The sequence below is a fragment of the Scyliorhinus canicula genome, chromosome 1 (genome assembly GCF_902713615.1).
Source record: "Scyliorhinus canicula chromosome 1, sScyCan1.1, whole genome shotgun sequence".
NCBI lineage: Eukaryota > Metazoa > Chordata > Chondrichthyes > Carcharhiniformes > Scyliorhinidae > Scyliorhinus > Scyliorhinus canicula.
In genome coordinates, this window is record NC_052146.1 from 263,823,437 (window position 1) to 263,895,525 (window position 72,089).

At 46.6% G+C, this 72,089-nt stretch overlaps 1 long non-coding RNA gene across 1 annotated transcript; it reads right to left on the bottom strand.

Annotated features, from left to right (window-relative positions):
* Positions 1-9,851: 9,851 nt before the first annotated feature.
* On the bottom strand, positions 9,852-38,414 carry LOC119978033. Its single transcript, XR_005463352.1, has 3 exons — positions 38,304-38,414; positions 36,835-36,929; positions 9,852-10,059 (listed from the first exon to the last, which is right to left on the bottom strand). It is a non-coding gene; the product is annotated as an uncharacterized LOC119978033 (long non-coding RNA).
* Positions 38,415-72,089: the final 33,675 nt, after the last annotated feature.

A 72,089-nucleotide genomic window follows, 5' to 3' on the forward strand; every position in this document is an offset into this window, starting at 1 on the left:
AAACCCCAAATATACAATATTCAATAAGTAACCCTTCATAACTTTCCTAATAACATCCATAAGTCCAAAAGACCCTTTTTACAGAAATACAGCAGGTTTAAATTTTCTACAGAAACAGGTATTACGTTGAAATCCTCAAATGATCTGGAGACAGTCTTTAGATTGCAGAGAGAGATCAAAGCTCCTTCTTGCTGTGACTGCAGCTTCTTCAACTCTGAAAACAAAACAAAAACACACAGACACGCACCAGCTTTTTTGCTCAAAGCGAAAGTAAAAGCAGAGTGACAGCTCAGCTCCACCTACACACTGACATCACTGCAGCTATTTGATAAACACCCATTTCTTAAAGGCACATCCGCTACAGCTATTTGATGAACATCTATTTCTTAAAAGTACTCTCACATGACACATGGATGTGATAGGCCTTCCCCGCATGGAATAAATAGGGGTGGAGACAGGGAGGCAGTGAGGCCGCCACTCACCTAACTGTCTAATTCCACCCCCCCACCCCCGCCCACCCACCAAAATAACCATGGTGGGACGGCGTTAGATTCTGCTGACAATTTCTAAATTTATAGATGAAACCAAATTGTTGGGGTAGTCAATACTGAGGAGGACTGCACCATATTACAGATGGACAGAATATGCCAATACTTGACAAATAACATTCAACACAGATAAATGTGAGGTAGTACATTTTGGTAGGAAGAATCGGGAGGGCATTTATAACTTGGAAGATACCAATCTAGGTGGGTAGAGAAACATGGGAATTTCAGAGTACAAATACATCAAGCACTAAAGGTGGCACCACAAATTAGCAAACCATAAAAAAGGTAAACCAAACACTAGGCTTTATTTCACGATGGCCAGAATTTAGGATATTATGTCAAACTTGTATTGTACCTTGGGTAGACCACACTTGAGCGCAGTCTGGTCTCTATAAAGGCCGTGGAGAGATGCAGAGAAGATTTACTAGGAGGAAAGGATTGACAAACTCGGTCCTTTTTTTCTTAAAAAAGAATGGAGGAACAATCTTTCTTCTTACGGAGATCAGCATAATTAGAGATCGTCAGTACAAGTTAATCACAAAGGAATTCAATAGGGAATACAGACTGTTGAGAATGTGGAACCCACTACCATAAAAGATGGCTGAAGCAAATGGTATGGATGCATTTAAGGGGAAGCTCGATAAACATTTGGGGGAGAAGGGAATAAAGCATTATGATGGTAGATTTAGAATGACACAATTCCTACATTGAAGAAGGAGGCCATTCGGCCCATCAAGTCAGCACTACCCCTCTGAAAAAGACTCCACTTAGGCTCATTCTTCCGCCCTATCCCCATAACCCCACCTAACCTGCACGTCTTTGTACACTAAGGGGTAATTTTTTAGAATGGTCAATCCACCTAACCTGCACATCTTTGGACTGTGAGGGGAAACCAGAACACCCAAAGGAAACCACACAGACGCGGAGAGAAAGTGTCACAGCTTGGCATGCGGCATGAGGGGCCAAAGGGGTGGGTGGGGCATACATTGGCATGAGGGCATGAGGGGCCAAAGGGGTGGGTGGGGCATACATTGGCATGGGGGTCTGAGGGGCCAAAGGGGTGTGTGGGGCATACATTTGCATGGGGTCCTGAGGGGCCAAGGGGGTTGTTTGGGAGACATACCTTTGCATTGGGGGGGGGGGGGGGGGAGTGGCATGAGGAGCCACAGGAGGTAGGTAGGGTGAATACCTTGGCATCAGGTCATGAACATAAGAACTTAAGAACTAGGAGCAGGAGTAGGCCATCTGGCCCCTCGAGCCTGCTCCGCCATTCAATGAGATCATGACTGATCTTTTGTGGACTCAGCTCCACTTTCCGGCCCGAACACCATAACCCTTAATCCCTTTATTCCTCAAAAAACTATCTATCTTTACCTTAAAAACATTTAATGAAGGAGCCTCAACTGCTTCACTGGGCAAAGAATTCCATAGATTCACAACCCTTTGGGTGAAGAAGTTCCTCCTAAACTCAGTCCTAAATCTACATCCCCTTATTTTGAGGCTATACCCACTAGTTCTGCTTTCACCTGCCAGTGGAAACGACCTGCCCGCATCTATCCTATCTATCCCCTTCATAATTTTATATGTTCCTATAATATCCCCCCTCATCCTGCTAAATTCCAATGAGTACAGTACCAGTCTACTCAACCTCTCCTCGTAATCCAACCCCTTCAGCTCTGGGATTAACCTAGTGAATCTCCTCGGCACACCCTCCAGTGCCAGTACGATCTTTCTCAAGTAAGGAGACCAAAATTGAACACAATACTCCAGGTGTGGCCTCACTAACACCTTATACAATTGTAGCATAACCTCCCTAGTCTTAAACTCCATCCCTCTAACAATGAAGGACAAAATTCCATTTGCCTTCTTAATGACCTGTTGCACCTGTAAAACAACTTTCTGTGAATCATGCACCAGCACACCCAGGTCTCTCTGCACAGCAGCATGCTTTAATATTTTATCGTTTAAATAATAATCCCGTTTGCTGTTATTACTACCAAAATGGATAACCTCACATTTGTCAACATTGTATTCCATCTGCCAGACCCTAGCCCATTCACTTAACCTATCCAAATCCCTCTGCAGACTTCCAGTATCCTCTGCACTTTTCACTTTACCACTCATCTTAGTGTCATCTGCAAATTTGGACTACTTTACCCTTAATGCCATGCATCTTTATCTTATGCAGCAACCTTTTGTGTGGCACCTTGTCAAAGGCTTTCTGGAAATACAGATATACCACATTCATTGGTTCCCCGTTATCTAGTGCACTGGTAATGTCCTCAAAAAATTCCACTAAATTAGTTACGCACGACCTGCCCTTTATGAACCCATGCTGCGTCTGCCCAATGGGACATTTTCTATCCAGATGCCTCGCTATTTCTTCCTTGATGATAGATTCCAGCATCTTCCCTACTACCAAAGTTAAGCTCACTGGCCTATAATTTCCCGCTCTCTGCCTACCTCCTTTTTTAAGCAGCGGTGTCACGTTTGCTAATTTCCAATCCACCGGGACCACCCCAGAGTGTAGTGAATTTTGGTAAATCATCACTAGTGCATCTGCAATTTCCCTAGCCATCTTTTTTAGCACTCTGGGATGCATTCCATCAGGGCCAGGAGACTTGTCTACCTTTAGCCCCATTAGCTTGCCCATCACTACCTCCTTAGTGATAACAATCCTCTCAAGGTCCTCACCTGTCATAGCCTCATTTCTATGTCACTGGCATGTTATTTGTGTCTTCCACTGTGAAGACCGACCCAAAAAACCTGTTCAGTTCCTCAGCCATTTCCTCATCTCCCATTATTAAAACTCCCTTCTCATCCTCTAAAGGACCAATATTTACCTTAGCCACTCTTTTTTGTTTTACATATTTGTAAAAACTTTTACTGTCTGTTTTTATATTCTGAGCAAGTTTACTCTCATACTTTATCTTACTCTTCTTTATAGCTTTTTTAGTAGCTTTCTGTTTCCCCTTAAAGATTTCCCAGTCCTCTAGTCTCCCACCAATCTTTGCCACTTTGTATGCTTTTTCCTTCAATTTGATACTCTCCCTTATTTCCTTAGATATCCACGGTCGATTTTCCCTCTTTCTACCGTCCTTCCTTTTTGTTGGTATAAACCTTTGCTGAGCACTGTGAAAAATCACTTGGAAGGTTCTCCACTGTTCCTCAACTGTTCCACCATAAAGTCTTTGCTCCCAATCTACCTTAGCTAGTTCTTCTCTCATCCCATTGTAATCTCCTTTGTTTAAGCACAAAACACGAGTATTTGATTTTACCTTCTCACCCTCCATCTGTATTTTGAATTCCACCATATTGTGATCGCTCCTTCCGAGAGGATCCCTAACTATGAGATCATGAATCAATCCTGTCTCATTACACAGGACAAGATCTAGGACCGCTTGTTCCCTCGTAGATTCCATTACATACAGTTCTAGGAAACTATCGCGGATACATTCTATAAACTCCTCCTCAAGGTTGCCTTGACCAACCTGGTTAAACCAATCGACATGTAGATTAAAATCCCCCCTGATAACTGCTGTACCATTTCTACATGCATCAGTTATTTCTTTGTTTATTGCCTGCCCCACCATAACATTACTATTTGGTGACCGATAGACTACTCCTATCAGTGACTTTTTCGCCTTACTATTCCTGATTTCCACCCAAATGGATTCAACCTTATCCTCCATAGCACCGATGTCATCCCTTACTATTGCCCGGATGTCATCCTTAAATAACAGAACTACACCACCTCCCTTATCATCCACTCTGTCCTTCCGAATAGTTTGATACCCTCGTATATTTAACTCCCAGTCGTGACCATCCTTTAACCATGTTTCAGTAATGGCCACTAAATCATAGTCAGTCACGATGATTTGCGCCATCAACTCATTTACTTTATTCCGAATACTACGAGCATTCAGGTAAAGTACACTTATGTTAGTTTTTTTACCTCTGTTTTGAATCTTAACATCTCCAGTTTTATCCCTTTTGTTATTACTGGGCCTATTCACTGAGCTTCCCTCAGTGACTGTACCTTGTACTGTCGCCCTTTTTGATTTTTGACTATGTCTTCTCTGCCTTGCAATTTCCCCCTTACTTCCTTTTGCTTCTGTCCCTGTTGTACTACCTTCCAACTTCCTGCATCGGTTCCTGTCCCCCTGCCACATTAGTTTAAATCCTCCCCAACAGCTCTAGCAAACACCCGCCCAGGACATCGGTTCCAGTCCTGCCCAGGTGCAGACCGCCCGGTTTATACTGGTCCCACCTCCCCCAGAATCGGTCCCAATGCCCCAGGAATTTGAATCCCTCCCTCTTGCACGTATTCATCCTATCTATCCTGACATTCCTACTCTTACTAGCTCGTGGCACTGGTAGCAATCCTGAGATTACTACCTTTGAGGTCCTACTTTTTAGTTTAACTCCTAACTCCCTGAATTCAGCTTGTAGGATCTCATCCCGTTTTTTACCGTCCTTCCTTTTTGTTGGTATAAACCTTTGCTGAGCACTGTGAAAAATCACTTGGAAGGTTCTCCACTGTTCCTCAACTGTTCCACCATAAAGTCTTTGCTCCCAATCTACCTTAGCTAGTTCTTCTCTCATCCCATTGTAATCTCCTTTGTTTAAGCACAAAACACGAGTATTTGATTTTACCTTCTCACCCTCCATCTGTATTTTGAATTCCACCATATTGTGATCGCTCCTTCCGAGAGGATCCCTAACTATGAGATCATGAATCAATCCTGTCTCATTACACAGGACAAGATCTAGGACTGCTTGTTCCCTCGTAGATTCCATTACATACAGCTCTAGGAAACTATCGCGGATACATTCTATAAACTCCTCCTCAAGGTTGCCTTGACCAACCTGGTTAAACCAATCGACATGTAGATTAAAATCCCCCCTGATAACTGCTGTACCATTTCTACATGCATCCTTTGAGCCTATGTGCACCACGACAGCTGGCTGTTCACCCCCCCCCCCCCCCCCAGAATGTCCTGCAGCCGCTCCGAGACATCCTTGACCCTTGCACCAGGGAGGCAACATACCATCCTGGAATCTCGATTGCGTCCACAGAACCGCCTGTCTATTCCCCTTACGATCGAGTCCCCTATCACTATAGCCCTGCCATTTTTCTTCCTGCCCTGCTGCGCAGCAGAGCCAGCCACGGTGCCATGAACCTGGCTGCTGCTGCCTTCCCCTGGTGAGCCATCTCCTTCGACAGTATCCAAAGTGGTATATCTGTTTTGCAGGGAGATGACCGCAGGGGACACCTGCACTGCCTTCCTACTCTTGCTCTGTCTTTTGGTCACCCATTTTCTATCTCCCTCAGTAACTTTCACCTGCGGTGTGACCAACTCGCTAAACGTGCTATCCACGACCTCCTCAGCATCGCGGATGCTTCAAAGTGAGTCCATCCGCAGCTCCAGAGCCGTCAAGCGGTCTAACAGGAGCTGCAACTGAACACTCTTCCTGCACGTGAAAAAGCCAGGGACAGTGTACGTCTCCCTGAGCTCCCACATCGCACAGGAGGACACGGGTCTGGGATCTCCTGCCATGTCTTAAACCTTAGGTAAACTTATACAACTACAATTTCAAAATAAAAATAAATAAATTAGACAATGAAAAGAAAAACTACTTACCAGGGTTATAAGCACCTCCTCCCCACTCAGCTTCGAATTCCCACCTAGCTTCAAATTCCCAAACTCACTCTTGGTTGTGCCTCACTCTGGCTGTGTCTTCTCTGGCTCACTGGGAGAATTCACCCAGGGTCTCAGATGCTCTCTGGTTCTCTCCCTGCAGATTAAAATTTACAGACCAGAAGAAAGAGTGAGAACAAAACAGTAGAGAAAAAGCACCTTCTCCCACTCTGCACCGAATTACCTCACTGCACCAAATTACCAAGTTGCAATTCCCACTCTGGATGTGCCTCACTCCGGCTGTGTCGTCTCGTCATACAGGTTTTTTGGATGGCATACCTTGGTATTAGGGCCCTGTGGGGCAATCGCAGCTGTTTGGGGTCATGGCCAGATGGGTACCTTGGCATGAGGCACGTGTGAATGATCTTTTGCATTTAGATTTCAAACGTTTCCTCATGCAGATTATAGTCTGTGACTCCTCTGAGAAGCCGTGAACTGTAACTCTGTGAAAATCTGACCCAACTCCATGACAATTGTAGAGGTTGAGGACATACCATTCTTGCAATGGAGTCGGCCAGGTTGGGAGTGCATGATGTGGGTATATGGCCCAAACTGGCCAGTATTCTTTAAGGTTACTCCTGAAAATTGGAAACCTTGGGAATGGGGTCAGGGATTCCAGAATTGGGCCACTTCCACCATTTTTAAAGGACTGCCAAGTGATTCCTTATATCCTCAATGCCAAAGTGGGCCAAAGATAATTCCACCCGTGGCACCTTTACTGTATAGCCATCAGAAATAGGAGAGGTGGGCAGCACGATGGCGCAGTGGATTAGCACTGCAGCCTCACGGTGCTGAGGTCCCAGATTCGATCCCGGCTTTGGGTCACTGACCGTGTTGAGTTTTCACATTCTCCCCGTGTTTGCGTGGGTTTTGCCCCCACAACACAAAGATGTGCAGGCTAGGTGGAATGGCCAGGCTAAATTGCCCCTTAATTGGAAAAAATGAATTGGGCACTCTAAATTTAAAAAAAAAGAAATAGGGGAGGTTAGGGCGGCACGTGGCACAGTGGTTAGCACTGCTGCCTCACGGTGCTGAGGACACGGGTTCGAATCCCGGCCCTGGGTCGCTGTCTGCAGGGAGTTTGCATATTCTCCCAATGTCTGCGTGGGATTCACTCCCACAACCCAAAGATGTGCAGGGTAGGTGGATTGGCCAGGCTAAATTGCCCCTTAATTGGAAAGAAAATTGATTGGGTACTCTAAATTTATTTTTAAAAAAGAAATAGGGGAAGCAGTGGCGTAGTGGTATTGTCGCTGGACAGTAATGCAGAGACCCAGAGTCATGCTCTTGCCATCCAGATTTGAATTCCCCCATGGCAGATGGTGAAATTGAATTCAATAAAAATCTGGAATTAAAAGTCTGAAGGTGACCATGAAACCACTGTCGATTGTCGTGAAAACCCATCTGGTCACTAATGTCCTTTAGGAAAGGAAATTGTCCTTCCCTGGTCTGGCCTACATGTGACTCCAGACCCATAGCAATGTGGTTGACTCTCAAAAATGTTTTTACGGATGGGCAATAAATGCTGGCCCAGCCAGCGACGCCCACATCCCACGAAGGAATAAAAAAAATGCTACATTCAAGCTACGCCGGGTCCGACACAAATTCACCCTTAGCGAGCAAGCCTGGAGCATTGCTGCTGGCATTTTTGCAGTTTCTAGTTGGCTACCTTGACAGTTAATCCCCTGGAGGCCAGCCACATCTCTGGGAGCTTGCAGAAGTTCGGCACTCAGTGCAGATAAGCACATACGCAAACAAAACTCAAGTGCGGTACACTGAGCAACAGTGAAGATTGCTGTCATGCGATTAACATCTTTATATGTCTTCGCTCTGATGATCTTGTTTCCTTTTCGTCTAACAAAAACAGGCTCAAGTATTTACATGTTAGCTCACACAAAGGAGCATTTTCTTCACTGGCTGCTGCAAGTGTCGTGGAAAATCTGCTGCTGTTTACCACGCCAAGCAAGTCGCTGAACAAGCGAAGATGAAATGGTGCCCTGACAGAACATGAGCTCACCATCGATAAACTCAATGGGAAGATTCTGAAAATCGGCACTGTTATCCTCTGAACTTGGATCACATTTTAAAGCAAAACGTTCCTGTGGCGGAATCAAAGAAATTTAAATTTTTGTCCTACTGCTGTACAAAACTGGTGACAACAGCCATCAGAATGAAGTTTGCGGCACGGTGGCACAGTGGTTAGCACTGCTGCCTCCCAGCGCCAGGGACCCGGGTTCGATTCCTGCGGGAGGTATGGAGTTTGCACTTCCTCCCTGTGCCTGCGTGTGTTTCCTCCGGGGGCTCCGGTTTCCGCCCACAGCTCAAAGATGTGCAGGTTAGGTGGACAGGCCATGATCAATGCATAGGAACTACGGGGATAGGTCGGGGGAGTGGGCCTAGATGGAGTGCTCTTTCAGAGGGCTGGTGCAGACCTGATGGGCCAAATGGCCTCCTTCCGTGCTGCAGGGATTCCAGGGAATATTAAAAATGTATTTAAATGTATGGGTCATAGAAGTCCACAAATCCTGCCCCGGCGTCAGCATTTAGTCTCAGGAAGGGAGAATGCCGCCCATGTTGTTTGATAGCTGAATACATTGTCAGGTTAGGATCGAGATCTACAGCTGGATATAATACTCCCCTGCCAGCAGGTTTGAATCCAGGGAGAGCATGTTAAACCCAGCATGCGGATTGCCGACACCTACCTGCCTCCATCACCTCCGGAATTATACCATCGGGCAGCCCCCTCACCAGTGGACCAATTGAGGTCCTTATGTAGGCAATTAATGGGCCTCATCCCTCACCACTGGCATTTAATTGACTGTGGGGGTAGCCTCACCAAGCATGCCAGGATTCCTTTCGTGGGTTGGTGGTAGGCGGGCATTCTGGCGTTAACTGACCCCATGGCCTGTTGAAGGGTCCTAAAAAGGTGAAATTCTCTCCCCCCCCCCCCAAAAATGATCTCTCAAACCCTGGTCCGCACCCACCCACTCATTCATCCCAAAATACTTACAAACCAAGACATACCAGACCCCAGATCGTTGGATACGGGACAAACCCCAAGATGCAGACCGGGACCCCTTCGATGTCCGGATGCTGTGACTCCATGTGAATTGCCTGGGAAATTTGAACTTCTGATGGGCAATTCCTCTGCTCGCCCAGACCCTCCGAAAACATCTGCGACTCTGAGTTAGTGTTGGAAGATTTTGAACAATTTTGACTTACTTACCTGGATAGTTACCCAGGAAATCAGAGACAGAAAATTCTAACCTAACTCCTGGGTAACTACAAAACTGAGCCCCCACCCCAACTCCCACTCAACACCTTGACTACCCCCCACGATCCCCTAGCCCGGCCTCACCAATCCAAACCACTCAACGCCCGGCTAACAAATCCCTGACTCCTTCTGACCTAACCTGACTAGCTCGCCTGACTGACCCCCCCCCAACTCCCCTTGCGCCCTCCCGACCACCTGACTCCACCGACCCCCCCCCCGATGCCCCCCCAAAACTCCCCTCCCCTGAGCCAACCTGACTAGTCCCAGGCTGCCCAACCTGACCTGACCCCACTTCATCACCCTACTCATTTACCTTACCTACTCTATTCGCTTACCCACTTACTTTACTCAATGCATGCACTTACCTTGCCTACTCTACCCCCTTACCCACCCTATCTCCTTACCGACCTTCTTTCTGTACCTATTCAAACCCCACTGACCAGAATATGGCAACTAGTGCGGTAAAAGGCGATGCCATTTCAGCGTGGATTCTCTCTGCTGCTCCCTCTGAGGATTTTCTTTACGCCGTCTTGCCCTGAAAAATCAGAGGAACTAAGTGTGTATTTTTCTTTAACTTGTTCAGGGTCGGAAACAAGTATTCGGATCCTGAATGGAAGACTTGGGCCAAAATGGCAGCCAAGTTGCACAATGCAAAGTCTCAAGAGCAATGTGATAAAGGGCAACCAATTTGTTTTATTGATGTTATTTTAAGGATAAGTATCAATTGGCACATCAGGAACTCCATGTTGGAATAGTGCTGTGAGATCCACCTCAGAGGGTAGTCTGGCTCTTGGTTTAATATCTTATTTGAAAGGCAGTGTTGGCCGGGATTCGCTGCTGCCTGTCGTGGGAGTTCCTGATGTGGCGGAGAATCTCGTGTTGGGCAAAACAAATGGGCAAATACAAATTCATGCATGGCAAGGAAGAAGTAATCCCTTCTGGGCGCCATGCCAGCGCGAACCAGACGCTCCAGGGGTGGTAAGTCTCCCAAATGAAGAATCCTGCTCAGCATCTCTGATAATACAGCATCCCCTCAGTATTCCACAGGGGTGTCAGTCTGGATATTGTGCTCAAGCCTTTGGACCTACAGCCTCGTGGTTCACAGGCACGATTGCTAGTTAGACTCAGGACCTATGGATCATGAAGGTGAAAGTCACCCACTGCTAACCCAGATCTAGTAACTCTTACTGGGAAATACATATGTGTCTGTGGGAGGTGCAAATAGGATTGGGCTATGCTGTGACAATCTCCTGCAATTAAGTAACTGACCACAGGGATACAGCCATTCCAGTCCTCATCCAAGGAACACTCTTGCATTGTTTATGTTTACAGAAACTGAATGATGATCAAGGTCAGAAACCATGACTAGTTTTTCCACTTCTAACCGGCGGTGGACAGGGAGGAGGGGGGTGGTAAACGTAGTTTAATATAGATGACGTATTTGAGCGTTTAGGAGCAACCTCTTTGTGGTTTGAAAACCCAAAATCATTTGCCCTTCAGTTTCCCAATCTGATACATATTTGCAAAAGGAAGACTTAAAATGAGGGAAAGGGCAGAGAATGAGATTAAACAGATCGCTCTTCCAGAGCCCTAGCACAGGAACAATGGATCAAATAGTCTGCTTTGTGCTATTGATACCTATAATAGTCTGCTTCTAATTAATTTGCCATTCTTTGTTTCATTTCATTCTTATCCTTAAGTTATTGGTTGAATTTAGGGGCGGCATGTGGCACAGTGGTTAGCACTGGGACTGCAGCGCTGAGGACCTGGATTCGAACCCCGGCTCTGGGTCACTGTCCGTGTGGAGTTTGCACATTCTCCCCATCTCTGCGTGGGTTTCACCCCCACAACCCAAAGATGTGCAGGTTAGGTGGATTGGCCACGCTAAATTGCCCCTTAATTGGAAAAATAATAAATAATTGGGTACTCTAAATTTATTTTTAAAAAGTTATTGGCTTAATTTACTAAATATTTATAAAATCACTCATTTTCAACTGTTACGTATGTGTTTGCAAAATTGAGCTCAATTATCTGATGACACAATCGGGCGGAATCTTAGAGATGAAGGGGATCTCGGCCATTGGCTAGGTAGCTGGTGAGACCCCTGCGTCGCCTCTTTTCGTGAAGACCCGCCACATCTTGTGCCACTCAGGACCTTGACAGGCAAGTGTTCAGCCATTCCTCCTGGATCAAGGACCACTTGGACAGAAGTCCCACCTGCAGTTGCTTCTGCTAGTACGACACACACCTGAGGCCTCAGATTGAACAGGGACCCAGGCACAGGTGAATGATGGTGGGAAGGGAGTTGCAGGAAAGGAGTTGTGGGAGAGGGCGTCAGCTGCAAGGGCAGAGTGGTGGCTTTCAGCCAGCCAAACACCCTCCCTGATGCTGGGTTCCTCAATCAGGCATTGAATGCCTTTCAATGAGTTCCGCTCCCCCAACTCTTAGGTGTCCGCAAGCAAACATGGCAAGGTTTGCTTGTTGTGTTCCACACATGGCAAGCCCTCTGCCTGCTGCAAGGTTAATACCAGTGAAATGAGGATGAGGCACTTAAGTGAGTCTCAATTGGTGACTAGGTGGGTATTTGATTTGATTTGATTTGATTTATTGTCACATGTACCGAAGTACAGAGAAAAGTATCTTTCTGTGGCCAAGGGAATGTACACAGTACGTACATAGTAGACAAAAAGAATAAGCAACAGAGAACATTGACAAATGGGTACATCGACAAACAGCGATTGGTTACAGTGCGGAACAAGGGGCCAAACAAAGTAAATACATGAGCAAGAGCAGCATAGGGCGTCGTGAATAGTGTTCTTACAGGGAACAGATCAGTCCGAGGGGGTGTCGTTAAGGAGTCTTGCAGCTGTGGGGAAGAAGCTGTGGGTAGGTTGTCCATGAGTCTTTGCGCCCCAGATTTAAGTGGAATGGCAGAGGGAAGGTGGCAGGTGGGGACATCCTACCTGGCTAAATGCTACCCCCCACCAAACCTGCCAGGAGATGGGGCATAACATTCTATCCCAGGGGTGGGCAAACTAAAAAAAATTAAAAAAAAAAAAAAAATTTTTTTTAAGGTTAATGGAGGCGGGCTGTTGGGTTACTTACTGGTATAGGGTGGATACATTGACTTGAGTAGGGTGATCATTGCTCGGCACAACGTCGAGGGCCGAAGGGCCTGTTCTGTGCTGTACTGTTCTATGTTCTATATGAGGCGCCCAGAATCATAACCGGGTGAAGTAATTATTTTACGTAATATACTATGCTGCCCTTTGTGAATTGTGAATTTTTGAATGTGGCCCTTGCACGGAAAAGTTTGCCCACCCCTGTTCTATCCTATATATGCTTAAATATCATTTAATTTAATACTTTCTGGAAAAGTCCATCCAAACAACAGAGCTGCAGGCCTCGATTCAACGAAATTGGAACAAAGTCCCATGGCGAGCACATTGAGCTGCCTGTTTCCCGTCACGTTATATAAGGCGCCTCAGTGGGGAACACGCAGCTGAGACTGCACATAGCCCCTTGTTGTACACTGGGGAGCTCCCCAAAGCGATCACCCCCAGCCCGCCCCCAGCCCCCAGGCACCATCCTGCTCAAAGGGCATACAGCTGGGAGGCCCCCACATGTACCGTTCCGTCAGGTCCCGTTTGTGGGGACCAGTGATGAATGGCGCTCACCCAAGGTCTACGAGGCAAAGTCTCAGGTACCTTGGGAATCAGCACATTAAAGTGAGACTAGCTAACTCATTCTTAACATGCAGGTTTGCCAAAAGGTGACCCAGCCTACAATGGGCAGGATTTACATCGCAATGTCTTGCAAGATCACGCTGGATCTCGTGAGGTGTTGCGAATCGGATAGATCCCAGGAGCGCGGTCTCCCAGGCTTTTATCGCCATGGCGAGCTGCTTTTCAGGTGCAATATGGCCATTGGATCGCGCCCACAGTCTAGAATACAGGATGTGATTCAACAGAAACATTTCTAAGTGTCATATTGGGCATGTTTGGCGGGGTGTTTCTTGATGACCACGTTGGCGACATCATGGCCCTTATTCAATGGCGCTTCGTACTGTAAATGAACCCCAAGAGCTTCTCGTTATTACTGGCTGTCTCGCCGTCTAATTCGCCTGACTTGCGCCTCAGCTTCTCGCTCCGAACAAGGGGGAGCTGCTTTTAAATGCCCCCTCACCACACACTCTCCATCAACACACAAACATGGCAGTGCACAAACCTGCTCTTTGCTTTGGGGATGTCGACCTGGCCAGGCTTTTTGACGCTGTGAATGAGAGGTGGGGCATCCTGATTCCCCGAGGGGGTCTGAAGATGAACAGCAGATTCACCAATGCCGCCTGGGAGGCAGTGGCAGTGGCTGTCACTGCGGGCAGCATGATGAGGAGGACAGCCATCCAGTGTCGGAAGAAGAACAACGACCCCCACTGAGCTGCAAGGGTAAGTTACCACCTCTCTCCTGGCATTAGTTCCACCTGCCACCCCTCAAATTCCCAAACCCCCACCCCGACAGATCACTGGCTGACAACTTGCACTCTCCCCACATCGGATCTTCGGGCTTGTTCCTCAGAACCCCTTGGCACCCACCAGCACAACCCCTTCATGTCCAGGTGCAGTGCCCACACATACCACCTGCTGTCGACCCAACTTTTAAAACATTTACAGTACCCAATTCTTTTTTTTCCAATTAAGTGGCAATTTAGCATGGTGGTCCCCATTGCCTGCACCATGGTGTTGATAGTCTCAGCGATGCTCCTCAGTGATTGGGCCATAAGGGGAGGAGGTGGTGTACTGGTATTGTTACTGGACTAGTAGGCCAGGGACCCAGGGTAACGCTCTGGGATCCTGGGTTCAAATTCCATTACAGCAGATGGTGAAATTAGAATTCAATAAAAATCTTGAATTCAAAGTCGAACGATAATCATAAAAACCCATTGCCGATGGTTAGTGTCCAGCGTCCGTCCTCTCTGGCGGTGCCCATAGGGCCCTACGAGACTCCATGTTATGGAGGGGTGACTGGAGTGGGCTTCAGAGGCCTGTTCTCCTGAAGGCTGGGTAGTTTGCTGCAAACAATGGTCCATTTGAGTTTGCAGCAAACAACCCAGCCTTCAGGAGAACAGCGACCACGACACCACACAACCCTGCCATGGCAACCTCTGCAAGACGTGCCGGATCATCGACATGGGTACCACCATTCCACATGAGAACACCATCCACCAGGTACGCGGTACATACTCGTGTGACTTGGCCAACGTTGGCTTCCTCATACGTTGCAGGAAAGGGTGTCCCGCAGTGTGGTACATTGGCGAGACCATGCAGACGCTGCGACAACGGATGACCAGACATCGCACGACAATTGCCAAGCAGGAATGTTCCCTTCCAGTCGGGGAACACTTCAGCAGTCAAGGGCATTCAGCCCCTGATCTTCGACTAAGCATTCTCCGAGGTGGCATTCAGGATGCGCAACAACGCAGAATCGCCGAGCAGAAACTTATAGCCAAGTTCCACACACATGAGTACGGCCTCAACCGGGATCTTGGATTCATGTTGCATTACATTCACCCCCCACCATCTAGTCTGAGCTTGTGAAATCCTACCAACTGTTCTTGCCTTGAGACAATTCACACCTCTTTAACCTGTGATTATCCCTCTCTCCAGTAGCTCCATCTGTACCTCTAAAGACTTAATTACCCGCAAAGACTCACATTCAAAGTATCATCTTGCATCATTGACTTTGTCTATATATGTGTTTCTGGAAGCCACCTCTTCATTCACCAGAGGAAGGAGCTGTGCTCCAAAAGCTAGTGATTTTAAACAAACCTGTTGGACTTTAACCTCGTGTTGTTAGACTTCTTACTGTGCTCACTCCAGTCCAACGCTGGCATCTCCACATCATGGTCCCCTGTGTGTTTTGGACCTTGCCACAACCCATTCTCCATCCTCCGGCCCCTCTATCCTGCTTCTTCCCGGGTTCCTCCTCCAATTCCTCCTGGTCCACCTCCTCCTCCTCAGACGAGGCTACATGTCCCTCCTCCTCCTCCAGCAGTTGCCCTGTTGCTATGCCAGGTTGTGGAGGGCACTGCAGACCCTCACAAAGCGGGCGACCTTCTGGGGGGTGTACTGCAGGGTGCTACCAGAGCAGTCCAGACATTGGAACCGCGTTTTCAGCAGTCTGCTCAATGACAGCATATGTGACATGGGTCTAATTATAATGGGTCTCCACATCGGTCTCAGGCCTCCGCGCCGGGAACTCAGCAGGTATCCCTTGTCCCCAAGAGTCTACCCATCATCCTGGTGTGGTCCTCGAAGATGCCGGGGATCTCTGAGTGTCCCAACATGTAGCTGTCATGAACGTTCCTTGGGTCGTGGGCACACACATGCATGATACGGAGGTGGTGGTCACACACAATATGAACATTCAGGGAGAGGAACCCCTTCCTGTTAATAAAGGACACTCCCTGATGCCCTGGTGTGCGCATGGTGACATGAATGCATCCGGGTATCTTGGTGGGCCTAGTGCAGGTTAAAGGTGATAAAGTCTGATGTCCAGGCATATAGAGCATCCATGACCTCACGGATGCACCTGTGGGCTGTAGATTGAGAAATGTCGCAGAGGCCTGCACTTGAGCCCTGGAATGAACCCATGGCCTAACTGTTGAGGGCTACAGTGACCTTCACGGCTTTGGCCATTGGGAACGGGTGTCCTCCTCCTCCTCCACAGGGTGCCAAGCCTGCGAGGATAGAACATAGAACATACAGTGCAGAAGGAGGCCATTCGGCCCATCAAGTCTGCACCGACCCACTTAAGCCCTCACTTCCACCCTAACCCCGTAACCCAATAACCCCCCCCCTAATATTTTTGGACATTCAGGGCAATTTATCATGGCCAATCCACCTAACCTGCACGTCTTTGGACTGTGGGAGGAAACCGGAGCACCCGGAGGAAACCCACGCAGACACGGGGAGGATGTGCAGACTCCGCACAGACAATGACCCAGAGGGGAATCGAACCTGGGACCCTGGCGCTGTGAAGCCACAGTGCTATCCACTTGTGCTACCGTGCTGGCCTGAATGTGGCACAGATGCGGCACTGGCTCACTGTGGCACATGCTGCCATGTTAACGAAAGACCAACGACACCTCTGCACCGTGGGCCATCGCGGGTCTCCCCCTTTGGGTTCCCCCTCAGCCTGATAGGCGGCCGGTGTGTAGCGGTCCCCTGCACATGAGGAGCCAGCTCCAGCCTGCGTTGTCGCTGCTGCCTTCTCCGACATCTGCCCGCCTGGGCTGCCACCAGCAACGTGAGGGCAAACGCTGTAGGACCGACGCCACGTTCCATTTTGATATGAAATGAAAATCGCTTATTGTCACAAGTAGGCTTGAAATGAAGTTACTGTGAAAAGCCCCTAGTCACCACATTCCAGCGCCTGTTCGGGGAGGCTGGTACGGGATATCTGTAAGGAATTAGAGAAGGAGAGAGACCGACAATCAGCTTCATCCCGGGACCCTCAAATCCCATAAACCACCCCGCCCACCCTCACCATGACTGTCCCACCTTCTCTCAGAGTGCCATCCAGCAAGCCAGTTGTGCTGGCAAACCTCATTCACCTCGGTCACAACAGGAGCCCCTCGACTCCAGGCACAAGAGCGGGAATATTAGGGATACTGTGCTCAGGTGCCCTCAGCTGATCCATGCACTTGCCGTTCGGGAATATTTTGTTTATTAAACGGTCAACAGTAAAAAGGACTTGAAAATCAACTACGTAACATTCCACATAGCACACAGTAACAATTAAACAACAAAGACACGTCACTGTTCCATATTGGTACCAATACAAATGAATATCAGCTCATTTTCACAAAAAAAACACACGGTATCACCCCTCACGGGTTCCTCAACAGAAATGGAGGATAAGCCTGAGAATGTGTTATCATGTCCAAAGCTTTGCCGGAGAAATGATCTGTCCATCAATGTGTAACTTGTTCCACGTAGCAGTGACATTTTCCATCCAGGAGTCACAGCTGTGCAGACCCTCCCACACGGCCCAATCTCACCGGAACCAAGTCCTGGCATCCATGTATTCCACTGGCGCTCAAGGTGCAGTTGAACATCCTTGAATTCCAGTGTGTTTAACCCGCAAGGATGTGTCAGTTACTCACCACACCACCAACAAACGCATCAGCAATCTGTGAAAGCATTTCTTCAATGGCATCATCAAGTGGCCCATTTGGATCAATGTTGTGCACCAGGACCCACAGCGTCTTCTTACTTCAAACCAAATTGCCTTCTGGACTCATACCTCCCAGTGTTCCAGGACCCAGGTATCTCAGAAAAAAATGTCCTTCACCCCGGCTACAAAAAAGGAAGGAAACAGCAACAGCAGTCTCCAGGCATTTGCAGCCACCAGCAGGAGCAGCGGCAAATACAAACTGCCGCTGTGAAGCGCTCTGGGGGCCTTGGCCTGTGCCATCCTCCAACACCCGTACTCAACGTCACCGACCTCCGACATCTCCCCCCCCCCAACCCAACAACCCGCACACCCATCCTGCACACACTGTGGACAGAGCGCCGAAGCAGGTTGGAACGTCAGTGAACATGTGTTTGTTGCTGACAGTGCTATGTACAGTTACTGTGCCCTAACCCTTAACGCTATCCTATGAGCTACACCTGTGGCAACTTAACTGACGTCAAACTTTCTAACCCTACGTGTCCGAATGCTCCTTCTAGATAGTTTCCCAGCTGGTGGTGAAATGGTGGTGACCTGCTGCATAACCCACCCTGTGACCTGGGCCCCCTCTGGAGTGTCCGGGCTCGGAGGAGCCCAGCATTCTTCCGGGCATCATAGGTGGTGTGGTGGCACCCAGCTCTGCCCATTGCGCATCGGATGCACCAGGGACAGGTGGGGGGCGGGGGGGATTCAGATGTGTTACGGTGTTTCGGCACCCCCCCCCCCCCCCCCCCCCCGCCCCCCACATGTGCCACCGGTACAGGTCCCATCACCTCCTCCTCCCTTCGGGTGCCCGATTGGGGTACTCGTTGGGATGGAGTGTGTGGCCAGTGTGAACTCCGGGGGCTCCCCTGTCACCTGGTGCTGCCAATCATGGAGACCCGCTCGCGTCTCGACCAGGGTCTCCAAGCTTGCGGCCTTGGAGCACAGGCACTGTGCCATGTCCCCCTGGGACTGTGCCACGTCCCTCTGGCACCATGGCAGGTCCCTCTGGCACTGGAATTGGCTCAGGTCTGCCAGTGCCAGGCCAATGCTCTCGACGCTCGGAGCCATGACCCATTGCAATGGGGCCACGCTCTGGAGTATCACAGCAATGTTCAGGTAACCCTGGTCCATGGCTGCCTGTGACCTGGTTGCCCTCTCCTCGGCCTCAGTCACTGCCCGCACACTGTGCCCCAGGCCATGGCCGAGACCTTCACACCCAAGGTTGATTATAGAATTTTCAGTGCAGAAGGAGGCCATTCGGCCCATCGGGTCTACACCAGCCCCTGAAAGTGCACCCTACCCAAGCCCACAGCTCCACCCTATCCCCGTAACCCCACTTAACTTTTCAATACAGGGCAATTTAGCGTGACAAATCCACCTAATCTGCACATCTTTGGACTGTGGGAGGAAACCGGAGCATCCGGAGGAAACCCACGCAGACACGGGGAGAACTTCACACAGACTCCACACAGACAGTGACCCAAGTCGGGAATCGAACCTAGGTCTCTGGCACTGTGAAGCATCAGTACTAACCACTGTGCTACCATGCCGCCCTGGTTTCCACCGTGGATGCTACCTATGTGGTGTTGGCCTGGGTGGCACACATAGTCCGCACCGCCCCCTGCTCCTGCAAGCACTGGATGGTTGCTGACAGCCCCTCATGTAGTCACTGGCTCTGCACCTGCATGTCCCATGTCGATTCCAGAAGCGCCAGACCTGTATGACCGTCGGCCCCCTTGGGGGTTCCTACCTCCACCTGCTGTACCGCTGGATGTGTTTGGTGCGCACCAGATAGTGCCCCAGCAGCCTCTTCACTAAAATGGCAAATAGTGGAGGGTGCCAGTTACAGCAGTAACGAGAAGTCGGCGTCGTCCCCGGACATGCGCTCTGGGGTGATGCAGGGTTGCGGCTTGGCGTGGGCGACACCATCCAGTTCCTCATCGTCTGGTGGTGACCCTGAAAGGCACAAGACAAGACGCATGGTTAGATCGTGGGTGGGGGTGGTGTCGGGAAAGAGGTGACTCATGTGCCGTAGGGACATCGCAATGCATTGGTGTTCACTTGGTTGTCCCATGATGACCTCCGCTCCTGCAACTGCCCGCTCTCCCGTCCCGCCGACCAGGTCCAGCACACTCTTTTCCACGAGGGTGAGGGGCCTCAGGTCCAGAGGGGCCCCTCTGGTCTTTTCTCTCTCCATGTGGTTATGGGCAGCCTTCTCCCGCGGGACAGGTAATGCACAGTGTGAGACACTTGGACATGGGCAGCACAAGGGAGTCTGCAGCTGGTGGCCTGTGTGTGTGCGGGGCACCCGGAGGGCGGTAAGTGTGTTGGCAGGGTGGGGTGCAAGGGGTCTGCAGCAAGCCAAACAGACTGACCGCAAGATCTTGATGGGCATCCTTTAGTGGCTAGGCAAATGAAAAACTAGAAGTGAAATCTTGACCTATGTGTGAAACTGCGCTGTCAACTGCAGCCCAAGGTGTACTCAATCAAAATAATTGAGACATATTTGGAGTTTGATAAGCAACTGCTGCCTAGTTAGGTTTCCTCGGGAACACGTTTGCAGATCTTGCCTTAATTGAATCCTGTAGAGACCACAGGAATCTGATACCAAAGTCTGCAAAGCTTGCCAACATAGTCCAAATCCCAGCGATAAACAAATTGTGCAAACACAAACACTGCACTGTTTAACGTGGGCGGTAAGATGCTTATCAGAATGAATTTTTTTTTTCATCTTTCAAGGAGGCTGGCTTAGTTCCAGCCTATCCCATCATTTCATATACTATCTGATGAAGTAAAGCAAAAGAGCGTTTCAACAGAAGAAAATGAAAATCAAAAATGTAAAGCAACCATAAAATGCAAGAGGAGATTTCTGTTAGAAACTAATGGAAATTCCTGCTTGTTTCTGTTTAGGAAATGTAATCTCCTTCAGCTTCATATGATCTAATGTAAGTCAGATTGGTTTTGCTCGATACCAATTAGTGGGTGAGTGTGGGGGTCATTAACCTATTCTGCTCTCATGTTTTTGGCATACATTTGGCACCAGCACAGTGTGAATGAAGCAGTAGACAGTGCACTTTCACTTCTATCTGGAAGGTTACACCTGCCCGTAGACTGGGGTGCTGTGACTTCCTCTGACATTTGGAGTTTGCTTTCTACCAGGTAAATGCCTGGACTTGATAGTGACACTCGGAGTCTGAGGGAGCTGGCACACTGTGTGCTTTACAGAGCCACACATTCTGAAATGTAAATTTCAATGTCAGACTACAAGCCCCTGGAACAGGCATACACTACAAACCCGATAGACTAGACGTGATTCTATATTGATTGAGTGCTGTCTTGTTTTGCTCTTGGTTTAGCATAAGCGGCTTCCTTGATGTGTAGGGAGTCTGCAGTTGGTGGTCTGTGTGTGTTCTGACAAAGGAAGGTTCAAACGTGGAGATAACTTCAACACATTTATTGAACTGTTTACAATTCTCCTACTCGGGTTCGCCACTACTGTTAATCCTTCCATAGCTACTCAGACTGACGAACCAGTCTGCTACAATCCACGTGGTGGGTGTGTGTTCAATCAACCCTGTGTCTGTACTCACTGAGTGTCTCCACTGGAAAGAGGAAGATCATGTGTGCTGTGTCCTTTATATATAGGTTGGTGTAATGCCCCCCTGTGGTAGTGTCACCTCTGTGTGTATCGTGAATGCCCATTGGTCGTGTCCTATCTTGCTGACCTATTGGTTGAGTGTCTGTGTGTCATGTCTCTGATGCTCCCTCTAGTGTCTAGCTAGTCTACGTGTACTTACATTAACCCCTTGTGTATCTACAGTGATGCATATCACCATATCCCCCCTTTTTTCGTGTTATATATTTTCTGTACACTGTTAAAAAAAATTGAACAAAAAACAGCTAGATAAGCGATGCTCTGTACAAGTCACAATAACAGTGATCACTAAACAATAAGTCCAAATCATATGTGCGAGTCCAAAACCCATCAATTATCATGGTCGAATATCTTTCTTGTTGGGTTGGTGAGTTGGTGATTTTGATGGCGACATGTCCTTGTGAACGCCATCAGTGTCCCTGTGCATAAGGAACCAAGAAGTGGTCAAATCACTTTGTTGTCTGATTTGGAGTCTTTTTTTTCCCGATGCTTGTGATAGCAATGTTGGATGACATCTGTCCTCAAAGCCAGGTTGCCTGTTGGTAGTGCAGCACACGTGAAGTGGGAAGATGCATCGTCCTGCCATGGTATGTACTTAGCTGAGCAGCAACAGGTGGGGTTACTGGGTTACGGGGATAGGGTGGAGGTGTGGGTTTATGTAGGGTGCTCTTTCCAAGGGCTGGTGCAGACTCGATGGGCCAAATGGCCTCCTTCTACACTGTAAATTCTATGATTCTGTGAAACTATACTGAAATCTAAATGACCGGATCCTCGAAGACTTGAGAGGATTAGAGGCATATTTCTGTGCATCTCCAAAAATGCTGAAAAATGAAGGCTGCAGTCAAATTTCCTCCCTTTTGGGTGTCGGTTATCAGTCTCAAGCCTTGATTTGAAGTGGTGGCAGGAAGAAATGTAAAAGGGGAGAATGATGCACTGGGGTTATCATATGCCACTTGAGTGCTACTTCCTTGTGGCCAAATAGTGTAAAAATGCTCCATATGATGAAGCAAAACCAGTATGATCGAGCAAACACTTCTCACACAAAATAGGATAAGAAAAAGTAAGAACGTGTTAATTGCACTAGCCGTTCCCTGCTCAATCCACAACCACGGGACAGCTGCATTATATCGCTTTTAGTTATGTTTATGTTGTAAGACAGCATAACTTGGTTCACAATTAAAAATGTAATGACTAGAACTGATTTAGTGTTGACAACTCTGCTTGTTACATCAGTGAAACAAGGACGACCCGATATGACACTTTAAAAACGACTTCCTGCACATATTCTGTGCTGAATGTCAAAGTATGTACATTGCCGGGGGGGGGGGGTCCGCTCTTGCTTTCATGGGACGGGATCAACGGCGTGGGAGGGAAATCCAGTGGGAGCCCCAAAACACCGTTTACGTTCTACCAATGTCACAACAGGAATTGTGACGTTCAACATTGGGATCCCCAATTAAATGCCTTCCATACAAAGCTCCCCCCCCCCCCCCCCCCCCCAACACTGTTGGATTGTCCATTCTATAATAATAATAATCTTTATTGTCACAAGTAGGCTGACATTAACACTGCAATGAAGTTACTGTGAAAAGCCCCTAGTCGCCTACATGCCAGCGCCTGTTTGGGTACACAGAGGGAGAATTCAGAATTCTCAGCTGGTATGGGAATTGAACCCACGCTGCTGCCCTTGTTCTGCATCGCAATATAATCCTAACCAACGCAGTCTCAGTCCAAGTAAAGGGTTTTAAGACTCTGCTGGCTTCAAAAATCAGCCAGGATCCAGATGGACATCAAAGTTATGATCGTTAAGAGATGGATTACACTGATGCAATAAAGATTACTTATTTATTTATTCACTGGAATTTAGAAGTGAGAAGGGATCTTAAAGAAGCTTACAGAATTCTAACAGGATTAGACAGGGTAGTCACAGAAAGAATGTTCTCAATGGTGGGGGAGTCCAGAACTAGGAGTCATAATTTGAGGATAAGGGGTAAATCTTTTCGGACTGAGGTGAGGAGAAATTTCTTCACCAAGAGAGCGGTGATTCTGTGGCATTCGCTACCACAGAAAGTAGTTGAGGCCAAAGCGCTGTGTAATTTCAAGAAGGAATTAGACATAGCTCTTGTGTGTAGAGGGATCAAGGGTATGGGGGAAGACGGGATCAGGGTATTGAAGCTGATGATCAGCCATGATCATAATAAATGGCGGAGCAGGTTTGAAGGGCTGAATGGCCTCCTCCTGTTTCTATTTTGTACTTGTCCATGTTTATCTGTGACAGATTTACAGAACAAGTTCACAAAGATATTGACAACTTTTCTATCCTTTGCCCTTTCACAGTTATCAGTCCCGTGCTGCACCTCATTTTTTTGCTAATACCATTGTACAATTATCAAGGGGTGTGGGGGGGAGGGGGTTGCAAAATCACATTTTAGCTGTGATAATTACACTCTGCATGTTGAACAGCAATCTGCTAAGGTTCCATAGTATCTTTTCACCTCATCCACCTAGGTAATTCAACAACATTGATGGAGTTCATGCACTGCCCTATTTCCCTTCCTTCCTGTGTGCAATGGTTTACATTTGTTTAGATTTTGTTTACTATTGTTTGTCCCCACAGGACGGGCCAATAGGCAACCCCAATGAGAAGCGGCCATTGCTGAGACAGATGGAAAGTAAAAGGGTGTCTCAAAATGGAGGTGCTGGTGAAAGGCTTTGTGGTGTTCGTAGATCCGAGTAGATGCAATACAACTGAGCAAGCACTAGAGGGGCACAGGAGAGCTATATATATATACACAGGGACAGGAATTGACGACACACTTCACGGAAGGCAGAACTCGTAGCAGGACACAGACACAAGCAGGCAGCATTTGAGGTAGCCATAAGTTAAGCTCTGAAGAGAGAACGAATTCACAATAAAGCATCTTCTTCACATTTGAGACTACGAGCTTTATTAAGACACGAGGAACAACACATGGTACCAGGATTGGCTTCAGACGCTTACTACAGGACAACTCAGCTGCAGATACAGAAAGAACAAAATGGCATGGAAATCTCCTACTGGACATTGTACTTGGGAAGACATCGCTGATTTGAGGATGTGGCTTGGACACCACAGGCTTCAAACGGTTGAAGGAAAAGGAAAGGCCCAGAGCTGTTAGGGCTGACAGTCTGGAGGGGACGTCCCTCACAAGAATACCTTTTCCCACAGTGTACCCATTTGAGCCTTGCAACTCCATGTTGATGCCATAGACAGCAGCTTCTGTTGCTCTGCCACGCTCCTGACACTGGACCCTTGTGCATCCCATTAGATTCCATTGTCACACACAATTAAGGGATGACTGCTTTTTAAAATAATTTAATTGGTATCCCCTTGGACATGTAGGCAGCTGCTGCCTTAGGGAACCCATCAAATCTCCGGAAGTGGAATACGAGTGGAATAACACGCCTCAGTCTGATTTCCATGCCCCCCCCCCCACCACCACCTCTAAACCTGCCTCCTTGGGTTTGTAAGACTCCATCCGTTGTAATTTCCAGGCTTCCTCCTTCAACTCAATTCCATTGCTCACTCTAAGGGTGGAACCTTGTATCCTCCCACATGGCAACTTTGGGAGACGCTGCCACATTCCTGTCTCTACCCCAACAAAGCCCATGGCGGGAAGGTCTGTGGATAACCTTCCTGCCCCACCTCCAATTAAGGCCCTTGAGTGACCAAATTATCCCCACTGAAAGGACCCCAGCCTGCTGCCAGTGGTAACAATCAAGCAGTGGGCAGGGGAGAACTCACCATGTAGTGAGCATGATGAGCAAACTTTGGTGTCTTTTCTTTCTGGCTTGAGGACGGAGGTGGTGGTCCCTCATTCAAAAGCTACCCCTTTGCTGCTAACCCTCCTTGCCAACTTGCTATGACCCCAACTCTCGGCAGGAGAGATTTTGAGCCCTCAGGGTCCCTGATATCTGGGGAAGGCCCGCTGTTGACCTGCTAAATGCCTGATTAGCATGAGATGCAGTGGCCCTCTCGAAAAGAGGTGATGCTAGCGTCTTGTGCCTTTGCGCCCCTCATCTAAGTCATTGATATAAATAGTAAAAGGTTAAAGTCCAAGCATTGACCCCTGTGAGTCTCCACTCATCACATCCTGTTCTCTGTTTCCTGTTTGCCAGCCAATCGTCTATCCATGCTAATATATTAACCCCTGTACATTGAGCTTTTATATTCCACAATCAACTTTTGATCTGCCACCTTATCAAATGCCTTCTGGAAGTCCAGTACAGCACACCTACAGGCTCCACCTCATCCACAGCTCATGTGAATCTGTTAAAGATCTCTAATAAATTGACAAAGCATAATTTAGTTTTCACAAAACCATTCTTGAATCTTCCTGATTGCCTTGAGTTTCTCCAAGTTTTTAAAAATTAATTTACGGGATGTGGGCATCGCTGGTTAGGCCAGCATTTATTGCCCAACCCTAGTTGCCCTTCAGAAGGTGGTGGTGAGTTGCCTTCATGAACCGCTGTAGTCCTTGAGGTGTAGGTACACCCACTGTGCTTTTAGGGAGGGAGTTCCAGGATGTTGTCCCAGCGACAGTGAAGGAACGACCATGGGCGCAATTCTCCGCACTCACGACGGTGCGGAGAATAGCGGGCGTCGTAAATTTTTACGGCCACGCTGGTCTGACGCCCTCCCGCTATTCTCTCCCCCCCCACGCCCGCCTCCCGACACGAATCGCTGCCCGCCGTTTTTTTACGGCGAGCAGCGATTCTCAGCTGGCCGATGGGCCGAATTCCAAGGCCATTACGACCGTTTTTATGAACGTCAAACACACCTGGTCTGACCGTTCGTAAAAATGGCCGTAAAGTCCCGATCTGGGGAACCATGGCACCGATTGGCACGGCAGTACCACACGGTACTTACCCCGCGCACTCTTTATCCTTCCGCCGCCCCGCTGTATCCATTCACGGGGCGGCTGAGGGGCACACCGGCCCGCGCATGCGCGGGTTTCATGCAAATGCGTGATGACGTCATCCGCGCATACGCGGGTTGGAGTCGTCCAATCCGCGCATGCGCGGCTGACGTCATGTGACGCGTCAGCCGTCGCAACCTCTGGCAAGCGGGCTTAACGAAATTCGTTAAGCCCGCGATGCCGGAGTTCACGGCCGCGGGATGCTAGCCCCGACCGGGGACCAGAATCGGTTCCCGGTCGGGGGGGGCGGAGGCTGGCGTCAAACCCGCCCGTTTTTGACGCCAGCCTCACGATTTCTCCCGGGTGCGGAGAATCACGCCCCATATATTTCCAAGTCAGGGTCGTGAGTGACTTGGAGGGGAACCTCCAGGTGGTGGGATTCCCAGGTATCTGCCACTCTTGTCCTTCTAGATGGTAGTGGTTGTGGGTTTGGAATGTGCTGTCTAAGGAACTTTGGTGAGTTACTGCAGTCCATCTTAGAACATAGAACATAGAACAGTACAGCACAGAACAGGCCCTTCGGCCCTCAATGTTGTGCCGAGCCATGATCACCCTACTCAAACCCATGTATCCACCCTATATCCATAACCCAACAACCCCCCCCTTAACCTTACTTTTATTAGGACACTACGGGCAATTTAGCAGGGCCAATCCACTTAACCCGCACATCTTTGGACTGTGGGAGGAAACCGGAGCACCCGGAGGAAACCCACGCACACACGGGGAGGACGTGCAGACTCCACACAGACAGTGACCCAGCCGGGAATCGAACCTGGGACCCTGGAGCTGTGAAGCATTTATGCTAACCACCATGCTACCCTGCTGCCCCATCTTGTACATGGTACCACTGTTTGACAGTGGTGGATGGTTTGAGTGTTTGTAGAAGAGGGAGCAATCAAACGGGCTGCTTGACCTGGATGGTGTAAAGCTTCTTGAGTGGTGTTGGAGCAGCACTCATCCAGGCAAGTGGAGAGTATCCCATTAAACTCCTGACTTGTGCCTTGTAGATGGTGGACATCTAAGTTAATTAAGTGAATAACAAAATTAAGTTAATTCAATAACATAAATTACATTGGAGGATAGGTGTTGTATTGCAGCTGTGGTGTGGTGGAGCTTCTGGACTTCAGGGCAATCCACGACAGACATGCCTGCAGAAAGTGTAAGCAGCTAGAGCAGGGGTGGGCAAACTACGGCCCGCGGGCCGTATGCGGCCTGCCAAAGGTCTTTATGCGGCCCACCAAATTTAAAAAAAAAATTTTTTTTTAAAAAATTTAATTATTTTTTTTAAGGTTAATGGGGGGGCTGTTGGGAAACTTACTGGTATAGGGTGGATACGTTGACTTGAGTAGGGTGATCATGGTCGGCACAACGTCGAGGGCCGATATGTTCTCTATGAGGCGCCCAGAATCATAATCGGGTGAAGTAATTATTTTACTTAATATACTATGCGGCCCTTTAAAATTGTGAATTTCTGAATGTGGCCCTTGCACGGAAAAGTTTGCTCACCCCTGAGCTAGAGGAATTCTGGATCAGGTTTATTAATCTGGAAGCTAAACTTCGGACACTGTGCAAGAGAAAGAAGGAGGAAAATTACCTGGACACTTTGTTCCAGAAGACGGTCACTCCTCTTAAAATAGGGTCTGTTTTCTGTTTTGGTCAATAGTGAGGGACAAGAGGATGTGCCCGTGACTGAGGCAGCTAAAGGGACAGAACAGACAGTAGTGGAGGAGACTCAGACTTTGCAATTGTCAAACCGGTTTGAGGTGTTGACAAGCTGTGTGGACGAAAGCGAAATCTTCAAACTGGATGTGCAGGCTAGCCATGGAACCATGGTACAGGAAGCCATTCAAGTGGGGGGAGCAAACAGGAATGTGGTGGTATAGCGGACATGGCTGTGAAAGGGATTGACAATTCTCTGCAGCAGTGAGCGAGAATCCAGAAGGCTATATTGCCTGCCCAGTGCCAGGGTTCAGGGTTTGGGATAACTGCTCAGGGATGGAGAGGAATTTGCAGTGGGAAGAGTGGATCCAGTCACCGTGGTCCATGTAGGTATCAGTAACATAAGCAGGACGAGGAAGGAGGTTCTCCATCGTCAGTATGGGAGGTACCAAATTAAGAAGCAGAACCTCAAAGGTTGACATCATTACCTGAGCCATGTGAAATTGGCAAAGGGCAAATAAGATTAGAGAGATAAATACACGGCTCAAAAACTGGTGTGGGAGAATTGGATTCTGGTTGATGGTGCACTGAGGTAACTGAGGACTGCTGGGATGAGTGATCGTATGAATTGCATACCTAGGGAAGAAAAGAGAGCTTTAAACTAAACAAAGGGCATGTGTAATGAACTCCAATTGGCTTTAGTGGTTGGCCAATTGGAGTATGAGCTCCCTCAATGATAGCTCATTGACGGGGCCCATATAATCACCTGTGTAGGCTTTGTGAGTGTTCTTAAGTTGACTGGACTGCTTGCAGCACTATTTGTAGCTGCTCCTGTAATATCGTTATTGTAAATAAATATTGGTGTGGTGACGGAACTCCTGCCTCCCGTGGATTACTACATTGGCGACGAGGATGGGATATAAAGTAGACGAGTCAGGCTTACATCCATTAGAAGACAGAGTAAGGGCAATAAAAGAAGCCCCAGCTCCCACCACGGTCCAGGAGTTACGATCATTTCTAGGGTTGGTAACCTATTATGGAAAATTTATTGAAAATAGGGCATCCATCCTAGAACCCCTCCACCAGCTACTAAAAAAGGGGCAAGAATGGAAATGGTCCACCCGCCAAAACCGAGCATTTAGGGACATTAAGGAACAGCTGTCATCCGAAAATGTCCTAGAGCATTATGACCCAAGGAAGGAGTTGGTGGTCACTTGTGATGCATCCCCCTACGGGGTAGGAGCCGTCTTAGCCCATAGAGGAAGGAATGGGGAAGAACGGCCAATAGCCTATGCTTCGAGGACCTTGGCGATGGCTGAGAGGAAGTACGCCCAAATCGAGAAGGAAGGACTGGCGGTGATATTCGCAGTAAAAACATTTCACCAGTATCTGTACAGGCGGAAATTCACCATAGTGACGGACCATAAGCCGTTATTAGGGTTATTAAAAGAAGACAAGTCAATACCCCTGATTGCATCAGCTAGAATCCAACGCTGGGCATTTCTACTGGCGGCATATAGATACGTTCTGGAGCACAGACTGGGAAAGCGAGTAGCACATGCAGATGCTTTGAGCAGACTTCCCCTCCCGGACACTCCGCCGCAAATACCAAAAGTAGAGGAGACAGTAATGACTCTAAATTTTTTGGACACCCTACCAGTAGACGCACAACATATTCGGTTGTGGACGCAAAAAGACCCAGTTTTAGCCAAGATGAAGCATTTACTGCTAACAGGGGAACTGGAAAGACCAGTGGAGCCCCAGATGCACCCATACTGGAGCAGAAGGGACCAAATAACCGTAGAAGACTGTATCCTATTATGGGGAGCCCGTGTAATCGTCCCAGCTCAGGGCCGTCAGGCAATCTTAACTGAGTTACATCACGGACACCCAGGGGTATCTAAAATGAAGATGCTAGCTCGAAGCTACTTTCGGTGGCCAGGTTTGGACACAGACATAGCAGCCTTGGTACGTCGGTGCCAGGAGTGCCAACAGGGGCAAAGAGTGCCACCAGCGGTGCCATTGCACCCGTGGGAATGGCCAGGCAGACCGTGGACCCGCCTGCAAGTTTGCCGATGATACAAAGATAGGTGGAGGGGCAGGTATTATTGAGGAGGTGGGGAGGCTGCAGAAAGATTTAGACAGTTTAGGAGAATGGTCCAAGAAGTGGCTGATGAAATTCAACGTGGGCAAGTGCGAGGTCTTGCACTTTGGAAAAAAGAATAGAGGCATGGACTATTTTCTAAACGGTGACAAAATTCATAATGCTAAAGTGCAAAGGGACTTGGGAGTCCTAGTCCAGGATTCTCTAAAGGTAAACTTGCAGGTTGAGTCCGTAATTAAGAAAGCAAATGTAATGTTGTCATTTATCTCAAGAGGCTTGGAATATAAAAGCAGGGATGTACTTCTGAGGCTTTATAAAGCACTAGTTAGGCCCCATTTAGAATACTGTGAGCAATTTTGGGCCCCACACCTCAGGAAGGACATACTGGCACTGGAGCGGGTCCAGCGGAGATTCACACGGATGATCCCAGGAATGGTAGGCCTAACATACGATGAACGTCTGAGGATCGTGGGATTATATTCATTGGAGTTTAGGAGGTTGAGGGGAGATCTAATAGAAACTTACAAGATAATGAATGGCTCGGATAGGATGGACGTAGGGAAGTTGTTTCCATTAGCAGGGGAGACTAGGACGCGGGGGCACAGCCTTAGAATAAAAGGGAGTCACTTTAGAACAGAGATGAGGAGAAATTTCTTCAGCCAGAGAGTGGTAGGTCTGGGGAATTCATTGCCACAGAGGGCGGTGGAGGCCGGGACATTGAGTGTCTTTAAGACATAAATTGATAAATTCTTGATTTCTCGAGGAATTAAGGGCTATGGGGAGAGAGCGGGTAAATGGAGTTGAAATCAACCATGATTGAATGGTGGAGTGGACTCGATGGGCCGAATGGCCTTACTTCCGCTCCTATGTCTTATGGTCTTATGGTCTTATATTGACCACGCCGGCCCTTTCATGGGCTCAATGTTTTTGGTGATAGTGGACGCCCACTCCAAATGGTTGGACGTCCACCGGGTAAACACGGCAAGCACAGCATCGACAATTGAAAAGCTAGGGCCTCGTTTGCAACACATGGACTTCCGGAGGTATTGGTGTCGGACAACGGAATGGCATTCACAAGTGGGGAATTTGGAAAATTCCTGAAGGAAAACGGAGTCCGTCACATCAAAACGGCCCCTTACCATCCAGCGACCAACGGCCTGGCAGAGAGAGCGGTCAAGACACTTAAAGCGGGACTCAAGAAGCAGCCGGCAGCGTCAATAGACACAAAGCTCTCCCGCTGGCTGTTTGATTACAGGACCACACCGCATTCCACAACGGGCATACCGCCAGCTGAACTCTTAATGGGAAGGCGGCTGTGAACGAGGCTGAGTCTCCTTTTCCCAAATTTAACGGGGAAAGTGGAGAAACAACAGGAGGCCCAACGCAGGGGGCATGATAATAGTCGGCAGCAGAGACATTTCCAGGTGGGGGCACCGGTTTGGGTCAAGAATTATGGGAATGGACCAACGTGGGTCAAAGGCACGGTAGAGTCCCAAACAGGGCCCATATCCTATGAGGTTGCAATAGGAGGTAAGATGCTGAAGAAACACCTAGACCAAATAAGGGCAGCGGAACCACACCTGGAGGCAGGCGAAGCATAAGAACATAAGAACTAGGAGCAGGAGTAGGCCATCTGGCCCCTCGAGCCTGCTCCGCCATTCAATTAGATCATGGCTGATCTTTTGTGGACTCAGCTCCATTTTCCGGCCCGAACACCATAACCCTTAATCCCTTTATTCTTCAAAAAACTATCTATCTTTACCTTAAAAACATGTAATGAAGGAGCCTCAACTGCTTCACTGGGCAAGGAATTCCATAGATTCACAACCCTTTGGGTGAAGAAGTTCCTCCTAAACTCAGTCCTAAACTCAGAAGCAGGACCGCCTCAAGCTGGGATAGCCCAGATGGAAAGGATACCCACACCCCAGCCCCGAGCAATTTCTCCAGACCCCGTCATCCAGTCATCAGAGTCGGAGATGGACTCACTCGACGAGGCCGCCGCGACGCCTCTCCCCGAGGAGGAGGAAGAACAACTTCCAAGGAGGTCGTCAAGGAAAAGACGGGCACCTATAAGGTACACCCCGCCCACTTCGGAGAACGACCCGGCGGACGACACAGAGGTGACAGACCCAGACATGAGGAGCAGAAAGAAGCTCAGAGGAATGCCAGCTGGCAGAAATTCCTCAGATCTTGGGGGGGGGGGGGGGGGGGAGGGAGGGGTGTAATGAACTCCAATTGGCTTTATTGGTTGGCCAATTGGAGTATGAGCTCCCTCAATGATAGCTCATTGAGGGGGCCCATATAATCACCTGTGTAGGCTTTGTGAGCAGTCTTAAGTTGACTGGACTGCTAGCAGCACTGTTTGTAGCTGCTCCTGTAATATCGTTATTGTAAATAAATATTGGTGTGGTGACAGAACTCCTGCCTCCCGTGGATTACTACAGCATGATAATAATGAAATGAATGAAAATGAAAATCGCTTATTGTCACAAATGCAGTTCAAATGCAGTTACTGTGAAAAGCCCCTAGTCGCCACATTCCGGCGCCTGTTCGGGGAGGCTGGTGCGGGAATTGAACCGTGCTGCTGGCCTGCCTTGGTCTGCTTTAAAAGCCAGTGATTCAGCCCTGTGCTAAACCAGCCCCTGCTGGTATGGGAATTGAACCTATGCTGTTGGCATTGTTCTGCATTATGCCAGCTGTTTAGCCCACTGTGCTAAACCAGCCCAGGAGTGTTAAGCTTGAGTAGATGTAACAAATCAAGAGGTATACTCAAGACAGGAGACCATAATGATAATATGGGAAAGGAGGGTCATATAATAGCAGGAAGGGACAGAGAGATAAAACATAACAATACACCAATAGCCAAGGCTAGATGTTACAAAGATAACAAAAAGACAAAACAGCAACCATGACACCACACAACCTTGCCATGGCAATCTCTACAAGACGTGCCAGATCATCGACATGGGTACTACCATTACACGTGAGAACACTACCCATCAGGTACGCGGTACATACTCGTGCGACTCGGCCAACGTTGTCTACCTCATACGCTGCAGGAAAGGATGTCCCGAAGCGTGGTACATTGGCGAGACCATGCAGACGCTGCGACAACGAATGAACGGACATCGCGCGACAATCGCCAGGCAGGAATGTTCTCTTCCAGTCGTGAGACACTTCAGCAGTCAAGGGCATTCAGCCTCTGATCTCTGGGTAAGCGTTCACCAAGGTGGCCTTCAGGACGTGCGACAACGCAGAATCGCTCAACAGAAACTTATAGCCAAGTTCCGCACACATGAGTACGGCCTCAACCAGGACCTTGGATTCATTCTGCATTACATTCACCCCCACAATCTGGCCTTGGCTTGCGAAATCCTACCAACGGTCCTGGCTTGAGACAATTCATGCCTCTTTAACCTGTGATTACACCTCTCTCTCAATCTGTGAAGACTTAATTACCTGCAAAGACACGCATTCAAAGTACCATATTGCATCATTGACTTTGTCTATATATATGTTTCTGGAACCCACCTCTTCATTCACCTGAGGAAAGAGCAGTGTTCCGAAAGCTAGTGTTTGAAACAAACCCGTTGGACTTTAACATGGTGTTGTAAGACTTCTTACTGTGCTCACCCCTGTCCAACGCCGGCATCTCCACATCATAGCATTCATAACAAAGCAAATGAATTGATAGCGCACATTGAAGTAAATAAGTATGATCTGATAGCCATTATGCAGACATGGCTGCAGGAGGACAAGGACTCGGTCCTGACTATTATGGGGTATATGACATTGCAGGAGAATAGAAAGCTAGGTAAAGGTGGAGGGGTAGCACTTTTATCAAGGTTTATCAAGAATGGCATTGGTTCAAAAGTTAGAGATGACCTTGGGAGTCAGAATAGAGAATGGGTTTGGGTGGAGATGAGGAATAGGGGAAATAAATCTCCAGTCGGAGTGGTCTGCAGGCCACCTAACAGTAACCACAATGTAAATAAATAAGAAGAAATATTGCGGGTTTAGGGTAAAGGGACAGCCATAATCATGGGTGATTTTGATTTACACATATACTGGGAAAGTTAGATAGGTAGTAGTAGACTGGCTGAGAAGTTAATAGAATGCTTCTGAGACAGTTTCTTAGAGCAGCACATTCTGGAACTAACCAAGCAGATTATATTAGATCCATTATTGTGTAATGAGAAAGGATTAATTCATGACCTCAGATTGAAGATGTCTCTAAGTATTAGCAACCACAGTATTATTGAATTATACTTCCAGTTTGAAAGGGGAAAAAATGGATCTAGATTAGCATTTTAAACTTAAATAAGGGCAATTATGTGGGCATGGAAGCTGAGTCAGCTGTAGTGAACTGGGACACTGTGCTAGGCAAAACATCAATAGAGAAGCAGTGGCAGACATTTAAGGGAATATTTCAGAATATCCATAACAAGTCTATTCCTACTATGAAAAAAATTCTAAGGGGGGACCCACCACCCGGGGTAAAGAAATGAAAGAAAATATCAAACTTACGGAAAAAGTACTCAACTGCAAAGATGAACGACATGTCAGATGATTGATCAGAATATAACGAATATCAGAGAATAACTAAAATATTAACCAGGAGATAGAAATTCGAGTATAAGAGGAAGTTAGCTAGAAATGCACAGACAGATAGCAAGAGTTTCTACAGGTATTTAAATAGGAAGAATGCGGAAAGTGAGTGGTGGTCCTCTAGAGAGTGACAATGGGGAGTTAACAGTAGGTCATAAGGAAATGGTGGATGAAATGAACAAATATTTTCTTCTGTCTTCACTATAAGTGGATACAAAAATCATTCCACTAATAGCTGTAAAGCAAGAGGTGGAAGGGAGAGGGGAACTTGGTAAAATGTAATCACTGGGGAAGCTATACTGAGAAAGTTGTTGGAGCTGTGGCCTGGAGTTGTCCTGGTCCTGATAGTCTAAACTAGCTAGTGACTTACCAGAAGGTCTATAAAAAAGACCTTCTGGTAAGTCACTAGCTAGTTTATAGACCTGCTGCACAAATTAACACTTCTTGAACCAACTGCTTTCTGTAACTGACAGATGTCTGCCATTCCAGGCAGTTCTCTACTTAACAAGCTTTCCTAATTTGCTTGAGGGTTAATACAATGTCAGATCTTGATTCATAATCTATAGTTAAACCTGACGGATGGCACATTGGCACAGTGGTAAGCACAGCTGTCTCACAGCACCAAGGACCCGGGTTCGAATGGGTAGAATGCTCTTTTGGAGGGTCAGTGCATGCTTGATAGGCCGAATGGCCTCCTTCTGCACTTCAGGGATTCTATGATTCTAAAAAGATTCAGAACTTACTACTTTGTTACTCATTCAAGAGGGCTAGTACCTGTTTTCGGCAGGCACCTGGATGCATAATTTGGCATTAAAGGTTATTCAGGAGTGATAACCTTCCAGAGTTGATTATTTTGACAACATTTTCCAACTGGAACAATTAACAAATTCTATCCTCATGCTTCGAGATACAACACAAAGTATTTCATTTGGCTTTTCACAACATAATCTACTTCTCCTGGCAATCTTAATAACCTGTGATCTGCACACTAAAGTCAAACCTTCATTCTAATTAATTTAGTCTTATTATTGCATGTTCATTTCGGTTGATAAGAAAGTTGTAAAAGTCAGAAAAATATAGGGATGTTAGATATTACAGAATATATGAAGTGTGAAAGAAATGTGAATAAATAAGGTCCAACAATTATGTAGATATAAGTAACCTATATAAATGCTATTTAGGTGCTTATGTAGAGGTTCATCTATTAGAGGAACCTTCCTAAGTATATGTACCTATGCAAATTTAAGCTCTTCTTAAATTTAAATATTCATGCTCAATTTGCTTGCATTTGAATTATTCTTGTTGCATTGCTTTCATCTGTATGTATATTATCCAGGGACTGTCTCAAAGATCATTATGGTAGATTATAGGAAATATGTTCAGATTTCACCTTTAACTTCTACTTCATTTCTCTCATGTTTTGTATCCCTTTCCCCTGCTTTAAGAAAGTAATGCTGTGAAATATAACACCCTGCTGAAAGTTAAACACAGAGCATTAAAAGGAAAGTGTTGTATGTGCTGTCTTTGGAAGCCATCTAAAAAAGTATGTTGGGAAAGGCAGAACAAGGACTTTGGAGTTTCAAAAGTTGGAGCAAAGTTCAGTTCTTGAGCCTGCAGGCAAAGCAGCAACATGAACCACTCAGGAGGCCACAGGCTCCGCACCTGCCAAGACATTGGAACTTTGCCGAGAAATATTTTTGCTTTTCCTTCTTTCTCACTGAACTTTCTCAGCACAGTTGAGAGCACTGAGGATCGCTCCATTGTGTCACAACATTGTGGAGGAAGCAGAAAGGCTAATAGGTTACTAGGAGAGGAGTTAGCTCAGTCTCCTGGGGAAATTAGGAAATGTTACTTCCTATCCAGCATATTCCAGGGTATATTCCCTTGTTGAGGAACTCAATTAGCAGTAGCAGTTGAGAGATGACAGAAAGAAAAAAAGGTTATGGCAAAGCATATACGAAAGAGAGAAAAAAGGGCATACTTCTCAGTTACGACTTGTTTCTGGTATTTCCACTTGCATGGGTGAACCCAAACAATACTCAAGAAGTTCAACGCCATCCAAAATCAAATAGCAACCCATCCACCACCTTAAACATTCACTCCTTTTACCGTTGTATCTGCTGTGTGCGCTATCCACAAGGTACGCTGCAGCAGCTCGCCAATGCTTCTTCAGTAGCACCTTCCAAACTGGCGACATCTATCAGCTAGAAAGACACAGTTAGCAGCTGCACGGGAACACTCCCGCCTCCAAATTCTTAAGCCACATATTGTCCTAACTGGGAAATGTATCACCGCTTTTTCACTGTTGTGGGGTCAAATCCCTGGATCACCCTACCTAATAGCACTAAAACCACACGGACTGCGATGGTTCAAGAAGGCAGCTCACCAGCACCTTCTCAAGGGCAATTCGGAGTAAGGAATAAATGCTGCCTTTGCTGGTGACGCTCACATCTAATGAATGAATAAAAAAAATCAGAGAGCACTACAGTGACAGGTTACTTGATGTTAGGTTAATCAGGAGTTGGTCCTCCACTTCACAGTGGAGATATTTACCCGACACGATCGGAAAACAAAGGTGGAACAAGTGAATTCAAAGAGATGGAAGTATAATTGGGTTGGAATTTGGTTTTGGGCATGGGGCTGTGGCCACAATGCATGTCAGAATCAGAAGGCCTGAGGCCAACTTAAAGCTGGGCCTCAGGGCTCATTAGTATTAATTGGTGAGCTGCTGGTGCCTGTCATGTCTCCATTCACAGAAAGACCATTGAAGAAATACATTTCAGCAGCAGCCCAAAGGTAACTCTGAGGAGAGGAGCATGGAGCCAAAACAGAACGGAATACAGGGAGTGAAAGGAGCATGATTACTCCTTCGGGCTCCAGAGAAATGTATCTTTTTAATAACATTTTTGTTTCTCTGGGAATTATTTATTAATCATAAAAGAGGCAGGCCGATCTGTGGATCCCATCTGGAACATTGATTGTAGCAAAGTGTCCAAAATAGGCCGAAAGCTTTGAATTAATGTGTTTTGTGCTCATAAGCCTCAAAGATCACCCCACCCAATCGCAGATCAGATATCTTTCAGATGCCCTCTGTGTGTGGGACATTGATCACTGAAAAGCACCTGCAATTCCTTACGATTTCCTTTGGAGGAGACCTGGAAAATATCCAGGCTTGAGCTGAAAAGGGGCAAGTAACATTCATGCTACACGAGTGCCGGTCAGAGGCTAGGAATCCTGAAGTGAGTAACGAACCTGATTCCCCAAAGCCTGCCCGCTATCTACAAAGCACAAGTCAGGAGTGTGATGGAATTCTCTCCCCTTGTCTGGATGAGTGTAGGTCCAATGACACTCAGAAGCTCAACACCACCCAGGATAAAGCAGCCTGCTTGATTTGCACCACAAACATTCATGCACTCCACCGCCGACGAACAGTTGCAGCAGTGTGTCCCAGATACACAATTCACCAAAGCTCCTTAGACAGCACCTTCCAAACCCATAACTTGCCATTTATAAGGACAAGGGCAGCAGACACATGGGAACACCACCATTCCATGGAAATTCCCCTCCGGGCCACTCACCATCCTGACTTGGAAATGTATTGCAGTTCTTTCGCTGTCGCTGGGTTAAAATCCTGGAATACCTTCCCTGATAGCACGATGGATATACCTACACCATATGGAGGTGGAAGGCAGTTCCCGTCATCTTCTCAGGGGCAATTACGATAAATGCTGGTGTAGACAGCAAAGCCAACATCCTTTGAATAAAGAGAATATTTGAATCTCAGTGCCAGTGTGATGCCAGGTCATATATCCCAAAACATGGGGATGGAATCTCCTTCGGCGACGGCGAAATTGCGTTTGTCGATTGGCCGGAGAATCCCTGTTTGTGCCGAAATCAGGGGCGGCGCCGCTTTGGCGACACTCCGCCCCCTCGAAAACGAATGCGTCGCACACTGCATGGACGGCATCAGGACGTCACCTGAGGCCCTCTCCCGATACTCCGCCCCCGATGGGCCGAGTTCCTGATGGCGTGGGTCACTCATGCTATTTTCTTTCATGAGCCCTGCGCAGCAACTGCGGACCGAGTCCACTAGTCTGGGGGGGGGCGGGTAATCGTTCCATGGGCGGGGGGGGGGGGGGCTTTGGCGGGGGCTGGGGCACTAGTGGGGGGTGGTCCGGGGGTGACGAGGGGGGAGGTTACTGGGGGACAGTATTTGGCAGACCGGGTCCGCGTGTAGCCGCCGCCATGTTGCACGGTGCGGCCACTGCAGGCCGCCACCGTGCACATGTGCGGCCAGGGACCGGGAAATTCTCCAGCCATATCCGCAGGTAAAGCTGGAGACATTACGCTGCGAGCCTGCAAGCCTCCTACCAGACGAAGAATCGGTGCAGCTTTTGCGCCGTTTCTTCTGGCGTAAAATGCCACTGTTCCCACGCTGGCGTCAGCACTTAGTCTTCAAATCGGGAATCCAGCCCACAGTGTCCAACATTAGATGTGATTCTGCAATTGGACAACATTTGCTAAAATGCATTACCCTCTGTATGGTCAACCAGGAAAGTCCCACGTTCAAAGCTTGGTCTCTATTAAGTTAGCTATTTACAACCAACTGATGCTAGCCTGTGGCCAAAACTGAAATGTGAGTGATAGAAAAGGGATGATCAGGTTGAGGCTCGTTCTTAAGGTCATAGTAGCAGAGACCCCAGAATATTTGTGGTGCAATTAATATCTTTATTACAACAGTACTTCTTTAAATCTCCAACTCATACCAATCCATCCTCCCTTCGCCATCCCTCTCATATTATACCCATCTTATTCTTTACAATGCTGCTCACATTAATCCTATTCTATCTGCTTCTGTACTTCTTCCTATTCCATCCCCATTCTATCCCTCCCATACCATCCCCCAGCCCCATAGTCAATCCCCATCCCCTCCCATTCTCCCAAACCCCTACTTCACCCCCATCCCTCCAGCCAGGGTAACCATGTTGTTGGGCTCCCCTTACCTTTTGTTCTTTTTTTCTCCATCAACACTATCTCCATTCCCAATCCTGCCACCTGCGAGGTGGGCACCTCCAGTTCCACAATCAATGTCGAAGGCTATGAAGTCACCATTTTGACAAGGTCTCAGGATAGAGTTGGCACAATCTAGACTTCAAAAAATAATGTGACAAGAGTCAACACCTTTTGGCGAGATGTGCATTTATTTGATGATTTCTATTCTCAGAAACATACAAAAGTGCAACACCGTTGCAACGGGTTTAATGATGACTTTGTAAGCAGAAATAGTAGAGAATTTACCAATCCCACAAACACAATTATGGTAAATGAGCGGTTAATCTGCTTGTGGCTAAGGGAGTCACCAGGAGAGCATCGTGAATAGTGTCATGTGGTCTTTAACATCTGTTATTTTGCAAAAATATATTTTAATCATAAAATATCTGAAAGAACATGACAAAACATTCAAAATGGCCATCACAGAGAGTGCAATAGTATTCAAGTTTTTTTTACATAGATCATGTTCGACCATAAGACCGTAAGACACAGAAGCAGAATTAGGCCACTCGGCCCATCGAGCCTGCTCGGTCATTCAATCATGGCTGATATTTTTCTCACCCCCATTCTCCTGCCTTCTCCCCATAACCCCTGATCCCCTTATTAATCAAGAACCTATCTATCTCTGTCTGAAAAACACTCAGTGAATTGGCCTCCACAGCCTTCTGCGGCAAAGAGTTCCATAGATTCGCCACCCTCTGGCTGAAGAGATTCCTCCTCACCTCTGTTTTAAAGGTTCGTCCCTTTAGTCTGAGATTGTGTCCTCTGGTTCCAGTTTTTCCGACAAGTGGAAACATCCTCTCCACATCCACTCTATCCAGGGTCCGCAGTATCCTGCAAGTTTCAATAAGATCCCCCCCTCATCCTTCTCAACTCCAACGAGTACAGACCCAGAGTCCTCAACCGTTCCTCACACGACAAGTTCTTCATTCCAGGGATCATTTTTGTGAACCTCCTTTCCTCCCTTTCCAAGGCCAGCACATCCTTCCTTAGATACGGGGCCCAAAACTGCTCACAATACTCCAAATGGGGTCTGACCAGAGCCTTATACAGCCTCAGAAGTACATTGCTGGTCTTGTATTCTAGCCCTCTCAACATGAATGCGAACAGTGCATTTGCCTTCCTAACTGCCGACTGAACCTGCACATTAACCTTAAGAGAATCATGAACAAGGACTCCCAAGTCCCTTTGTGCTTCTGATTTCCTAAGCATTTCCCCATTTAGAAAATAGTCTATGCCTAGATTCCTCCTTACAAAGTGCATAACCTCACACTTTTCTAATTGTATTTCATCTGCCTCTTCTTTGCCCACTCTCCTGGCCTGTCCAAATCCTTCTGCAGCCCCCTTGCTTCCGCAATACTACCTGTCCCTCTACAGATCTTTGTATCATCTGCAAACTTAGCAACTGTGCCTTCAGTTCCTTCTTCCAAATCATTAATGTATATTGTGAAAGGTTGTGGTCCCAGCACCGACCGCCGAGGTACACCACTAGTCACTGGTTGCCATCCTGAAAAAGACCCCTTTATCCCCACTCTGCATTCTGCCAGTCAGCCAACCCTCTATCCATGCCAGGATCTTACTCTCAACACCATGGGCTCTTAACCTATTTAACAGTCTCCTATGCGGCACCTTGTCAAAGGCCTTCTGGAAATCTAAATAAATCACATCCACTGGTTCTCCTTTGTCTAACTTCCTTGTTACCTCCTCAAAGAACTTTAGCAGACTTGTCAGACATGACCTCCACTTGACGAAGCCGGGCTGACTCAGTCCTATTTTATCATGCATTTCCAAGTACTCCGCAATCTCATCATTTTTTTTTAACAAACAATTTTATTGAGGTATTTTAGGCATATAGAAAAAGGGACATTGTACAGTACAAAACAAAAAGAAGTCAAGACACAAATTACAAATTAAACATAGTACAAACCATGGCTCTGTTAATGCACGGAGCTGCCTCAATATCCCCCTACTCTACCCTACCCACCCCCACCCCCTGCTGATGCTTACTCCTTTGCAAAGAAGTCAATAAATGGCTGCCACCTTTGGGCGAACCCTAGTAGCGAACCTCTCAAGGCGAACTTGACTTTCTCTAGGCCAAGAAAGCTTGCCATGTCCGATAGCCATACCTCAGCCCTCGGGGGCTTTGAGTCCCTCCATGCTAACAGTATTCGTCGCCGGGCTACCAAGGAAGCAAAGGCCAGAATGTCGGCCTCTCTCTCTTCCTGGACTCCCGGGTCCTCCGAAACCCCAAAGATTGCCACCTCCAGGTTTATTACCAGCCCAGTTTACAATATCCGGGACATGACATCTGCGAATCCTTGCCAATACCCCCTGAGTTTAGGGCACGACCAGAACATGTGTACATGGTTAGCCGGCCCTCCGGTGCATCTTGTCCTCCAGCCTGAAGAATCTGCTCATCCAGGCCACCGTCATGTGGGCCCGGTGCACAACCTTAAACTGGATCAGGCTGAGCCTGGCGCATGTTGCAGTTGTGTTTACTCTGCTCAGGGCTTCTGCCCAAATACCGTCCTCCAGCTCCCCTCCCGAGCTCCTCCTCCCACTTAAGCTTCAGGTCCTCGGTCTGCGTATCCTCAGCTCTCATTAGCTCCTTGTAGATGTCTGAAACTTTACCCTCTCCTACCTCTCCCCTAGAAACAACCCTGTCCTGCCTCCCCTTCGGCGGGAGACGTAGGAAGGACGGCACCAGTCTGCGTACAAAATCCCTCACCTGTAAGTATCTAAAGTCATTCCCTCTCGCCAGCCCAAACTTCTCCTCCAACGCCCTCATGCTCGGAAAGCTCCTTTCCAGGAACAGATCCCCCATCCTCACAATCCCCGCCCTCCTCCACAGTCGATCCCCCCCCCCCCCCCCCGTCCATGTTCCCCGCGGCAAATCGGTGGTTGCCGCAGATTGGGGTCCACACCGATGCTCTTACCTCCCCTACATGCCTCCTCCACTGGCCCCAGATCCGAAGAGCCGCCACCACTATCGGGCTGGTGGAGAACCGTGCCAGCGGAAGCGGCAGAGGCGCCGTGACCAGGGCTGCTAAGCTAGTGCCCCTGCACGAAGCAGCCTCCATCCGCTCCCAAACCGACCCCGCACCCACCATCCATTTCCTTATCACCACTATGTTGGCCGCCCAGTAATAGTTGCTGCAGTTCGGCAACGCCAGCCCCCCTTCTACTCTGCTCCTTTCAAGCATCACCCGCTTCACCCGCGGGGACTTCTCTGCCCGTACAAATCACAGAATAATTGTATTCAGCCTCTTAAAGAAGGATCGCGGGATAAAGATGGGGAGACACTGAAAAACAAACAAGAACCACGGGAGAATCGTCATCTTAACAGTCTGCACCCTCCCCGCCAATGACAGCGGGAGCGCATCCCACCTCTGGACCTCCTCCCTCTCGTTCCACCAGTCGGGCCAGGTTGAGCTTATACAACTTGCCCCAGTCCCGTGCCACCTGAATCCCCAAATATCGGAAACTCTCCCCCACTAGCCTGAACGGTAACCCCTTCAGCCTACTCTCCTGTCCTCTCGCCTGAAGTACAAACAACTCACTCTTAGCCATGTTCAGTTTTTATCCAGAGAACCGGCCAAATTCCCTCAGGGTTGCCATAATACCATCCAACCCCACCATTGGGTCAGATACATATAACAGCAGATCACCCGCGTATAACGTGACTCTATGTTCCACTCCCCCCCGGACCAGCCCTTTCCAGCCCCGAGAAGCTCTCAGTGCAATTGCCAGCGGCTCTATGGCCAGCGCAAACAGCAGTGGGGAGAGAGGGCAGCCCTGTCTTGTCCCATGGTGCAGTAAAGTAGTCCGATGTCGTCCTGTTCGTCCTTACACTCGCCTCCGGGGCCTGATACAATAGCCTAACTCAGTCGATGAACCCTGCCCCGAACCGTCCTAGTACCTCCCACAGATAATCCCACTTGACCCGGTCAAAAGCCTTTTCAGCATCCATGGCTCGCAATCTCATCTTTAATAATGGACTCTACAATCTTACCAATGACCGAAGTCAGGCTAACCCGGCCTATAATTTCCCATCTTCTGCCCCCTTCCCTTCTTAAACAGTGGTGTTACATTAGCCACTTTCAAGTCCCCTGGCCTTCCTGCCTCCAGTGATTCCTGAAAGATCATCACCAATGCCTCCACAATCTCCTCAGCTATCTCTCTAAGATCTCTGGGGTGTAGTCCATCCGGTCCAGGTGATTTATCCATCTTCAGACTTTTCAATTTCCCCAGAATCTTTGCCTTCGTGATGGCCACTGCACTCACCTCTGCCCCTGATTCTCCTGGAGCTCTGGCATCCCACTGGCGTCTTCCACCATGAAGATTGATGCAAAGTAACTATTCAGTTCCTCTGCTATTTCTTTGTTTCCTATTATTACTTCTCCAGCCACATTTTCCAGTGATCCAATGTCTATTTTTGCCTCTCTTATCTTTTATATATTGAAAAAAACTCTTCCTATCTTCCTTTATATTACTAGCTAACTTGCACTCATATTTCATCTTCTCCCCCCTTATTGCTTTTTTAGTTGTCCTCTGCTTGCTTTTAAAGGCTTCCCAATCCTCTGGCTTCCCACTAATCCTCGTCACTTTGTATGCTTTTTCTTTTGATTTTATGCTGTCCTTGACTTCCCTCGTCAGCCATGGATGCCTTGTCCTCCCCTTAGCATGTTTCTTCCTCCTTGGGATGAATTTCTGTTGTGCCTCCCAAATAACCCCCAAAAACTCCTGCCATTGCTGTTCCACTGTCTTCCCTGCTAGGCTCCTTTTCCAATCAACTCTGGCCAGCTCCTCCATCATGTCTTTGTAGTTACCCTTATTTAATTGTAATACCGTTACATCTGATTTCAGCTTCACCCTCTCAAACTGCAGGGTAAATTCTATCATATTGTGGTCACTGCTCCCTGAAGGTTCATTCACCATAAGTTCCTTAATCAAGTCTGCCTCATTACACATCACCAAATCCAGAATTGCCTGTTCCCTAGTAGGCACTGTCACAAGCTGCTCCAAAAAACATCTTTTAGACATTCCACAAATTCCTTTTCTTGAGATCCATTACAAACCTGCTTTTCTCAGTCCACCTGCATATTAAAGTCCCCCATGATTATTGTAATATTGCCTTTTTCACAAGCTTTCTCTATTTCCTGATTTATTTTCTGCCCCACATCCTGACTACTGCTAGGAGGCCTGTACATAACTCCCATCATAGTCTTTTTGTCTTTGCGATTCCTCAACTCTACCCACAGAGATTCTATGCTTTCTGATCCGATATTGCTCCTTGCAATCGATTTAACTTCATTCCTTCCTAACAATGAAACCCCGCCTCCTTTTCCCATCTGCCTGTCCTTTCGATAGAACAGATATCCTCAGATATTTAGATCCCAGCCCTGATCCCCTTGCAGCCACGTTTCTGTGATGCCCACAACATCTTACCGGCCAATTTCAATGTGCGCAACAAGCTCATTTACCTTGTTCCGTATACTGCGCGCATTTAGATACAACACCCTCAATCCTGCATTGACCACCTCCCTACTCACACTTGTCACTTTTTTGCTCTGTCTGAGGGTGATGTTGTTCTCTTATTTTTGTTCTCTATTTCCCCTTCAGTTATTACACCTTCTAAGCTAACCCTCTGGTTCCCAGCCCCCTGTCATCCTAGTTTAAATCCTCCCGAGTGACTCCAGCAAACCTCCCAGCCAGGATATCGGCCAGGAAGTTGTCTTTAACATCCACCTAAATATGGTCACAAGCATTTAGGGTCTCAAATTAACAGCTTTTTTGGCAATGCAACTTTCAGTGCTGAACTGGAGGGTCAGCCTGGCTTACATAATATTCTATTAAACGAAAGCTTTCTTTGTGAATGAAAGCTTCCTTTTTTTTAGCACAGAAGTTAAGATTGCTCCTAAATGAACCATGTTGACTTCGTCGGGAAGATACAGGGATAAATATCTGGAAACAAAGGTTGTCACTGAAGGCAGAAGTCTGGGCCAATGGCTCTATCTCGGCTCTGGACTTAGCAGATGCAAAACCACCAAAGGTTTTTTTAAAAGTTCGATGAGGCATGCCAGCGATTAGCAAGATCAGTAAAATGAGGATGAGATAAAGTGATGACCCAGTAATCCACCATGACTAATGCATTCAAATAGCCTTTCAAGATGATTAACAATTTACCAGTACCAGACAATCCCCAGAAAGACATCTTTTCAGAATGGCCAACACAGCAGAAGCAGTCATCTGTTCCAAAACACAGCAGCTGCTATTCCAATATTTGGACAGCATCAATGTGTTTATTCATTTCTCAGAGAGGAGCAGCATGTTGATCAGATGCATGTTTGCTCCATTTATGCGATTTTTATGGCAACGTGTCAGCCAGAGGCAGTCAAAGGTTCCACGTTACCAACGCAGGGGAGATGCTTCCAAGAACGGCATAAAATAAAAGCACAATAATTTCCTCTCAAATGCCTGGTTAAAAAGAATATTCAGAGCCACGTCACAATACAAAACCTGGCTGCTGCAAGCCACATTCATAAGCAGAGCCAAGAATATTATATTAAACGAAAGCTTCCTTTGTTACTTAATACGAGTCTGAGGTCTGCCAACCTTGCTGCAGTGTGGGATGTGGCACACTGCTATTGTACTTAACCTAATGGAAAACAGAAGTTTCACCGCAGTGTCACAGGAATTGTATCAAGCATTTTTAAGGAGTTGTCTACATTTTGCTTGAAAAGGCAGCTAAAATCTAAAGAGCAACTGGGCCTGAATTAAAAATTTGGATCACCATCTATTTCCCTCCAGCTGAGTGGAAACTATATAGGCATCGAGCATTACATCTACGATTCTGAAACTAGGGCCTCAATCCCAATGAGACCAGCAGCAACGGGAGCGGAAGCCAACTTATCGCCCACCTCCCAGCAACCCCCATCTACCACATCCTCCATGAGTCACTTCAGCTCTGAAGCTGGCTCAGGTCACAATTGGAACTTCCAGAAGGAGATGATGCTTCATGAAGCCGGGGGCACTGTTGGGGGGTGATCCGGGGCGCGCAAGCCAGCCAAGGGGGGGGGGGGGCACTATTTTGCAGGCCGGGTCTGCGAGCAGCCGGCGCCATGTTGCACGGCGTGGCCACGGACCCGGCAGTTCTCCGGGCCATATCGGCAGCTAGAGCCGGGTGCTCTACACTGGCAGCATGCTAGCACCTAACCAAACGGAGGATCGGTGGCCGTTTACCGCCATTTTTCCTGTCGTAAAACGCTTCTGTTCCCGCGTAGGCGTGGGGACGTAAGCCTCAAAATCGGAGAATCCAGCCCCTTATCTCTGCCAACTGGAGCTTGGTGCAAAAGTAGAGAGGAACACAAACGTTATCCTGTGGTCAGTAATTCTGCTGACATCCTTCCATCCTGATGACTAATGAGTCCACTTTATCAAGCACTTGTGGCAGTAACCACAGTGACCACAGCAATTGAAGACACTCCATCGGAATGCCACTAATTGAGAAAAAAAACATGTATTTACATGGCACCTCCCATGACACCTCAAAGTGCCAGTCAAGTGCTTTTTAAAGTGGCGTTGCTGTTATAAATACATAAAAGCCAATTTGCACATAGCAAGGTCCCATGAACAGAAATGAGATATGATCAGTAAATCTGTTTAATGATGCTAGCTGAAGGATACATATTATCCAGGACACCAGAGGTCATTTGAAATAATGTTATTGTATTATTGATATTCAGCTAAGGGCACAGTGGGGGGTTTAGTTTAACATCTCCTCTGAAAGGACCCTTCTAACAGTGATGCCCCTGGAGTGTCAACCTACATTTCTATTCTATCTGGACTGTGGCTTAAAACCTGAGCCTTTGGATTTAATTACGGGCGAAAAGTGATCTACACTGAAGCTGAGCTGGTACTTAGGTGGAAATGGATTCAGAGTGACAGGCAATTTAGATGCACCTTTTGATGCCACCATTAATGTCCTCAATTTCATGACTGATAAATATAATACAATGCAGGCACTAACTGTGTCTTGCCTACTGCCTATTTTTATTCACATATAAGTGCTGAATGTAAGAGTGCAGCTGGGTCTGATTTGTGAAGTAAATAATCTGAACCTTTTGTAAAGGTTTCATGAAATGTTGTTGCATCTTTTTCCTCTACAACTGTCACTGCCCAATTTTTACTTGCTCATTTCCGATGAGATTTCAGTGCGTCTTTTGAGGGCATTTTATGACTTCCCTCCATGGGGAATTTTTTTTTAATATAGGTATTCTTTGATGGGGTGTGGGCATCACTGGCAAGACCAGCATTTGCTGCCCATCCATGATTGCCCTTGTGGCTTGCTCAGCCTTTTCAGTGGGAAGTTATAAGTCAACCACATTGCTGTGGGCCTGGAGTTATGATGAATATAATAAATTGTCATGCTTCAGAGTTTGTATTTTTGCGGTAATATTATCAAAACTTAGATTAAAATGCTTACAGACTGTGAGTCTGCTCGCACTGCAATTTAAAGCCATTTTATCTGTTTGCAGGTGAACTAATGTAATGTTGTAACAGTTTGAGCCTGGCTAAACAAATCAAAGCACACCTTGTAACAAGAGACAAAAGAATGCTGTGTCCTGCGAGTGCAGCTGGAATAGCTAACGGGAGACGCAATGTGTCTGGACAGAGGAGTTGCTTCCCGGACTCCGGGAGGCTGAGCAGGAGGTTTTACAGCTTGGTCCTAAAAAAAATGGTTCTGTCTCTTAGGGCTCTGCATCAAGATAAGCCAGTGAAACCTGATTGTTAACTGTCTACATAAGTGTTATGTGAAATATATGAGTTTGCTTAATTGGAATGTAGAGGCAGATTTCTGGAGGTAAATTAAGATGTTGTACCTGTTAATTGTAAAGCAATTTTTTGTGGCTAATCTGCTTAATTCTGTGTTCAAATTAAAGTTTGTTTTAACATAAAAGCTGTCTACTGGACAGTGTTATCACTCGTGTGGTGCAGTAACATTTCCTCACAGTTTTAACAAAGGCAAAAAAGTTGGGTTCTAATCCGAGGTCTTAACCAAAATTGGGTTTCTGGTCCAGACCCACAACTGAATCATGTAAGCTAGGCCACACTGGGTAAGGATGTCGTACATTAGGTGGATTTAATGACAATCGATTACAGTTTTGTGGCATTATTCAGTTCCAGAAATATTACATGCATTCAAATTCCACCAGCTGCCATGGTGGATTTGAACCCATATACTCAGAGCATTAGCCTGGGCCTCTGAGTATAGAAATAGGAGGTTAGTCCAGATGAATGGATAGCTGGACAGATGGTGCAGAGGGAAGGCTTTAGATTTTTGAGGCATTGGGATTATGGGGGACGGTGGGACCTGTACGAGATGGACAGTTTGCACCTGTACTGAAATGGGACCAGTATCCTTGTAGGGCAGTTTGCTAGTGCTGTTGGGGAGGGTTTAAACTAACTTGGCAGGGGCCTGGGATCCTGAGACAAGGTTCAGCAGGTATGGATGCATAGCCAAAATTAGAAGACAAGTGAGTCAGGAAGGCATAGAATGTCTGGACCAGTTAAATCACCAGGGAGTTTGGCAAGATTGGATGGTATTCATTTTAATGCGAGGAGTCTGACGAACAAGGCAGATGAATTGAGGGCACAAATTAAAACTTGGGAATATGATGTCATTGCTGTCACTGAGACATGGTTGAGAGAGGGTCAGGACTGGCAGCTCAATACTCCAGGATACAGAATCTTCAGGCAAGACAGGGAAGGAGGCAAAAGAGGAGGGAGTGTCACAATTTTGATCAGGGAATCAATTACAGCCGTCAGGAGGGATGACATCTTTGAAGGCTCTTGAACTGAGACCAAATTGGTGGAACGTAAAAACCCAAAAAGGAGCAATCACATTGCTGGGAGTGTTGTAGAGGCCCCCAAACAGTCCGAGATATAGAACACAGATATGTAGGCAAATTACAGAGAAATAGAGTAGTGATAGTGGGGGATTTAAACTTCCCCAAAGTGTGAAACATTTAGAGGGAGCATAAGAATTAAAATGAATCCAGGAACACGTTTTAAGCCAGTATGCAGAAGGACCTACAAGAAAGGGGGTGGTCCTGGACTTGATTTTTGACAACTAAGATGGGCAAGTGTTGAAGTATCAGTGGGGGAACATTTGCAGACAGTGATAGTAACTCTGTTAGATTCAGGATTGTTATGGAAAAGGACAACGATGGGCCTGAGATCAAAGTTCTAAACTGGGGGAAGCCCAATTTTAATAAGATTAGATATGATTTAGTCAGAGTGGATGGGGTGGGGGGGGGGGGGGGGGGGGGGGAGGGGGGTGGGGGGGGGAGAAACACTTTTAGGTAAATCTGTGACAGAACAATGGGATCTATTCAAGGAGGAAATAGGTGGGCAACATGGTGGCACAGTGGTTAGCATTGCTGCCTCATAGTGCTGAGGTCCCAGGTTCGATCCCGGCTCTGGGTCACTGCCCGTGTGGATTTTCCACATTCTCCTCGTGTTTGCTTGGGTTTTGCCCCCACAACCCAAAGATGTGCAGGCAATCTGGATTGGCCACACTAAATTGCCCGTTAACTGGAAAAAATGAATTGGGTATACTAAGTTTATATTAAAAAAAAAGAAGGGAATAGGAAGAGTGCAGGGCCAATGTGTTCCAATCAAGAAAAATAGTGGGACCAACAACTCCAGTGAACCCTGGATATTAAGGGTCTACAGCATTGGAGAAGGAGAAAAAAAGTAGGCTTATGGCAGATATTGAGGGCTCAAACAGCAGAAGCCCTGGAGCAGGCATTGTCAAACTTGGGGGTGCGACCCGCGGGTGGGTCACGGGCGGGTGTCAGGAGGGTCGCGGAGCTGTCCGTCGCGGCGCTCCCGATCGTGCAAATCCGCGCACAACAGCTGCTGCAACCGGCTTTTAACTATGCCAGCTGCCAGCGGCCTTCAAAAGGCCACCAACATATTAAAAAATTTGGCCGCAATGCGCATGCGTGCCCGATCATCGGTGCACATGCGCATGTGCGGCTGCATTTTTAAAAATATGATCGCAGCCTTTTTTTTTACAAGTTTGGGGGACCAAAGGGACAAAGAGGCCAGTGGGGCCAAAGGGACCCAAAACTATTTCCTCCATTTTTCTCAGCAACAAACAAGGTAAGAGAAAATGGCGAGGTCCGCAAAGGTCGGCCGGCGTGGGTCGCGAAGGTCGGCCGGCGTGGGTCACGAACTTCGGCCGGCGTGAGTCACGAAGGTTAGCCGGCTTGGGTCCCCAGAAAAATGTTTGAAAAACACTGCCCTGGAGGCTACAGAATGTGCAAGAGGGAACTTAAAAAGGAAATTAGGAGAGAAAAAAGTGGACATTAAAGGATAGTGGCTGGTAAAATAAAGGAAAATCCTAAGTTGTTTTACAGGTACATTAAGGGTAAAAGGACAACTAGGGAAAGAGTAGAGCCCATTGAGGACTATTTGTGTGTGGAGTCGGGTGATGTAGGTTGGACTCTAAGTGAATATTTTGTTTCAGTGTTCACTCATGAGGGAGACAGTGTAGGTATAGAAATCAGGGAGAAAGACTGCAATAAAATTAAAGCGATTAATGTAGACAGAAAGGAGGTTCTGAGTGGTCTGGCAGGCTTAAAGGTAGACAAATCTCCAGGGCCAGATGAAATGTATCCCAGGCTGCTGAGTGAGGCAAGGGAGGAAATAGCAGGGGCGCTGGCAATAATTTTCAGTTCCTCTCTGTCCGCAGGAGAGGTGTTGGAGGATAGCTAATGTGGTACCATTATTCAAGAAGGGAGGAAGGGGTAAACCAGGAAACTACAGGCCAATCAGTCTAACCTTAGTGGTGGAGAAACCAGTGGAAGCAATTCTGAGAGACAGAATTATTCTGCGTTTGGAGAAGCAGGCATTAATCAAGAAGAGACAAGATGGTTTTGTTAAAGGGAAATCATGTCTGGCTAACTTGGTTGAGTTTTTTGAGGAGGTGACCAGCTGTGTCGATGATGGAAATGCATTTGACGTGGTCTACTTAGGCTTCAGCGAGGCTTTTGAGAAGGTCCCACATGGAAGACTGATAGCGAAGTTAAGAGCCCGTGGGATCCAATGAAATTTAGCAAATTGGATCCAAAATGACTGAATTGCAGGAAGCAGAGAGTGATGTTCGAGGTTTGTTTTTCTGACTGGAAGCCTGTGGGTAGTGGGATCCTATAGGGATCAGTGTTGGGGCCCTTGCTATTTGTGGTTTATCTAAATTATTTAGATATGGATGTAGGAGGGTTGATCAGTAAGTTTGTAGATGATACAAAAATTGTTAGATTGGTAAATGGTGAGGACGATAGCCTTTGATTACAGGCGGACATAGACGGGTTGGTCAGATGGGCTGACAAGTGGCAAATGGAATTCAATCCAGTAGTTGTTATGGGAGACTTTAACTTTCCAAATATTGACTGGAAAAGATATAGCTCGAGTACATTAGATGGGTCGTTCTTTGTACAATGTGTGCAGGAGGGTTTCCTGACACAATATGTTGACAGGCCAACAAGAGGCGAGGCCACATTGGATTTGGTTTGGGTAATGAACCAGGCCAGGTGTTAGATCTGGAGGTAGGTGAGCACTTTGGAAACAGTGACCACAATTCGGTGACCTTTACATTAGTGATGGAAAGGGATAAGTATACCCCGCAGGGCAAGAGTTATAGCTGGGGGAAGGGCAATTATGATGCCATTAGACATGACTTAGGATGTGTTGGTTGGAGAAGTAGGCTGCAAGGGTTGGGCACACTGGATATGTGGAGCTTGTTCAAGGAACAGCTATTGCATGTTCTTGATAAGTACGTACCAGTCAGGCAGGGAGGAAGGGGTCGAGCGAGGGAACCGTGGTTTACCAAAGAAGTGGAATCTCTTATTAAGAGGAAGAAGGAGGCCTATGTGAAGATGAGGCATGAAGTTTCAGTTGGGGCGCTTGATAGTTACAAGGAAGCGAGGAAGGATCTAAAGAGAGAGCTGAGACGAGCAAGGAGGGGACATGAGAAGTCTTTGGCAGGTAGGATCAAGGAAAACCCAAAAGCTTTCTATAGGTATGTCAGGAATAAAAGAATGACTAGGGTAAGAGTAGGGCCAGTCAAGGACAGTGGTGGGAAGTTGTGTGTGGAGGCTGAGGAGATAAGCGAGATACTAAATGAATACTTTTCGTCAGTATTCACTCAAGAAAAAGATAATATTGTGGAGGAGAATGCTGAGACCCAGGCTATTAGAATAGATGGCATTGAGGTGCGTAGGGAAGAAGTGTTGGCAATTCTGGACAAGGTGAAAATAGATAAGTCCCCGGGGCCGGATGGGATTTATCCTAGGATTCTCTGGGAAGCCAGGGAAGAGATTGCTGAGCCTTTGGCTTTGATTTTTAGGTCATCGTTGGCTACAGGAATAGTGCCAGAGGACTGGAGGATAGCAAATGTGGTCCCTTTGTTCAAGAAGGGGAGTAGAGATAACCCCGGTAACTATAGGCCGGTGAGCCTAACGTCTGTGGTGGGTAAGGTCTTGGAGAGGATTATAAAATATACGATTTATAATCATCTAGATAGGAATAATATGATTAGGGATAGTCAGCATGGTTTTGTGAAGGGTAGGTCATGCCTCACAAACCTTATCGAGTTCTTTGAGAAGGTGACTGAACAGGTAGACGAGGGTAGAGCAGTTGATGTGGTGTATATGGATTTCAGTAAAGCGTTTGATAAGGTTCCCCACGGTCGGCTATTGCAGAAAATACGGAGGCTGGGGATTGAGGGTGATTTAGAGATGTGGATCAGAAATTGGCTAGTTGAAAGAAGACAGAGAGTGATAGTTGATGGGAAATGTTCAGAATGGAGTTCAGTTACGAGTGGCGTACCACAAGGATCTGTTCTGGGGCCGTTGCTGTTTGTCATTTTTATAAATAACCTAGAGGAGGGCGCAGAAGGATGGGTGAGTAAATTTGCAGACGACACTAAAGTCGGTGGAGTTGTAGACAGTGCGGAAGGATGTTGCAGGTTACAGAGGGACATAGATAAACTGCAGAGCTGGGCTGAGAGGTGGCAAATGGAGTTTAATGTGGAGAAGTGTGAGGTGATTCACTTTGGAAAGAATAACAGGAATGCGGAATATTTGGCTAATGGTAAAATTCTTGGTAGTGTGGATGAGCAGAGGGATCTCGGTGTCCATGTACATAGATCCCTGAAAGTTGCCACCCAGGTTGATAGGGTTGTGAAGAAGGCCTATGGTGTGTTGGCCTTTATTGGTCGAGGGATTGAGTTCCGGAGCCATGAGGTCATGTTGCAGTTGTACAAAACTCTAGTACGGCCGCATTTGGAGTATTGCGTACAGTTCTGGTCGCCTCATTATAGGAAGGACGTGGAAGCTTTGGAACGGGTGCAGAGGAGATTTACCAGGATGTTGCCTGGTATGGAGGGAAAATCTTATGAGGAAAGGCTGATGGACTTGAGGTTGTTTTCGTTAGAGAGAAGAAGGTTAAGAGGTGACTTAATAGAGGCATACAAAATGATCAGAGGGTTAGATAGGGTGGACAGCGAGAGCCTTCTCCCGCGGATGGGGACAGAGGTCAGAGGTGGGTTTTTTACGCAAAGAGTGGTGAGGCCGTGGAATGCCCTACCTGCAACAGTAGTGAACTCGCCAACATTGAGGGCATTTAAAAGTTTATTGGATAAGCATATGGATGATAAGGGCATAGTGTAGGTTAGATGGCCTTTAGTTTTTCTTTTCCATGTCGGTGCAACATCGAGGGCCGAAGGGCCTGTACTGCGCTGTATCGTTCTATGTTCTATAAGTGTGAGGTGATGCACTTGGTCAGGACAAACAAGGCAAAGAAATACATGATAAACGGCAGGACCCTGGGAAGCACCGAAGATGAGAGGCATCTTGGTGTGCATGTACACCGGTCCCTTAAGGTAGCAGAGCAACTGGATGTGGTGGTTATGAAGGCATATGGTATACGTGCCTTTATTAGCCGAGGCATAGAGTTTAAGAGCAGGGAGGTTATGCTGAACTGTATAAAACTTTGGTTAGGCCACAGCTAGAGTATTGTGTGCAGTTCTGGAATCCGCATTAGAGGAGGGATCTGATAGCACTGGAAAGGGTGCAGAGGAGATTTGCCAGGATGTTGCCTGGGCTGAAGAGTGTTAGTTATGAAGAGAGATTGAATAGATTTGGATTATTTTCCTTGGAACAGAGGAGAGTGGGGGGGTGGGGGGGGGGGGGAGAGAGAGAACCTGATTGAGATGTATAAAATTATGAGGGGCATGGATAGAGTGGACAAGAACAAACTTTTCCCCCTGGTGGAGGGGTCAACGACCAGGGGGCATAGATTTAAGGTAAGGGCACGGGGTTGGGAGGGGAGATGAGGAGAAACCTCTTTACCCAGAGGGCTGTGGGAGTTTGAAACTTGCTGCCTGAAAGGTTGGTAGAGGAAGGAACCCTCACAACATTTAAGAAGTATTTAGATATGCACTTGTGATCCCAGAGCATACAAGGATATGGGCCAAGTGCTGGAAAATGGGTTTAGAATAGTTAGATGATTATTTTGACTGGTGCAGACGCGATGGGCCGAAGGGCTTTTCTATGCTGTCGACTCTGACTCTATTACTAATCCAGTGACACTACCACTATGTCACTCTCCCCTCCAGTGGATGTCACCCAGCACGAGCTAAAGTAACTTCTCTCAGAAACTTTAATGGCCATCAAGGCAAAAGGGACATCTTTCTGCACACTTGCGTTTGAACTTAGTTTCCAAAGATAAGAGGGCAGTGTTCTCACAAACCCTTGCCAAAAATATCCCTCCCTCTGAGCTTTGCAGTGATGTGTAAGAATAAGAATTCTGCTATTTCCTATTCTGCTCAATCAATATGCAGACATCCAACAAACATAAACAGAACTGTCTCTAGGTACATGCAATCAATGATTTATGGGCCCAATGCATCGGTGGGTATGGTGAAATCAGCGGATGCAATTTAACTGCGTGTCAATTAAAAGTGGTGGAGAGAAGAGGTGAAACATAAAGGGAAGAAATAAACACATTACAAAAAATATTCCGTGGCATCATAATTACAACAAATTGAACACTAATTTTGGTGCCTTCTGTTAAAATGTCTCTTTGGTCGCCTTTGAGGTGATGCTGTTATAATTCAAGCTAGCAGACATGTTTTTGTAAACCTTTAGCGTAAATGTCTTAACAGTTAAACACTGTTCTGGATCTCAGCCATTACTTGAAAGGATCGTTTAGGTTGTTCTATAAACATTGGGTTTGTTTATAACGTGAACCCAGATGCACATTAATTATCCGCAGTTTGTGACTGAGGAATATCAGCCCTACAGGCAGAACATGTCAGCACATCATAATCTGCTGCTGAGCTGAAAAACCTGACCAGCTCAGTATAAACAAGCTATCACTGAAATCACTTCTGTTTATGCTGCAGACTTCATAACTTACAACAGAACTTTACCCGCTACACCTTAACCACTTGGCTGCTGACTGCACAACAATGTCATTACTTCCCCAGTGTGCACTAGAACAGTCTCAATATACCATGGCCTTTGATATAACATGAATTGTTTATGGTGTTCTCACCAACTGAGAGCCCATAAACACTCCCATTATAAGTGGCATAACACTTTTTAAACATACTTGTAGGATTCTCAAAGACAGCTTTATAATCTATTAAATTTCACTTTAAATTTGCATCATTAGATATTCCTGGTCCGTAAACGTAAGCAGTCAAATTTGACCTTTAACGTTCTCTGACACAACTTTGGGCATAACGTTGGATGCTTACAACCAAATTGTTTTGAAATTTCTACCTATTATTTTCCAGCCATGCACAGTTCAATAACAAAGAACATTTGCAAACGGTGAAGAAGTTCAACAGCTGTTTCTGCAGGCGAGGACAAGTTTCCTGTTCCTCCGCGGGGTCAAGGTCCAAGGAAGATAGGCACCACGGCAACCAGACGGTCAGCCGGAAGTGGCTCAGTACAGTAACCGTGCTGGATTTGCTGTTCACGCTGTGGGTGGATTTAGCAGCCTAGAGGAACTGCAGTGCAGAAGGATCACTGAACGAGTGCAGTTTCTGTTTAACTGCAAACTTTGAATGGTATTGAATGGGTGGGGGGCGGCAAAGCCTTGCGAGTGTGAGGTTTGCGCACGTTTGTGGTTTCAATGTACCTTGAACCATCTCTTATTTGTGGGGGAAGGCCCAGAAAGGTCAGCAATTCCAAAACTTCTTCCATCGGGCAGGAGATTCAGAAGTCTGAGAACACGGACGAACAGACTCAAAAACAGCTTCTTCCCCAATGTCACCAGACTCCTAAATGACCCTTTTATGGACTGTCCTCATTAACACTACACCCTGTCTGCTTCATCCGATGCCAATGCTTATGTAGTTACATTGTATATCTTGTGTTGCCCTATTATGTATTCTCATGTATTTTCTTGAATTCTGTTCAATTCCCTTTACTTCCCATGTACTGAATGATCTGTTGAGCTGCTTGCAGAAAAATACTTTTCACTGTACCTCGGTACACGTGACAATAAACAAATCCAATCCAATCCAATCCAATAATATTGTTGGCCTGTGCGGTATGACCCAGTCTGCTTCAGTGTGCTGTTTGTATTTGTAATCAGCAGCATCTTTGGTCAAGCAGAGGGTGAAATTCCCACTTCAGTCAGGATCCTCTGTCTACAATAGCCAGTGTTTTATGTTTATACCAAACGGAATCTTGCTGCCAGAGGCAAACCTGGAATATAATGGAAGAATAAATCCAACAGTATTGTCACTGGTTTTGCTGAAGTTTTTTTCTAACTCGACCAAACTGGGCACTTGGTCAGGGATCTTCCTTCTCTATTATATTGATCTTCGAACTGTAAATGTCCAGCATGAGCCAGCTCTTGGTGATTATGGCGCTGAATGCAAATTATCACCGACAATTCACAGGTTCCAGGTTCCTGGAATCCAAATTCAATTACAGTGTCTTATGTTTCAGTGCCACGCCATGGAGTGCACGTTTTAAAATTACAACTCAGATGAAATCTGTAAAGGTAATAAAGACAGATGCCTTCCTGGGTTTTGGTGTTTGCAGCTCTGACAGGTTTACATGGGGATTACAACCAGATGAGTGAGGCCTGCACTTTGGGAATTCATGGCACAATGCTCCACTGACAACAATACAAAAGCAACTTAAAACTAGTCAAACAAAACCCATTGCCAAGCCTAATCCTTTTCTCACACCACATCAATACATGTGGAGTTTGCAACAAGGTCACTGCATAGGAATTGCACCTGATTATGTCCTCCAGCACTGAACCTACCAGAGTTTGCAGGTTCAGTGGGAGGGCATCTAATTACTATGGAAAAGACTGACACACGTGCTACACTGAGTGCATCTCTAGTGCCATACAGGAGTTCCCACATTGCTCTGCCTGATGCTCATGTTGCTTGCCTAGTCTGGAAACCCACTGTGGGAGGGGGACCAGCAGCTAGATAGACCCTGTTCATTAACTTGTCATATTGGCTGGTTCCAACTCTGGCAGCCGAAAGCATCTTGAAAACTTACCCATTTATCTTCAACAAGATGACTAGGTTTGTTGGAGGTCAATCATCTCAGCCCCAGGACATCACTACAGGAGTTCCTCAGGGTTGTTTTTTCGGCCCAACCATCTTCAGCTACTCGATCAATGATTGTTCTTCCATCATAATACCAGAAGTAGGAATTAATGCTGATGATTGCACAATGTTCAGCACCATTCACACCTCCTCAGATAATGAAGGAGTCCACCTCCAAATGCAGCAAGACCTGGACAGCATCCAGGCTCGAGATGATAACTGGCAAGGAACATTCATATCTCAAAAATGCCAGGCAATAGCCATCTCCAACAAGAGAGAATCTAACCATCACCCCTTGACATTCAATGGCAGTACCATTGCTGGAACACCCGACATCAACACCCTGGGATTTACCATTGATCAGAAACTGAACCGGACCAGCCGCATAAACAATGTAGCTGTAAGAACAGGTTAGAGGTTGAGAATTCTGCGGAGGGAACTCACTTCCTGTCTCATCAACGTCTGCCCACCATCTACAAGGCACAAGTTTGGAGTGTGGTGGAATACTCTCCACTTGCCTGGAATGAGTGCAGCTCTGTCAAGCGGCTCGACAGCATCCAGAATGATTGGTACTCCATCCACCATCTTAAGCATTCACTCCCTCACTACTGATGCACATGGCAACAGTGTACACCAAGTATAAGATGCATTGGAGTGACGCACTGAGGCTCCGTCAACAGCATCTTTCAAATACACAACCTGTGTATTTCCACCTAGAAGGACAAAGGCAGCCAATGGCAGGGAACACCATCACTTACAATGGCAGGCAATGGCAGCCAATGGCAGGGAACACCATCACTTACAATGGCAGGCAATGGCAGCCAATGGCAGGGAACACCATCACTTACAATGGCAGGCAATGGCAGGCAATGGCAGGGAACACCATCACTTACAATGGCAGGCAATGGCAGCCAATGGCAGGGAACACCATCACTTACAATGGCAGGCAATGGCAGGGAACACCATCACTTACAATGGCAGGCAATGGCAGCCAATGGCAGGGAACACCATCACTTACAATGGCAGGCAATGGCAGCCAATGGCAGGGAACACCATCACTTACAATGGCAGGCAATGGCAGGGAACACCATCACTTACAATGGCAGGCAATGGCAGCCAATGGCAGGGAACACCATCACTTACAATGGCAGGCAATGGCAGCCAATGGCAGGGAACACCATCACTTACAAGTTCCCCTCCAAGTCAGACGTCATCCTAACTTGGAACTATATCGTTGTTCCCTTCATTGAAATCAGTGAATTCCAGTACTGTGGGTGTAGCTACACCACATGGACTGCAGTGGTTTAAGGCAGCTCACAAGAGCGAGATGTCTCACAAGAGCGAGATGTCTCACAAGAGCGAGATGTCTCACAAGAGCGAGATGTTCGTGATTGAGGCACGGGGGCAGGAATTGAGGCTGTAGGAGCTACCTTTTAAAGTGGCTGGGAGGAGTTTTAGGTATCTGGGGATTCAAGTGGCCAATGTTTGGGGGCAGCTTCACAAGTTAAATTTGGGCAAAGCAGTGGATCAAATGAGAAGATGCTCTGGGATCACAAGTCCAAAGATGTGCGGGTTAGGTGGATTGGCCATGCTAAATTGCCCGTAGTGTAAGGTTAATGGGGGGATTGTTGGGTTACGGGTTACGTGGGTTTAAGTAGGGTGATCATTGCTCGGCACAACATCGAGGGCCGAAGGGCCTGTTCTGTGCTGTACTGTTCTATGACTGATAGAAATGAGGCTATGACAGGTGTGGACCTTGAGAGGATTGTTATCACTAAGGAGGGAGTGATGGGCAAGCTAATGGGGCTAAAGGTAGACAAGTCTCCTGGCCCTGATGGAATGCATCCCAGAGTGCTAAAAGAGATGGCTAGGGAAATTGCAGATGCACTAGTGATAATTTACCGAAATTCACTAGACTCTGGGGTGGTCCCGGTGGATTGGAAATTAGCAAACGTGACGCCACTGTTTAAAAAAGGAGGTAGGCAGAAAGCAGGAAATTATAGGCCAGTGAGCTTAACTTCAGTAGTAGGGAAGATGCTGGAATCTATCATCAAGGAAGAAATTGCGAGGCACCTGGATAGAAATTGTCCCATTGGGCAGACGCAGCATGTGTTCGTAAAGGGCAGCTCATGCCTAACTAATTTAGTGGAATTTTTTGAGGACATTACCAGTGCAGTAGATAACAGGGAGCCGATGGATGTGGTATATCTGGATTTCCAGAAAGCCTTTGACAAGGTGCCACACAAAAGGTTGCTGCATAAGATAAAGATGCATGGCATTAAGGGTAAAGTAGTAGCATGGATAGAGGATTGGTTAATTAATAGAAAGCAAAGAGTTGGGATAAATGGGTGTTTCTCTGGTTGGCAATCAGTAGCTAGTGGTGTCCCTCAGGGATCCGTGTTGGGCCCACAATTGTTCACAATTTACATAGATGATTTGGAGTTGGGGACCAAGGGCAATGTGTCCAAGTTTGCAGATGACGCTAAGATGAGTGGTAAAGCGAAAAGTACAGAGGATACTGGAAGTCTGCAGAGAGATTTGGATAGGTTAAGTGAATGGGCTCGGGTCTGGCAGATGGAATACAATGTTGACAAATGTGAGGTTATCCATTTTGGTAGGAATAACAGCAAGCGGGATTATTATTTAAATAATAAAATTTTAAAGCATGCCACTGTTCAGAGAGACTTGGGTGTGCTAGTGCACGAGTCACAGAAGGTTGGTTTACAAGTGCAACAGGTGATTAAGAAGGCAAATGGAATTTTGTCCTTCATTGCTAGAGGGATGGAGTTTAAGACTAGGGAGGTTATGTTGCAATTGTATAAGGTGTTAGTGCGGCCACACCTGGAGTATTGTGTTCAGTTTTGGTCTCCTTACTTGAGAAAGGACGTACTGGCGCTGGAGGGTGTGCAGAGGAGATTCACTAGGTTAATCCCAGAGCTGAAGGGGTTGGATTATGAGGAGAGGTTGAGTAGACTGGGACTGTACTTGTTGGAATTTAGAAGGATGAGGGGGGATCTTATAGAAACATTTAAAATTATGACGGGAATAGATAGGATAGATGCGGGCAGGTTGTTTCCACTGGCGGGTGACAGCAGAACTAGGGGACATAGCCTCAAAATAAGGGGAAGTAGATTTAGGACTGAGTTTAGGAGGAACTTCTTCACCCAAAGGGTTGTGAATCTATGGAATTTCTTGCCCAGTGAAGCAGTTGAGGCTCCTTCATTACATGTTTTTAAGGTAAAGATAGATCGTTTTTTGAAGAATAAAGGGATTAAGGGTTATGGCGTTCGGGCCGGAAAGTGGAGCTGAGTCCACAAAAGATCAGCCATGATCTAATTGAATGGCGGAGCAGGCTCGAGGGGCCAGATGGCCTACTCCTGCTCCTAGTTCTTATGTTCTTATCCCTATGCTGAGGAAGCAAACAACCTCACCCCTCCGAGGTTCTACCCCGAACCAGTCCAACACCTCCACCGCTCCAGGCCTCACCCCCTCTCCCCAACCCTAGACCTGACCCCAGCACCTCTGAAAACTGACCTCCCTCTCATCACCCTCCCCAAGGCCTGACAGACACCTCCCCTGAGGCCACACCGCACACACCTAGTGCCTGATGCCCCTAGCCCCCCAAACCCTGATGCCCCCACCACCTTCCCATCAAGGCCTGATTTCCCAAGACCCCCTATGAGGCCTGAACCTTAACCCATCTGAGGTCCGATCCCCCATCTGCTATGAAGGCCCAATCTCCCACCCTCCCTGAGGGCTGAACCCCCCACTCAACCTGAGGCCATACCCCTCGCATTAGTCCCCCCCCCCCCACAAAACCCCTATAAGTACACACCCACCTTATACATTTACCTTCTCGCTACTCTGTTATTGACCCGTAAACCTCAGTGGATCTTTAAATGTATTTGCTGGTGCCATAAAAAAGAGGGCGTAGCTTCCTTCTCCTGAATAGATCTGCACTCAATGCTGGGCCTCAGGAGCATGCTACCCTATTCTGTTCTCACCCGGCATGAAGCAGGAAGGCTGGGTGAGACAGGTTATCTCTTAAGTAACTGGAATCCGACACTGATTGCCAATCTGAAGAACTTCAGGTGTCTCGAATTTATCTAACAAAATACGAACCACGAGATTTTAAAAAAATATTGCTTAATTTACCTCTTTATTTGGGAAATAAATTAACTGGAGTTCAGAGCTGAGAGGTCTATGAACTGAACTGGCACTAAGACTTTGGGGAGTGTGACCACGTACCCATTGTTCCTGAGTTATGCACACTCTGCAAATATAATTGTATTACAATTCAATCATGCTGCAAAAAGTAACCAAGGCGCCTGTCCATTTGCGTGCACATTAACCTCGGAACAATGACCAAATTGAATAATAAATATGTGGGATTAATTGCTAGGCTCTAATCCATTTGAGGGATTTAAATAACCGTGATACAAAAAAGGTAAACTATTTATATCCATCATCTCAATACGAGGTTAAATTCCTCTCTAGCTCGCAGTAGCTATATACAAAACTTTAATTCCACTTTTAAGCCTATTTCTTTTGTAGTCGGCAGAGGTGTGAGTGTCACGTTGAACAGCAACTGTCGCTGTTTCATGTCTTCAATCCGGCAGGACTTTCACACAACAGAACTGAGACCAGTGACATTACTGAAAGGGTTGCTGAGAAATAATTAAGAATCTGTGACTTGGAAGCATTGATTAATTAAATACATCTCATATTTGACTCAAAATAATCACCTGAGTTTTGCTCGTAAAGAAAAATTGGTAAACGAGAGCCAGAAAATTGCACGAATGGTCAGAAATGCAGAGGGGTCCTTTACATATAGTTCTCCACATTATTATTTATACTCTCCACGTTATTATTTCTACTTTAGTCCAAAAGAGGACAATTCAGTTCAGTGGTGGTCCCTCCAGACTATGTGGCAGATGTATCTGTAAAGTATTGTTGGCAATAATTGCAATAATATTGTTTTCTTTTTTAAAAATAATTTAGAGTACCCAATTAATTTTTTCCAATTAAGGGGCAATTTAGCATGGCCAATCCACTTACCCTACGCATCTTTGGGTTGTGAGGGCGAAACCCACGCAAACATGGGGAGAATGTGCAAACTCCACACAGACAGTGACCCAGAGCCGGGATCAAACCTGGATTCTCGGCGCCATGAGACAGCTGTGCTAACCACTGCACCATCGTACTGCCCTGCAATAATATTGTTTGAACTTAAAAAAAAAACATGGAAGAGGAAATAGCAAAATAGTCCATCAAACCTGCCCCTTCCATGGACCATCAACGATCTCTGAACTCTTCCCTGTCGATATAATCCCTGAGGGAGATTTTAGTTTCTTTTACCCAAATAGCAACACCAGCCTTGTTAGGAATGCTATTCAGAAAGCTTTTACTGAAGAATCCATTTTATGTTTACCAGGTGGTAGCTATGGAATGTCAGGAGATCAGCTCAGATTTCCAATCTGTCACGTTTGCCATCGTACAGAATGTGGAGTTCTAACCTAGCAGATAGTTACCTGCTTAGCGACAATGTGCTTACATTGTCTTTGCTTGTAACGACAACTTTTACTGTAAGATCCACTCTCTAGAATGCTGAACTGATGAGAAATTAGCTGTAAGACCAAAAACGAAGGTCACAGAGGTGGCATGATGTCGTGGTCTTTTAGCAGGAATTGAAAAGGGGGGGGGGAGGAGGGAAGACCTGGAAAGTTAATGGCTCTGTGAGCAAACTCAGCAACCTTTGCGTGAGGTCTCCTGCAGCCTTCCCATTATTATGTGTGTCATTTCTGAGTATTATTTCCTGTAACAAAACCTGTGAACTGAAAATTCTGCATTTGGAACCTTAATTTCTGGTACAGAGGCAACAGCACAGAGCAACGTTAATCTATAAACATTAAAGTAAAACTTCAGAATGCTCACCCATCTTAATATCCTTGCTGCAGAAGGTTATGGAGACCAACTTATCACTGAGTGTCATTAAGGAAGAGATAATGATTAATAAGGGGACTAGGGGTTATGGGGGGAGGGCAGGAGAATGGCGGTGAGAAACGTATCAGCCATGATTGAATAGTGGTGCAGATTCGATGGGCCGAATGGCCTAATTCTGCTCCTATATCTTATGGTCTTATGGCATTATCTTCAATGTTGGATATTCTTCTCACAGGCAACAGTGGTCTGTCCCTGCAGCACAGAAACAATCAAGTTGTATTCAGTTATTTGAATTATTGCTATGATTTTAGACATGCAGTGGTGAGAGGAGAATTTCACCTTTTTTCTAAGCATTGTGTGGTGTCAGTAGTTCAGGTAGGAATTGGAATGTGGTCATATTTTTTGCAGATCCAAATGGGAGCAACATATTATTATTCTGCAGCCCAGTATTCCATGTTGAAATGGGACTGGAAGCGCGCTGGATGCTATATTGATTTGGGCATTTTGTACGGGTCCTTGATAGCCACCTAAAATAGCCCCGAGCATTATTGAAATATGCTAATAATAGACCTATACTTGAAGCAGAACACTCTTATGGAATTGCCTTCCTTGCCATTCTGAAAAGTCACAGGCTTAATGTGCCCAGCAAATCATGGCAGGTACAGTCAACTGGAATATTTCTTTCCGATTTGTTCATGGGACGTTGGTGCCACTGGCAAGGCCAGAATTTGTTGATCATCACTAATTGTCCTTGAGAAGGTCATGAGTCATATTTAAAGAAATCCTCACCTTCATCAAAATAAGTCTCAGGGTGATCTTATTTAGGTTTTCAGGCTGTGACTTGACCACAGTTTCGCCTGTTTTGGCAAGTGTGAGATACTTTTGCAGATGACTCTATCTCAGGATTTGCTCACTCTCCAATGCTGAACATGGGAATGGTCCTGGGCTTATCTTTAGCAGTGGGCGGCAGGGCAGAGAAAGTGGTGTAAAACCTAACAGTTACTAAACACTGGCAACCTTGCACAAAATAAGAAAACTTTCCAGAGGTGGCCTTTTAATGAGCCAGGCACTATTAAATAAGCTACTGAATAGTCATGTTGAGATGAAATAAAGTTTGAAGTGTCTATCTAAATATACATATTTAAATATAAGTGTCTATCTAAATATATTTTTTAAAACTCTCATTGATAGCATTTCAATTAATTCTTAATTCCACTATGAAAACAAACATTTCATTCAAGTGCTTAATTTAGTATAAAACAGATATTTGCATTCGTAGCCCCACATCAAAGACAACTAATCTCCCCAGCAAATCATGTCCACATGTTTTGGGCATGTCCGAAGCTTAGAGGGGTTTGGCAGAATTTTGCGAAGGCAATGTCCACGGTACTAAGAACATGAGTCCGGAGGTAGCGATCTTTAGTGTGTCGGAAGATCCGGGAGTTCAGGGGGCGAAAGAGCCGACGTCTTGGCCTTTGCCTCCCTGGTAGCCCGGAGACGGATCTTGTTAATGTGGAGGGACTCAAAGCCCCCGTGTGTAGAGACCTGGGTTCGTGACATGGCTGGGTTTCTCAGTCTCGAAAAAATAAAGTTTTCCTCAAGAGGGTCAATGTTAGGGTTCTCCTGGAGGTGGCAGCCGTTCGTCGACTTTCTCGGGGAAAATTTAAATGTCAGCAGATGCAGTATTCCAAAGGGTGGGAGGGAAGGGGGGGGGGGGGGGGCGGGTGGATTGTTGTTTTATGGTTGAGGTGCGTGAAGATTGGGCTGGGAGGGGAAATGTTTATTTTACCATGTTGATGTCATTGCTTATGTTACTGTGATGAAAAATTTCAAATACCTCAATAAAATATTATTTAAAAAAAAGACAACTAATCTCTTCATAACCACTTGAAGTTGACAATCAAACAGTGAATTTTCACCCCCCAACCCCTACTGTGATAATGATAGGTTGAGGAAGCAGTACTAATATTTATGTCAATAAACAGTGAAATAGCAAGTGCTGATGTTTTTCAACTGCAGTCTGGATGTTTTACTGGCAAAATTTTGGGGACGTGGAAATTTAATTGGCTTAACAACTTGACAGTTCCATAGACCTTATTCATTTTTTATGCACATTCGTGTCTACTCCTAACAATTTGAAAAGGGTACCTGGCAACCTCTCCAAAAGGGTACCTTACCTTTTCCAAAGGGACATCTGCCCTTTCCCAAATTCTAAAGAACTCAGCTAGGTTCTGACCTTTTCCTCAAATGTCTAAATGTCTACAAGTCATGTTTTGGAATTATAGTAATGAAAGCTGCTTCTATTTGAAGCCAGCTGCACTTTTACATGTGCATGAGCCTCCAAGAGCTGTAAATGTGTGAAAAACAGCCTGCCCATTCCCCTCCACCCAGCGAAAATGATGGGTGCCTGGTTTACGGGTAGGACATCTGAAGTCGGGGCTCCACCGACCTTTTAGCTACGTCACAGATCCCTTCCATCTTTACAAAGTTTCAGACTCAGTTGTCAGCACATTACCGGCCCTGTAAAACAGTCAGGGTATAGAAGCCTCAATATAAGTTAATTTGTATGGCATCAAAGCATTAACAGGTGTGTAAGACTTGAAATGTGCATGAATACTTGTTTATGACAATACTATAATGTTGTTAATAAAGGACGATTAGATAATCTATCTTCAGAGGCTTTTTAGAAAGTTTGCATTTGGAGAATACTTGAATAAGCTTTAATTCTGCCTGGTAGTCTGAACTCTGGGTTGACTGGCAAATTTGCGCTGTCATGAAAGTACGTTACAGCTTCCCCAGCTACCTATCGGCATTTAAAACTTTTTAAGGAAGACCTGTGGTTTTTAAAGAAATAAATAAAGGCACTGACCAAAAGATGGCTGTTACCACACCTTCTGGAAAATTCCTAGCTGGATTATGCTGGCAGACTTTCCTGGGAGAACAGGGTGAGTCACACCTGAAGAGGTGCCAAGGTCCACTTCAAACAGAGACACTTGAAAGAATGGTGTGGAAATGCAAAAGGTTGGACTTGTGGTGAATGTGATTCACACTATATATAGGTGCCAATATCACTCCATGTATATATGTTCATTATCTACCCATTGTAAGATCAATGCTGTACATAGTTGCCAATATAACTCTGTGTATATATGTTCAATATCCACCATTGTAAGTGCAGTTGCACTATCTGACCACCAGGGGGAGTCGCTCTGGGAGTACGCGAGAGTTTGTACTGGGCTCCTCCCTTGGCTCCGCCCAGGACTCCGCCCCCTGGGACCGATGTATAAAGATCAGTGCCTTAGAGCCAGCCTGCCAGTTCATCTGAAGTTCAATGACGAATAGGCTGGCTCTGTTGTAAGTGTATTAAAGCTTCTGTTCAGATCCAACTGCACGTGTTTGCTGAATTGATGGTTCCATCAGGACTATTCACCTGGGTTTGTGAGGCCAATGAAGACTGTTTCATACAGCTCATCAGGCATTTAAAAACGCTCATCTCCTGTTGATTTATCTCTCAGAATTTGTAAAAAGTTCTGAGATGAATGCAAGACATGACTACTTCCCCAGGAATACACAGAGTAAATGGATTAAAAACTGGCTGCGAACCAATGAGAATCAGAACATAGAACCAAAAAGGACCAGTCTATATTTCTTGCTGGAAGCAAGTGTGTATTAGCAGAGACAGGCAGCAAACAGCAAGAAACAGGACAGCCTCTTCCGTTAACCCTGCAGAGGCAACCAATCATCTTTCTCTCTGGGACAAACCAACAAGTGTCTCCAACAGACTGCGAAGCTGCCAAAGTCAGCACTACCGGTACCACCCAATTTTACAGCCACAGCGCACCTCTATCTATTCCGCAAGCCAAGGACTGATTTGTACAAATTTTTAAAAACTTGTATTTGGACTCTTAACTTCTCATTTCTGACCTGTGCCTGTGTCAGATTTTTATTATTTTTCCTCGAGTTTTAGTAACTAATAGTTCTTTGAGTCAAGAAAGCCTTGTGAAATTTGCTCCTTATAAAAAGTAAATGCATTTCAACTGGGAAAAGGTATTCATGGGGAAAGGATGATAAACAGATCCTTCTTGCGACCAACCGAGGAGGTTGCATGAAAGGGGGAGCCAAAAAGGGGGTGGCACGGTAGCGCAGTGGGTCGCCTTGATGCTTCTCAGTGCCAGGGACCCGAGTTCGATTCTCGGCTTCGGTCACTGCCTTCCAGTCTGCCTGCGCAGAGTCTGCACGTTGTCCTGTGTCTGCATGGGTTTCCTCCAGGTGCTCCGGTTTCCTCCCACAAGTCCCAAAAGATGAGCTGTTGGTGAATTGGACATTTTGAATTCTCCCTCAGTGTACCCGAACAAGTGTCGGAGGTGTGGCGACTAGGGACTTTTCGCAATAACTTTATTGCAGTGTTAATGTAAGTCTACTTGTGACACTAATAAAGATTATTATTATTAAACTTATTCCTCCTCATCTAGTCATAACAGCACTAATGTGCAACATTGCATTTTGAAGCTATTGGTTGCTAAGCTATGGAAGAAATAGGTTCTCAAATGTTTTATCTCCTTTTTACTGAACCAAGTTTGCTTATAAAATACTGTGCTCTGAGCAACTCACTGGCTGAAGTTTTCCTGCTGTTCTCATCGGCAGAATCATCTGGTCCCACCGACAGTAACCCCCCCCCCCCCCCAATCCCCCAACCTCACCCCACCGCGGGTTCCTGGCAGTGGAGGATGTGAAGGAAATTGGAGGAAAACCAATTGACAGTGCTGGGAACGGAAGGTCGCACTGCCGGCCAATGGCATGCCGTCTCCACAAGCAGGTTACGGGGTTGACAGAGTGTGTGTGTGTGTGTGTGTTGGCGGGGGGGGGGGTGGTTGAGGGAAATCCCGCCAATTGTATTTGTGCTTTTTTCAACGTGTACACATTGGTCTATCTCTGTGGTATTGTCTGCCTTTTAAAGGAGACAGGAGGATGCTGTTGGCATCCCAAGTAATCCACAAGTCGATACACGTTTAAGAGATAGCTGTTAATCCAGGGTATACTAATCCTCTGTATACAAGTATAAGGGAGCAGGGAAATTGGTCTCCTTCAGGAAACTGCCATTTTACCACGAACTCTGAACAACAAGTTTGTGAGAAAACCCACACCACAATAATTTCTTCCTGCCTTGGCCACAAGGGGATTTACACAGTCTTAAAACGTATAAATACCATTAGCAGCAAATAGAAATGCTCCAATATAGATGATGCCAAAAGGTGACTACTATAGAATCAACTTCTTTAATGGACGTAAGCCCCACCATCCCCTATCTAGAAATTGGAACTTTTGGGACATTCCAGAGAATTTATTATTAGTATAATTAACAAGATCTATCAATGTATCCAAATGATGGATACAATCTCATTTGTATGTGAATACTCTTTCCAATTGAATGAAAGCATTGCTCAATTTTCCTTGTTTCCAACCAGTTACAAGTCAGTGCAAGCTTTATACAAAATTATTACCAGGTGAAAGTGAAAAGATTAATCCTGTCTAATGGTCCAAATTTTCTTTCCGGGGGCAGCAGAGGGCTTGTGAGGCATTAAGATGTAAAACAGTTTTCAAACTGATGATGTGCTGAGTGACCTAATTTTGAAGTATTGCACAAGGCCTTTGAGCAAGAGATTTGTCAAAAGTGACAAATGGCGCATTCTTAACCAAGGCCGCAACTCCAGACCGCTGCAGCTCCCACGAGGGGTGTAATTTTGTCCTTGAGGTCACAGGAATCACTGATCCCATGAAAATGTGCCCTTGTCTTTATTTTTTCTCTTGTCGGAAGGATCTATAAAAAAAAATCCCAGAGTGCATTTGAAAATGCATTGGTCAAAGGTGCACTGGAAGAGAAATGAGCAGTATTGTCCCGGGGACATTAACTCTTTGATGAAATCACCAACTTCAACTCTATCAGAATGTTAAAAGAAGATCAATTGGAAACCTTGCGACACAACTTTGAAATCAACCATGAAAATATGTCAGAGAGTGAACATGTATTTGGCAGTTACTCTAATTATGCAATGAGTAAATGCGCGACCCGGTATACTAAACCGCATAGGCTAAATAAAGGCCCACGTTTGATCTGCAGGCTATGTTAAGCTGTGATCATAGCTGGAGCAATACTGGAGGAGTACTATGAGAGATCTCAATGTCTCAAGGCGAGCCGGAGGCAAAATAAGGCACATTTCCCATTCCTGATTCTGCCCAGTGACCCATGCTGTAGAATTTGAACGTAGGATCTGAAGGCAGGATCGAATTTGGGCAGTGAGGGCTTCCATGCTAAATTGCATACTGTCATTCCAGCGGTGAAAATCTGAGGACACAACGGGAGTTTTGCCATAACTCCAGCAGGAGACCAGCAGAATCCGCCATTAGACAGGGAGGGCTTGGTTGCACGGTGTGTCCATTATTTTTGGAGTTCCTAGGCCGAAATGTGACTGCCAGGACAAGATTCTGCAAAGCTTCTGATACATATGCAACCACAATGCATTTGCCTCCTGTTTCCGGCCCTAGATGAGAAAGAAAATGGTGAGCACAGCAATGCCTGCCTCCATCACCATGCTTCAATATGGATTTTCTTCCACCCACCCAAGCACACTTAACCTGCCAGCTGCATTCACATTTTGGCAAGGGGTGCAGGGCCCAGAACACTGCCCAGTTCCCCTGTGTTTTGTTCCCACCATCCCAGGAGGTAGTGGGATGTGTTGCAGTCCCTGGGCAATGGAGGAAGACCATCTAATGCCCCTTTTTTGAGAGAGCGGGCACTGTAGAGGGCACTAGTCTCACCCATTAGAAAGGGTTTCCATAACCTTGTTAGGCCTCTGTTCAGTTAGAATCTCTCTGACCACTGGGGTACTGTGTCCTCAACATAACCTCACTGGTACATAGAATCATAGAATTTACAGTGCAGAAGGAGGCCACTCGGCTACCGTGCTACTGTGCCACCCAGTACTATTGTACTGATGTTGGAACATCTCTTCTGTACAGCTCCTGTCTCCTGGGCAGCACAGTAGCATAGTGGTTAGCACAGTTGCTTCACAGCTCCAGGGCCCCAGTTCGATTCCTGGCTAGGTAACTGTCTGTGCGGAGTCTGTACATTCTCCCCGTGTGTGCGTGGGTTTCCTCCGGGTGCTCTGGTTTCCTCCCACAGTCCAAAGATGTGCAGGTTAGGTGGATTGGCCATGCTAAATTGCCCCTTAGTGTCAAAAAATGTTAAGTGGAGGTTACTGGGTTACGGGGAAAGGGTAGATACGTGGGCTTGAGTAGGGTGCTCTTTGTAAGGGCTGGTGCAGACTCGATGGGCCAAATGGCCCCCTTCTGCACTGTAAATTCTATGATCTTATGGGGTTCCTACCATGAGTCTGCCAGGCACAAGTAATGAGCCCACCCTAGAAACATGGGTAGAGGGCATCACTGAAGTTCCACCAGTCCATCCTTTGGTGGAAAGAGGATAATCTTGGCAAATGAGTCAGCACCTTCAGGTGAGGACAGGAGAAAATTGGAGTAATATCTTTTTTAAAGATATAAGTGCTTGTTTAACCTCATTTTGTTTGGAAGCAGAGAAGTCTGTTTATCGCTTTGAAAGGGGAAACTCAAAGGTATCTCAGATTGGCAGGTTAGTTTCCTATTAGAACATAGAACATAGAACAGTACAGCACAGGACAGGCCCTTCGGCCTCGATGTT